This window comes from Rhineura floridana, chromosome 2 (assembly GCF_030035675.1).
Source record: "Rhineura floridana isolate rRhiFlo1 chromosome 2, rRhiFlo1.hap2, whole genome shotgun sequence".
Classification (NCBI taxonomy): Eukaryota; Metazoa; Chordata; class Lepidosauria; order Squamata; family Rhineuridae; genus Rhineura; species Rhineura floridana.
Genome location: NC_084481.1, coordinates 82,683,587 through 82,743,576, shown reverse-complemented (window position 1 = coordinate 82,743,576; position 59,990 = coordinate 82,683,587). Strand labels below are relative to the sequence as shown.

Below are 59,990 nucleotides of genomic sequence, written 5' to 3'. Positions count from 1 at the left end.
ATACAGACCGTTAAGGACACATAGAAACAGATGATTTCTTTAGAACAATATTCAGTTTTATTAATTTAATCAACAAAAATGAAGGTCATATCAATCCTCCACCGACCCACAGGACATTCTGAAAGGACACTTTTGGTTAACTTGCAATGTTGATTGAGTTTGGACCTCATCAGTTGATATCTGATGTAACTGAGCATTGTTGGATGATGTATGTGTAGTAATTCTTCCTATTATTACTTATTAAAATAATAAAACATTATTTTTAAAAAAAGAAGATATACCTTCTGAGAATATCAAAAGTGTCTTTTTTCACCACTAAAGGCCCTTTCAAAAGTGATGCTAACCAGAATATCTGACCCTGTCAAAATCTCTCCTGAAATGTCTGAATATTCAGGGAAGACAATATTTAATATATATATACCACTGTCAATTTTTCAAATATATATGATGGTTTGTTTTTAAGTTTTTATACACTCATTTTCCATCAATATTTCTCTCAAATATTTTTGCATTTGCAAATAGTTAAAAACACAAAAACATTGCAATAAAATAACAGCAAACTTAGTAGCAGCTTCATGTGGAATTACCTGGTCTTTTGTTATTTAAAGGCTGTTTTTTTATCCCCATGTTACAGATGGTGGGGATGGGTGATGGTACTGAGGCTGAGAGACAGTGATTTTGCTAAGGTCACCTACTAAGTTCTTGGCTGAAGCAAGAACTGATTCAAGGACTTCCCAGCTTTTATGTCATTATGCTGTACTTGATCTGCATGATGTCAGCCTTAGTCATGAAATTTGCTTGAGATAATTTGTAATATGTAGGACAGGGATAGTTAACGTGGTGTCTTCCAGATGTTGTAGGACTACAACTCCCATCATCACTGACTACGTCTGTTGGGGCTTATGGGAGTTGTAGTCCAGCAATGCCTGGAGGGTACCATGGTGGCTATTCCTGCTGTATTATATAGTAGAGTTTGAAGATGAGAAGCTAACATATTTTGGCAGAGCTTGGAAAAGTTACTTTTTTGAACTACAGCTCCCATCAGCCCCAGCCAGCATAGCCACTGGATTGGGCTGATGGGAGTTGTAGTTCAAAAAAGTAACTTTTCCAAGCTCTGTTTTGGAGCATTTATAGGGAGACATCTAATAAAATAAGAGAACTTTCACGGCTTTAAAGCCAAGACTGCATTGTATATGCACACACCAAAAAATCTATACCAAATACACGGAAAAAACAAATTCTGGGTTCTGGCAGCAAGATTTGGGGCTTTGTAGAATCTGGGAGGAAATGGAAAAGAACTAGTATGTGTGTGTGCTGAGCACAGTGAAAGATTTGTTGAGCCCTGTTGTAGGATGGCTTACATCTCTGGGCATATCTCAAAAGTGTATAAGTCTAGCCTGCTAGAGAAGCAAACACTTATATAATGACAAGAATAGCCACAGTCATCTCCACTTGACTCCACGTTCTTGCTTGTATTGATTTCATGAAAAGAAGCTGAAGATCAGCTAATGAACTGAAATTGAACATCAACAAAATGGGGGCATTGTAAGTAGATGGTTCAGAGATCTGAGAATTTGGGAATTCACCTGTCGTGGTAGGGGTTGCACTCCTTCTGAAGGGGCAGGTACATAGTCTGACTGGGAGTGAACACAGATGCATCTCTGTCATTGGAGGCCCAAATGCTAAGAGCCCACTACCAGCTTAGGGTGGTACACCAGCTATGACCATTCCTAGATAGGGATAGCCTGGCTAAAGTGATCCATGCATTGATAACTTCTAGATTAGATTACTGAAATGCTGTCTACATGAGGTGTCCTTAGGGCTGGTCTGGAAGTTGCAGCTAATGCAGAATATAGTGGCTGTGTTACTCAGTGTAGTTTCCAATCACTCACACATAACACCTGTGTTGAAGGAGCTGCACCAGCTGCCAGGTAGCTACAAAGCCACATTTAAAGTGTTAGTTTTCATTTACAATGCCTTAAGAGCTCAGGACCAGAATTTCTGTAGGATCATCTTCTCCCATATAGGCTGCCCAAGTCACTATGATCTGAAGATGGCACCTTACTGACTGTACCATAGTTTACAGAGGTTAGTTTAGTGTGAGTCCTGATGAGGTCTCTTCTGTTGTGGCACCCACAATGTGGAACGCTCTCCTTGCTGAAATTTGATGGGCACGCTCTTTGGGATGGTTTTCTTAGTTAAAAAACCACGCGTTGAATTAAACATAGAGCTAAGTCGCTGGTTCCATCAACACAAGGGTTTTTCCTTGTGCAGCATAATGTTCTGCCCCTCTCCTCTACCATGTGCACCCCCTAAATCTGTTCTGGATCTTCCCTAATTTGGGGATGGTGTAGATTTGGGGATGGTGTGGGGAGAGGACAAGAGGAAGTCCCACAGTACTAGTGGTAATTCTTGCGCTAGCACTATTATTTAGCTGAATACCATCCCATCTGTTTCCCCTAGGATTCCCTAACTGTTACTACCAGTCGGAAATGCCTTGGTATCATAGCGTTTTATTTATGATTTTGCTTTAATTGAATTTTGTCAGATGTTTATATTGTTAACCATTTTATTATTTTTGTCAATGAAAAGCAGTACAGATATTTTTAAAAAGTAAATCAATAGCCAGCGTCCCAGTAAGGAGAAGAGGCTCCTATGGGGGAGTTTCCTCAGAAGAGCCATTGAAAGGGTTTTGGGTGGGTTGGAGGGCTGGTGAGCTGGCTGGCTGTGTCTCTCCCTGCTTATTGGTTCTTTCTGCTTCCTTCTTACACATACCAGTGCTCTGCCTCCGTTTTCTGCATCATATGGGTGTTCTTGGCATGTGTGGAAGTGCCCCCAGCCTACTGCAGCCCATTTTCTTGTAATCTACATGACCATGCACAGCACAGGGTCTTTCCAAACCATTAATTGGGCCACATCAGGTCATTTTTTAGATTGTGGAAGCTATGAACGCCCAGTGTTTTCCCCATTTAATTATGTTTAAATGAGGAAATCCTCTCTCATTTGAGGAAACATTTTTCCTTGACTTTGTGAGTCTGGAGCAGAGAGAATTTCCATTTGTTGGCATTCCTGTCAACCAACTGCCAGATTCCAAAATGAAAAATGTGGAACACAGTGAAATGCGGCATCTTGAAAAGTGGAATGCAATAAGGAACACAAACATTTCTTATTCAGCCTTTTTGAGAAAAGGAGAAAAATGTGATTGACAAATAAGAAACTAAGGTAGTCTCATGCATATTTGACTATGTGAAAATATATTTAAAAATTAACTTTTATTTTCTGATAGTCCTCTAGCTAGCACTCATCATTCCCTTTCATTAAAGGGATCTTACCAATGAAGCTGCTCTTTTAGGAGCATGTTATCATATGACATGCATCCTAAGTAGGGTTGCCAGATCTCCATTTTTCAGCCTGAGACTCCAGTTTCTGGGGGTCCCCTCTGGCTGACTCACCTTAATCTCCGGACTTTCAGCTTTCAGTTAAAAAAAAATTAAGTTTCTAAGTGGTCTGGTTCCAGAGATACACACCAAAACGTCAGCCCCCCCCCCAACTTCTTGATTGCTCTAAGTTCTGCTCTAATCCCTACCCTTTCAGGTTTTTAGCCAATAAAAAAACCAGGGTTGTGATTGACAAGAAATGATAAAGACAAAAAGTAGAGTCAAATTGAATTGTGTGCCTTCAAGTCGATTCTGACTTATGGCGACCCTATGAACAGCGTTTTCATGGTAAGAGGTATTCAGAGGGGGGTTACCATTGCCTCCTTCTGAGGCTGAGAGGCAGTGACTGGCCCAAGGCTCAGAAATGTGCTTTTCCCTGCTTTTCTGAACATATTTCAGTCTTTTTCTCTCCTGTGTGAGGGAGTCAGACAGATTTAAATTTTGAAGAGAGCAGTGTTTTGCAAACTTCCCAAATTGAAACTTTAACCCTCTTTTCTCTTTCTTCTCCCAGGCATTTTAACAGCATTTGAATAACATGTGTTTTTAACTTGCTTATCTGTTTTTATGGGTTTTAATGGTTTAAATTTGTATACTTGTTTTTAATGTTTTTAATTGTTGTAAACCGCCCAGAGAGCTTCGGCTTTGGGGCGGTATATAATAATAATAATAATAATAATAATAATAATAATAATAATAATAATAATAATAATAATAATAATAATAATAATAACCTAGTACTTGATTTTCCAGAGTAAACATACCCAGAGTAAACCCCATTGAATTCCATAGGACTTACTTTTGAGTAAACATGGTTAGGATTGTGCTGCAAATTGATGGGATTTTTAAGTGAACATAGGAAAGAATTGTGTTGTTTTTCTTTCTCTGCCTCTCCAATCCTATTTTTAAAGCAATTAGGCAGGGCTTACTTAGTTATCACTGTTTTTATTATGTTGGAAACTAATACTGATCTTATTTTTTTAATATTCTGCAATGATCAACTGGTTTTGACAATAAACTATTATATGAGGTGTATGTATTTTTACATCTCCAATGTGTGTGTGTATACACGAATCTTTCCAACAACGCTGTGAAGTAGGGTTGCAGTCTGGAAACCAAGGCAGCTCATAATAAGAAATAAATCCCTTTAAAATCCAATAACCATAAAAACAAGTATAAGCAGTTGCAAAACAGCGTAAAGTGGCATGATTCTGAATTTTGGGTTGGGTGAATGAAGTTGCTTATAACTTGAGGTTGCAGTTCTGTCCCTATTTGAGTACGCCCCACTGAATACATTGGAACTTGCTTCAGAATGAGTGTAGGATTGTAGGATTGCACTATAAATATCTTTACAGGTTGTGTAAATAATAAATATATTTGATAGTCATGCTTATACAAATATTTCTTCATTTATCATATTTTAAATTTTTGGTTAGGAATCCTGACTGATTGTGAGATGCTTAGTTTTCTGCCTTACTCATAGGAATCTTGTTGTGGTTGGTATGGTATTGCATTTAAGAAATCATCACTGTCTTTTGTTCTTCTTTTTCAATTTGCATTTCATTTACCTTTATCCTCACTCCCTTTCATCCTAGAAGCAACAACAGTGGTTCCATGTGCTCCGCTCAACCTCCTTAAACCCACTGATGATTCACCTTGTTGTTTGTTTCTTGTCCAATAGCGGTAAAAGAGAATTCACATACTGGGCAGCATGGCTGCAATTGTTGTTGTTCCTAAGCTACTGCCTATGAAGGTAGACCAAATCATGTGTGCTTTCTCTCTGTCAGTTATATTCACTGGAATTGGGTTGGCTGATAAAGTCAGTTTATAGCAGCCCACAGGGGAGACAGAAAAGGGTAGAGAATCTTCTTACTCATTACTCAGACCTCTTTCTGAAGTGAAGTGTCAAATCTGTAAAGAAATTTGGATGTTAAAAGGTAGGGGCAGGGCACTTCAGGCAGGGGGTTTCCAACCCTACTTGGATATGGATACCTTTGCAGAGGATCCCTTGTCAAGCTTTACCAACAACACAATCTAAACCATATTGTTGCGTGCCTCCCGCAGTCTCCGAGCGGTGAGATTTCTGGAGGTCCCTGCTCTCCTCCAGGGTTTGGTTTCCTTTGGGAAGAAGGTCAGCGGAGACTGCGGTGTCTTTATGAAATATGGTTTATTTATTTACACACATTCCAGCCTGAGCTTAGGATGGAGAGGTTCAATGCATCAGCAGTCCAATATCCAGCTTTTTCATCTGGGTTGCAGGAGGCATCCCAAAGGCCATTGTGCAGAGAGCCAGTCTCTCTGCCTGCCTTCCAGTTCCCAGCAATTCTCTAGCCACACTAAAACTACAAGCACAACCCCTGCTAGCTGCCAGGAGTGGGGGGGAAGCTCTCCTGCAGAGTTTAAATGACAAAAGGGGTCTTCCTGGCCCATTCTCCGTTGCTGGGCAACTGATAGAGCCCATTATCTTACCTGGCCACTCCTTTGTTAATCAAATAGATTCATCTGGCTAGCAGAGCCAGCCCCCAGGGCATAGAATTCCAAATCAGAGGCTGGAAAGGGGACCCACAGGAATCATCCATCTCAACCCCCATGCTCATAACACTATCTACTGAGACGTAAGTTCTACTGAGTTCTATGGGGTTTAGTCCCTTAGTAAGTGTGTTTAGAATTGCAGCTCTTCGAGGGCATCCATTTTTATTCCTGAGTGCTCCCATCTAATCTCCACAACACTAGGCTCCTTTCTTCCTACAGTGGCCTTCTGGTGACTGGCTTGGCCTGGCCTGAGGGCACTTGAACCCTTCCATCACTTGGACGTGCCCCATGATATCACTCGGGCCCGCCCCCAAAATCTCAGGGTTTGGGATGCTTCTGACCTGGCAACCCTTCCACACTACTTAGGAAGTGGGCCTTTAGTGTAGTGGCACCTACCCTTTGGAATTCCCTCTCCTTAAATATTAGACAGGCACCATCTCTGTTATCTTTTCGGCCCCTACTGAAGACCTTCCTCTTTCAATAAACCTCTTAAGTAGAGATGTTTTGTTTTAATATGTTTTTAAATATGTTTTATTTTAATATCTGTTTTTATGATGTTTTATAGTGTTTTAGTGTTGTTGTTTGCCGCCCTGGGCTCCTACTGGGAAAAAGGGTGGGATATAAATTTAGTATATTATTATTATTATTATAACAATAATGCTGGAGCCTACTGGGGCTGAAACTGGTCACATTCCTTCTTTACTGTTCTCATTTGTTAATGTTATAGTTGGGGGTGTTGGCCAGGAGCATACTTGGTTACAAATGCTGATTTTATTATCTTTATTTTAAATATATATTAGCCTTTTGTACCACAAACTGGGGCTTATTCCTAAGGAACTGTGTGGCATCAGAACAGCTGAAACAAACATTTTATCCCTGTAGTCATCATGGTGCTATGATTTAAGTAAGTTTAAAATGTTAAATTATATGTACTCGGAGAATTTATTTTTTATCAGGGTAGGCAAACTTGCTTGTTTCTTGTACAGTACAGTGAAATGGGGGTACTGTGGCCAGAAGTATTCCTTTGCCACCTCCCCTCCCCCAAATTAAATCTGCTTATGGAATCTTTTATATGACCTTTTGGATCTTTCTGAACCACGTGTCATATCTCAAATGCTAATACTATACGTTGTTTGACATCTGGGAATACATGATACTGTGTTTTTAAAACATTGTATTTTATAACCAGTGGTGTAGTCGTCTGGGGACTTGGGGACTTAGACCTTTTACTTTTTTGGGTCCAGGGTACCAGCAGGGTCCCTCTGTCTCCAGCATCCTATAAGATAATGAGAGGGGAGCATATTAGCCACAGAGAAAAGTCTTCTAACTTCCTTCCTTGTCCTTTCCTGCTGATTGGAGCCAATTAGAGTGAAAGGAGGTGAGTCAGCCACTGAGAATACTCTTCTCAGTAGTTAACACTCTCTCTTTTCATGCTTGTTGGTTCCTAGGGACATCTGTTGTTGTGGGAGAAGGCATTAACAAGGATCTCATTCTCAACCCAGCAGGGAAAAAAAGAATGAGAAGGGGTGTGGCTGTGACTATCATAAGGGCCCTGCACTTCTGAATTTGCCACCACACTACTGTTTATACAGTAACTCCCAATTTACTATGGGGCAGTCCAAAAGCACTGCGCTGTTACCAGTAAGAAGAATATTTTCTTTTGGCATCCATTCTACCCCATTTACAGGATTCAAGATGGATTAGTATGTCAAAACAGCATGTGTCAAATACCTGTTGAACCCAGTCAAAACAGAATCTATATTAAAATGGAACAACATGAGTTGCTCAGATTGCTCCCACGGCAAAAACAGTTGTCACAGCTAGTTTATTTTCCCTATCTTTAAATATTTATAAATACACCTAATTCTGCTTCCTGGAAAAAAGCCTCCGTAGTTTCTCAGTAAGCTCTGTGTATTTATTAACATATAGATGAGGAAGAATGTTTTGCGCCTAGAAATGCTCCCGCTGACGTCAGTTTGAGGAGCCCACTGAGATATGTTAAAATATCTGCTTTGTGCTACCTTTGCTCTTTAGGGAGCCCTTGGTCACCATAGAACTTGTTACAGCAGGTCTGAATTAAGGTGGGGAACAATTAGAAAAGAATTACCAGGAGTGAATGACTAGATAGTTCCTGAAGCACTGTGTCTGGATTTTGCTTGTGAACAGGAATCTGTCTTTTTTTTTAAGGGATGGTTTTGCTTCCCACACTTGTTGAGATGAATTTTCCAAACGTGTTCTGTTGCTGTTTTGTTGCTTGAGGCACTGTGCACAGACGCATGGCTGTTATTTATTATTTCTCTAATTTGTATCCTTAAGAGGCTCGCTACTTCAACTGTAACAATACCCCAGCCCAACAGTGCTTTCTTTAAGGCAGGGATGGATGGGATATGAGTCAATGATTTGTTCCAATTTATCACACCACCAAAATCATATAGTTAATCTAAAATGGCTCCACAGGTCAGTTTGGATAAGCAGGTTGATTCCCTCCCCTCAGAGGAATATTTGCAAGTCTAAGGTGAATGCAGCTGAAGTGAATGAGCCTCTGCTCTGAGCTTTCTTGGCCTCAGACGGGCTCCTTGGGTTACCTCTGCACTAACACACCAAGTCAGATCCGTATAGAATTGCTTTAGCAAACATTCAAATTGAAACCGAGGGACATTGCACTGGCAGAGCATCCAAGCCCTATTTCTACACACTATCACTAAACCCTAAGTAAGCAAGTGTAAATATGATGTCTGGGAACCTGGAAGGGTTAGTTATAGACTACAGCAGACTTTTGCAATATGATATCTCTCACATCTGTCTTCCACTTGTTCATCATTGTAGGGTCAACTCTTTAAAGTGCGGGGCGGCGGCTTTTTTTCTACCATGTGCTATTTACCTACTAAAAAGAATCCAATCAAGGTCCACACTTCTCCAGAGTGCACTTAAATTGAAGGGAGTCCTATAGAATTATTTCTCAGTTGCACAGGATTCGAGTACAAAACAGCTATTATTATTATTTTTGGCTTTACGCTCTCAAAGGCCTAAGGGCGTTTTTGGTACATGCTGTCACATTTGTGATCCTTTATGCCTGAAATAAGATTATTTATTTAGACAGACAGGCAGACTCCAGATCACAGACATCACACACAAGTAGATATGTTGGACTATCAGAAAAGCTCCATACGAGCATAGTAGAATAATGCCTCCATAAGTGCCAACTAAAAAATTGTGAAGTAGTGCACAGTCGGAGATCTTCTTGCACCTGGCATATTGCTTCCAACACATCAGATTAATCCTATGCAGATTTCCCTGGGAGTATGCCCCACTGAACACGGACTCTTACTTAGAAGTAAACGAGTGAAATTAAGTGCATGACGGGTACAAACTGCAGAATAGGGTTTCTATTATAGCTGCTCCCCTCTTTTTTCTCAACATCCAGCCTGAAGGAACGTACTGGTGAACTTGCACACTACTTTGTAAAGTTAGTTCGAACAGAAGCATTGCTTTCTTACTCCAGACCATGTAATATTTGCAAATTACCTATTCTTGCATTATTTTTACTCCAAATCCAAACAGGAAACTCTATCCTCCCCAGCTCATATGTTTTGCAGGCAGATTTGTGATTCTTAATCCACATTCATTATTTGTGAGTTCAGAACTATGGACACCGTAATTATACTGGGTTTATGCAAAGTGAGACAGGGTCACAGTCTCATTTACCTGTTCGTATACATTCTGTTTAGCTAAAGGCTCTCTCTTTCTGAATTTGGGTGGGTTTCTCAGTTCCTGCTAGGAAATGAATTACTTTCAGCGGGATGTTATGACACCAAAATAATAATGGCACCAATTCACCCTTATCATATAAGGCTAGGCAATCAGCTGCATCTGTTTTGATTGTACAGTAAGGCCCCACTCATACAGCGGGTTACGTTCCGGACCCCTGCCAAAAACCAAAAACTGCTGTAAAGCGGAACTCATTGAATAGAATGGTGCATGATGCCCGAAAACCACCGTAAAAGCAGAACAAGCACCGTATGAGTGGGGCTTTAGTCTAATTGCATCTAATTGAGACCGCTGTAGCGAAGCGCTGTAAAGCGGGGCTCTACTGTGTAGAGGTAAAGCAGTGGCAGGCAATTCAAAACTGGCTGGGCTGTAACAGAGTGAATAGGTCTGTTAAATTGTGTTTTAAATTGTTTTTTAAAAGATGTATTTTAAATTGTATTTGTTTTTAGTTACTGTAAACCGCCCAGAGAGCTTCGGCTATGGGGCGTTATACAAGTATAATAAATAAATAAATAAATAGGTCTATTGCCATGAGTCAGATGAAACAAGTTGCAGGCCAGATCTGTCCCATGGTTCATAGGTTCCCTACTGCTTCTTTAAAGCAAGGACCAAGAAAGTGACTTTGACCTTATGGGAAAAAATGGTTTCTGGCCCAACTAGGATCTTCTCAGAAGATAGCAGGCTTTCTGAGACAACAGACAGTGCTTAATGGAAAGATGAAGTGGCTTCTCAATCATTTTGTGATAATGGGGGAGCCTCAATAGTGGTTTCCTTAAGAACAAATAACATGTAAAACATTTATGGTTTAGGCAGAGAGATGTACACAACTTGTGTACAATGGGATTATATATTATGCCACAGGGGACTGTTCCACTTAAATTTAAAATTCCACTAAAATTAAATTAACACTTTCACTTTATTTGCACATAAAACAGTTAGCCAAATTTGCATTGACTTTTGCTGGCTGGAGACCCAAAATACATATGTTGTACAATGAAAATTTGAGTGGAATTCTGCATTAGGGAGATTTCTATAGATCAAAAACTGACATGTCAGTACTAAACCTAAGTAAAGCAAGCCTGGCCCAGCTCTCTGGCTGATAGCAGAAAGCTATTTTCATCCATTAAGTGATGTCGCTTACAGGAGCAGTGTGTCCCAAGATAAAATGGTAGCAGAGACTACAAAGATTTGGAGAAAAGCAGAATCATGTTTATACTGATGATAGTCTTGTATGGTGAACTCCACTGACACTCGGGTACCTTTAATCAGATACTGAAAAGGGAGTTAAAAATGGAAATCCTATTATCTAGCAAACTGCATATTACAAAGTGGCAGTTCATAATCTAGTTCAATGGTAGTAAGTGGCAGAGGGCATTAGCATGACAATGAGCAGCCTTTTGGTGAGACAGCTGTATAATTCACCAGCTATTTAACATAGGCCAGGGGGTTCATTTCTTTAGAAGAAATGCATTATACAGGACACCTTTGTGAACATCTTTTTGTGACAAAAGGATGTTATAATGAAGACAATTATGAAGAGTTGAGTATAGAGCACTGCACTGCAATAACAACTCATAAAACAAGGAAGTTCAGACTGTGCAGTCCTGCATAGGGTATGGCACAAGGTATGGGGATAGAGGGAGCCTAGAGTACAAAGTGAGGTGCATTTATTTGCAATATACCTCAAGACCCAGGCAGCTCTTGAAAGGTTTTATGTCCTAGAAGCAGACAAACTCTATGCTCTTCAAAGCTGTTCCCAAGCCACCCTTGGAACACATTGCTGCACTGTTTTTAATGAGCATAGCTGATTCACTCTGTGCCCAGAATATGAAGTGGTGGAGAGTAAGTCCATTATATAGAAGAAAGCCTGGAATGAAGTTTGATTCAGTTCCACTTAAAGGTGGTAACTAAGCTACGGGTTTACAGGAGATAAAAGCTATCCCCTCACGACAGGCGTATAATTTAGATAGAATCCTAAATGGTACTGGTACATTAACCATGCACTGCCAGTATCATGTCACTGCCACACCTTTATGGCATTTACTGTGGTGATGTCCCAACATAACAAAGGTTCTGCATCAAATCTTAAACTTAGTCTTGTCTTAGTCCATTAACAAGGGACTTGGATACTTGTCACAATTCACTTTCCTTTAAAATATATCTTTCTACCATCATTCTTTTCATTTTTCAGCAACTCTATGCATCATACAAAAGAATGTTGCTAGAACTCACTTTATCCAAACCTCCCTCCAGAAGCTTATTCTCTAAACCCTTTAAAGATTCTAGATGTCCAGATTCAGCAGTGATAGGAGACACTTTGTAGCTTATATTCACTGAGCGAGGGTAAGTCTCACAGACATTTCAAGTAAAAGGCATGATGATGTGTGTGGCTTGGCACAGGAAGTAGATGGAATATGCTAGGGAAACCTTCATCTAGAATTTTCTTTTAGAAGTAGCTAAGTGGTAACCAGGCTAGAGTGGCACAAATCAGAGCGAGTGCAGGTAATAAGAGTAATATCCAACTTACTCATACTCAGAGCAGACCTCCTGAAATCAATAACTAAAATTACTTAAGTTCATTGATTTCAATGTGTCTGCTCTGAACATAACAAACACTGAGGAAAGCAACAACGATGCATGGAACCTAGCCACAAAATTTAGTAAAGAAGTCTTTGAGAAAGGGACATAGCTTATTTATTTATAAAAATATTTGTATACTGCTATTTCGTTAAAAACATCAAAGTGGTTTACAACACATTAAAAACCATCACTACAGAATACAGAACATAAAAGTACAATAAAATCAAAAGTCAACTGTTGCGAAAGAAGCATCCTCTTAATTGCCTACATAAGCCTGGAGGAATAGAAAGGTTTTCAGCAGGCACTTAAAAGTTAAAACAGAAGGTGCCTGCTGAATCTGTTGGTAGAGCATTCCAGAGAACTGGGCCAATGACACTGAAGGCTTGATTTCATGTTGATGTTAAATGAGCCTCACCAACTCAGGGGACAATCAGAGCCACTCCTGCAAATGATCTCGGTGATAGAGCTGAGGATATAAGCGTTCAGGCAGTCTCTAAGATACCCTGGACCTAAGTTGTTCAGGACTTTGTTAATTAATACAAGGACCATGAAGCTGGTTCAGTTCAGCTTAGGATGTGGACAATGCCTGGTACTTCAACCTGGCCAGCCAAATCAAAATTATTGTATTTTTGTTCTGATTGAGAACAAAATCTGATTGAGTATGACTTCTGGTCATACTACAACCCATAATCTATGTGTGTAATTCAGAAGGTATTCACAGTCAGGAGCTTATCAGGTTTCACTCCATAAGTTACTTGAACTATTTAATCCTGTTTCAGTCAGTGCTCCTAGTTCACTACAACAACAAAAATTAACATTTTTCACCACATCTAAAAAAAAGAAAAAGGAAAACCATGTGTGCAGATGGGCTATTCAAAAGACCTACAGCATCACCCCAAACCCATTCTGCTTTAAGTCAGGGATGGAGAACCTGAGGGCCGGGGCCAAATGTGGGCCTCCAAGGCTCTTGGCATCCTCAGCAGGCCACACCCCTCACTGGCCCTGTTTTGCACCTGAGTGTTTTTGCCTGGCTGGAATGGGCCCTTGAACTCCAACGATGGCTTTTGCTTTTCTATATAAAGGGTAGACAGGGGTGAGTGTAGCAGCTAGCCCACGATACAAAGGCAAATTTTACATTTGCCTGTGGCCCCACCCACCACTGCTGTGGCTCTTGGAAGGTTGCCTAGAAGAGAATGCAGCCTTCAAGCTGAAAAAGGTTTTCCATCACTGCTGTAAGTCACCAGGAGACTGAAGGTTCTTGCGCTGCTGTTCCCTGTACCATCCCGTACCTCTATTCTCCACCATATACATACACAAAGCTACACTGCACTTCATTCCTTCTTTATCATCAACATCCAATCCTGACTCCCACAATATTAAATTCAGAATCCTACTTCAAAAAAAATTCAACTGAGCTTTAACAATATTTAAAATGATAATTTTATCAGAATTTAGACTTTCTATGGTTACAGAGTTCAACACCTGTAAAGTAGGAGCTGGCTAACAGCTATATAATTTTTGTATACAAGTACAAACCCATTTTATTAAAAAGTCTTCTAAAAAATTAAATTAAACATTTGGATAGCATTGGAGGAACTGCTTGCTAGAGCCTCTTGGAATATGTTCTTCTCTCCTGTGATGTCCATACATAAAAGTTAAGCTAATTTCCCCCCCACAATTATGCTTTGCTCCCCCCAATGAACAAAGTTCCAACTTCAGCACTCAGATCTTCTGAGGCAGCATCTTCATCTAAGAAGTCTTCTTCAAGCTTCTTCCACCATGGCCACTGCATGTACTTCAACATGAAGTTGTGGCATTGCTTGGCTTTTGCTACCACAGGAACTGATCTACTCATAAAGACATTCAGATCTTTCATGCTGGATTCTTTTAAACTTGGAGCACCTACGGCAAAAGGAGCAAAAACCAGAGTAAAATAAAACAAAAGAATCACAATGACTTTTTTCTTAGAATGCAAGGCTAATAATCTTGGGCCTACATTTCTTCCCTCTTTCATTCTTTTGAGTCCATTCATATTCTGTATCTTTAGATCCGGTGGTTTTGGTCCTCTGGTTTTTACAATACTATTCTTCTGTTTATGGTATAGTGAATCCATGTTTCTAGGCATTGTAACTAAAAAACAAGTCTTTAACACACAGGGAAGGTACATGCCACATATAGCTCATGATTGGAAAGGGAAATAAAAAAGAATAACTTCAACATACTGCAACTGCATTTTGATTTGTTGAAGATTTCTGTAAAGTTTCCCAAAACATCTTTACACAAATACTCTCAACATTAAGTAGAAGTAGTTAAGATGACACACTGTACATTTTAAACAATAAGTTATTGTTATGTGCCTTCAAAGTGATTACGACCTATGGCGACCCTATGAATCAGCGACCTCCAATAGAATCTGCTATAAACCATCCTGTTCAGATCTTGTAAGTTCAGGTCTGTGGCTTCCTTTATGGAATCAATCCATCTCTTCTTTGGGCTTCCTCTTTTTCTACTCCCTGCTGTTTTTCATAGCATTATTGTCTTTTCTAGTGAATCATGTCTTATCATTATGTGTCCAAAGTATGATAACCTCCGTTTCATCATTTTAGCTGCTAATGATAATTCTGGTTTAATTTGTTCTAACATCCAATTATTTGTCTTTTTCACGGTCCATGGTATCTGCAAGGCTCTCCTCCAACACCACATTTCAAATGAGTCTATTTTTCTCTTATCCACTTTTTTCACTGTCCAACTTTCACATCCGTACAGAGATTGGGAATACCATGGTCTGAATGATCCTGACTTTAGCATTCAGTGATACATCTTTGCATTTGAGGACCTTTTCTAGTTCTCTCAGCTGCCCTCCCCAGTCCTAGCCCTCTACTGATTTCTTGACTACTGTCTCCATTTTGGTTAATGAGTGTGCCAAGGTATTGATAATCCTTGACAAGTTCAATGTCCTCATTGTCAGCTTTAATGTTACATAAATTTTCTGTTGTCATGACTTGACATTCAGCTGTAGTCCTGCTTTTGTACTTTCCTCTTTAACTTTCATCAGTATTCGTTTTAAATTAGCATTCCAGGATCTCGGTCATCCCAGCACTTTCTGGGATTGGATAATGCTGACACTCAAGTGAAATGACATGGGCAACAATTCTACATATAGTTACCAGAAAAGTAAATCCTATTAGGACTTACTTCCATGTTAAGACTACACTGATGGTCATTGTGAACAGAAAAACAAAATTTAAAGAGGAGCATGACCAAAATAGCCATGGAATCAACAAGATGCATGGTTCACAATTCACAGTCAAAGATAATCTCTGGAGTGCTGTAGTATCAACTATTAGCATGAATAACGTCTGACAGTCATCTTCATCGACATTACATTAAAACTAGCATGGGAGGAAAATCAGAAAAAACAATAATAATGAGGTGGACACATACTCATTAGCTGCTCCACATCTGTGTGGACTTGGGCTAGCAAAGCCTCTCTGTGCTGCTCTGCTTTGTGATCCTGGCTTCTTTTCAACAAATACTGGGCCAGCTTTTGCTGAGCTTGATGATGAAGTTTCCTGCTCATTTCTTCTGACATCTCGGAAGCCTGTAGAAAAATGATTGTGCCTGTCACTGTTAGCCATTATCAGCTTCAAACCTTTGTTGATGTCTACAGCACAACATTTGCATTCCTTGGGTACTTGTAAATCTAATAACGGTGCTTCTTCCTGTGCTTTCTCCCTGAAGCCATTGATCCATCACTGAATAAATTTAGTTTCCTAATTAGAATTCAGGAAGAAGAAAATTCATATTACATTAATGGAGGAAAAATAAATGCCCCAAGCAACCCCCCCCAATATCTTATGTTTCATAGACCAAATAAAGAGGGATATATTCCAAGTTTATATAAGCCACAGATATTTATGCATTTCTGACCTGTTCTATTAGGCAAAGAGCATAGAACTCTAATAAAGGCTACATATGGATTAAAACTTTTTTGAGAGGTGATATTGTAGAACCATCATTGCCTCCAGTACTTGTCATTATTTTCTCTGCCATCATGGCATCTTGTTAAACCAGTTTTGCAGGCTTAAAAAAAATTTCTGGAAAAAGGCTAACAGCAAAACTGGCACTGCTGCAACAGATGTATACACACATCTTTTGGGCACCTGTTGGAAACAGTGCCTGGATACTATAGCTGTTGACCAGTAGGCAAACCCTCAAAATGATGCTGAAAGAAAAATATTTATAAGTGTTGCTAATCCTTGTGAAACAGAAACATGCCTGATGCACTTCTGTTGATGAAAATCTTCCTAAAGGGCACATAATTAAGATTGTTCTATCTCTCGTACCATGGAAATGAAGTAGACCCACTACTTTATTAGCTTGTGTGGGATTAAAAAAACCCAGTTGCAATTAGAAGTTAACAGATTTTCCCCTCCCCAATGAGTTATCTCAGTTATTAAACTGACAATACTAAACTGAGGCTAATGCCAAGGTAGCACTTAGGGGGAAACCACTCCTGTTGCTATACAGCCGTGGTTTTCAAACTGTTTACCCACCCAAGTAGTCCAAGTTACTTGGAAGCTTGAGACATTCTTCAATGAAATGGGTCAGTAATGAAATAAAAGCTTCCCTAAGAGGCAGCTTGAGCAATCTTCACATTACCTGTCTTCCTCCGCCATGTGCAGGAGGAGAGCTTTATGTATTTTCTAGGCTACACTCAGTTTGTGTGAAACAACAGCAGAGACTTTTGAGTCCAGACAATGCCATGTGTAAATAGCAAATGTGCCTAGCTTCCTCAGCATGTGTGTAGGTATTCCTTGGCAGACAAACGTATGTGAAAAAGTGCCCTGGGGGTAGAAGATATGATGATGTACCGGATGCAGTTTGATATAGTCATTCACTTTTTGTTGCAATGATAGCCTCTGTTCATCAGAGAGGGGCTTAGGCTGTTTCCAGAGAGAATAGGCCCTTCTTTTCCTTTGCTTTTCCAAGAATTTAAGCACCTGTGGAAACAAAAGTATTAAAGGTGAAGGTAACAATGGTTTAAGGTGTTTGAATTTTTACAGAGCAGTTTCTTGAAGGCCTTCTTGGGAAATCTGTAAATGTTTTTTTTTAACAGAATCTTTCATGAAACAAATGTCCTGGATCCCACATAAACAAAAAAACTTACAGTACTCACTGTATATGTCTCCTAAACAGCAACTCTCAGTTCAGTACTCTGTGTCAATGAGGAAATGATACAAAGGTTTAGCTCAGATCTCTTATTGAGTATGAAGCATAAAGTCCAATTCTTCTCTAATTCTGAACCCTTCAGCCTTTTCATATTTCTTTCTTTCATCTTCAGGCTGAATGGAAACCCTCTTATAGCAAATATGAAAATAAGAACAGCCTTGCTGGATCAGATCAAGGGCCCAATCTAGATCAGTATTCTCCTCTGAGTCAAGTTACTATTATTTATTTATTTAGTAAATGTATGTCCTACCCTTCCTCCCAGTAGGAGCCCAGGGCAGCAAACGAAAACACTAATACATCTTAAAAACAGAAGACTTTAAAACACCTTAAAACAAACATCTTTTAAAAAATAGCTTTAAAAACATCTTAAAAAGCAATTCTAGCACAGACACAGACTGGGATAAGGTCTCTACAAAGGCGTGTTAAAAGAGGGTCTTCAATAGGAGCTGAAAAGATAATAGAGATATTTAAGGGGAGTGAATTCCACAGGGGAGTTTGCCACAACACTAATGGTCCATTTCCTATGTTATGCAGAACCAACCTCCTGATAAGATAGTATCTGTGGAGGCCCTCAGCTGCAGAGTACAGTGATCAACTGGGTCTATAAAGGATAAGGCGATCTTTCAGGTATCCTGGTCCCAAGATGTATAGGGCTTTGTACACCAAAACCTTGAACTTGGCCGGGTAGCTAATGGGTAGCCAGTGCATTTTTTTCAGCAACAGGTTAATAAGTTGGAAATACCCTGCCCCAGTGAGCAGTCATACCACCACATTTTGTACCAGCTGGAGTTTCTGGACCAACCTCAAGGGCAGCCCCACATAGAGCACATTACAGTAAACCAGGCTGGAGGTTACCAGTGCATGAACAACAGTGGTCAGGCTAACCCAGCCCAGAAATGGTGGCAGCTGTCTTAACAGCCAAAGCTGGTAAAAGGCACTCCTAGCCACTGAGGTCACCTGGGCCTCTAGCGACAAAGATGGATCCAGGAGCACTCCCAGACTACAGACCTGCTCTTTCAGAGGAAGTACAACCCCATCCAAAGTAGGTAACTGACCAATTATCTGAACTCAGGAACCACCAACTCACAGCACCTCCGTTTTGCTAGGATTCAGACTCAGTTTATAGGCCCTGATCCAGCCCACCACTGAGTCCAGGCACTGGTCCAGGGCTTGCACGGCCTCTCCCGATTTAGATGCTACAGAGAAATAGAACTGGCTATTCAGTGTACTGCTGACACCTCACCCCAAGTCTCCTGATGATCACTCCTAGAGATGTTAAACAGCACTGGGGACCAGGTTGGTACCTTGCGGCACCCTACACACAACTGCCAGGGGACTGAGAGACAATCTCCCAATGCTATTTTCTTAAAATGACCCTGGAGGTATGATCGGAACCACTGTAAAACAATGCCTCTGATACCTATCTCATCAAATCGGCTCAGAGGGATACCATGGGCAATGGTATCAAAAGCCACTGAGAGATCAAGTAAGGAGAACAGGGTCACACTTCCACTGTCCTTCTCCTGATAAAGGACATCCATCAGGGCGACCAAGCCCAATACAGTCCCATAATCAGGCCTGAACCCAGACAGGAATGGGTCAAGATAATCTGTTTCATCCAAGAGTACTTGCAATTGCTGCACCACAACCCTCTCAATCACTTTCCTTAAAGAGGGGGTATTTGCGACTATGTGGTAGTTGTCACAAACCAATGGGTCTGGGGTGTGTTTTTTCAGGAGTGGTTGGATCACCACCTCTTTCAGGGTAGCTGGGACCACTCCCTCCCGCAAAGACACACTGACCACACCCTGGATTCACGGTCATACCCCCTCAGCAAGCTTTAATAAGCCAAGAAGGGCAAGGGCCAAGAGGACATGTTGCTGGTTGCATGGTTGCAAGCACCTTGTCCACACCATCAGAACACCTCAACTGAAACTGATCCCAAGAAGTTACAGCAAATGTTGCACTAGACATTACAGTAGATGTGGCATCAATATTGCTACGGAGACGAGCAATTTTACCCTCAAAGCGCCTTGAACTACCAGAGTTAGACAACTGGGAAGCACATGATTTCTTCTCTTGATCCTCTCCTCAGGCACATAATACTTGGCAAGGCAAGCTGAACAATATGGCTCTGGAACAGCAGCTTCAAACAAGATTTTAGTTTGGTAGGAAGGACTGGGGGAAAATCGTATAGACAATGAAGCTATTATTGGTAGGGTATTATTTGGCACCTCCAGTATTAAAGTCTTTGACCACTGCGTGTAACATGGTTTTAAAAAGGCCATTCAGATTTATTCATTTATTTTTTGCAGTTCGCAGTTCTATATAGATCCCGAAGACTAATTTATTTTATTTATATATAAAAATATTTATACACTGCCCTTACACAAGGCATGAGGGAAGTAGACAGCAATGTAAACACACCTTTAAAAGCAGTACAGAACAATCATTAAAATGACTAGCTACTTAACATTTTAAACGACTGGATAGGCCTGTTGGCATACGTCTTCAAGAGAGTTAAAAGCAAGGATGCCTGCTGAATCTCTGCTGGAAGAGTGTTCCATAGCGGGGACCGGCAACACTAAATGCCCAGCTTCTGGTTAAGGCCAGTCAGGCCTAGAGATGTGAAGGCCCAGGAAAAGAACTGGGAAAATATTTCCCCCCCCCATTTTTCTGGTTTTGTTCCAGGTTTTTCATTTTTTCTGGAAAAAAATAAACTGTTCCTCCTCACAATTTTTCTTCTTTTTTTCCCCCTGGGCCTTCGCATCTCTAGCCAAGCCTCTGTAACAATGAACTAACAATGTCCAATTTTAGTTTTTAGAACAGCGTTTTGAAGTAGACTGTACTTGAAGCTCTGAATTACGGATATTTAAAAACAAAAATTATACTGTTTTGGTAAATTAGCTCTCAAGGCAGCACTTGGTTGCACACTCACCGCTCTCTGAATGAGGACAGCTGCCTTATATTGCTGAAGAGATTTCTTCTGTTGATGAAAATTTCTCCTTGTCCTAAATGCTCTCCAGTATTTTTGGATAATTAGGGCTGACTTCTCCTCCATTTCATGTATATGCTTATGTACCTGACCTAGGAAATAAGGGATACAGTTCCAGGACATGCTTGAGTTTCACGAGTGACATGCTTGACTTTCAAGAGACGCCAGGTTACATCAAAACACTCACTTCAACAGCATAGGGAGATCTCTTTCTGAACCAACACACTGATATGTTTGACAGCATTATGGGAACCATGGCAATTTGTGGTGCAGCATGTCCAAATACTACACTGATGAGACCCTGCACCAAAGTCCAGGAGGAAATTAATCATGTATAGATTCTCTGGGCAAATTAATCTATTCATATTCAATGAGCAGTTCAGGTGTAGAACTGCATTCGTGACACGGGTCCAGAATAGTCAAATGCCACCCACTGAAAGAAACAGATACAATAAAATGCACAAAGAAAAACTGAATGTAGACAATTATCCTGCCCCAGGCTTTGATATCAAGGGTCTTCCAGTGCGGCTGTTACCTTCAAAAGTGAAGAAAACGGGGAATGAGTGCGGAAGGAAGCACACAAACCCAAGGCCTCCTCAGGATCACACCTTAGGAAGAATTGCGGAGGCCAAGTCATGTCCAAATACACTCTGCAATCCACACATTTACAACAGCACTGAATTACATTAATTTCCATTCTCAACTTGTTCTAGATACACATTACCACTTACCTCCCCACTAAACCCTTAGGACCCAACAGAAAGCCATCAATACATCCTTGATAGATACCTGGCCATTTTAGGACAAAGTCTTTAGCGCATTAAAGACTAAAGGTAGGATCCAATGTGGTATGAAGGGAACATTCTAACAGCGCAAAGATTTCTATTTGTGCAATGGGATGTTCTCGCCTTCTCCTTTCCCCTGCCCTCCTAAACCTGTTCTAGCGGTTCCTCCAGCCCTCTGGAGCAGATTTGGGGAGGGTGGGGCGTGTGCATGGGGGAAGAAGGGAGGAAGTCTCACAGTGCAAGTGGAAATTCTTGCGCTGATGCAACAAGGTAGCTGAATACAGTAAGGACAGAAATTTTCAGCTGAACAAAATACATAAATTAGAAATTTGTTATTGCATGGAAAAATCATACTACTACAATAACCATGCATAGAAAAATCCCTTCATGCTACTACCTGCATGGACTATCTCCAGTAGTGCAAGTTGTCGTTCATGAAACAGCCTCATGGATCTCTTTCTCTGAAGTTGCAATTGTCGCCGAAGCTCCTCTTCTTCTTTCTGCCTTTTTAAATCTTGCAACTCCTGTTCTCTTTTGGCTCTACAACAACAACATTTTAGTAATGACTGAAGGCAGAGGTTTCCACATTCAAACTGGTTTACAGTTTTGACTGCTGTTTAGAGCACCGAGGCTGGTTAGTGGTCTAACATGGCCCAAACACGACAGGTCAGAAATTCTGGAGTGTGTTGCTCTACAGCGCTGACCAAAAGCTGCTGGAGAGTCATGACAGATAATACTACTGAAATGACCTTCAAAATTTAGTCTTACAGTGAGAACAAAAGTACAGCTCAGTTGGAACAGACCAAGATCCATCTATTCCAGCATCCTGTTTCCAGTAATGACAGTCAAATGTTTCTGGGAAACATGGCATGAAGGCAACAGCCCTCCCCACAGTTCTCTTCCTGGCCCCCTAGCAACTGGTATTCGAGAGATTCCATATAGCTGTTACGGCTAACAGGCATTGATAAATCTATCTTCCATGAATTTGTCCAATCCTCTCTTGTGACCATTACCACATCAAACTCCATAAGATGTAGTGCCAATCAATTTTACTGGGCTACCACAAGTTTTATGAATATATGGGTGAAAAATACAGTTTTCCCACACCATTCATTTTTATAAACCTCTATCATGTCCCTCCTCTTTTAGTCACATTTTTTCTAAACTTAAAAGTTCCCAACACCATATCATTTCATCACAGGAAACAAGATCCAACCTATTTATTGTTCATTTGGTTGCTCTTTTCTCAACCTTTTTGGTGGTATCTGAAGGACAGGATAAAGGCTAAGAAAACAAAACTGAATCTGGGCAAGGCAGAGGTTCTTCTGATCAGATGAAAGGGGTTCAGTCTGGATGTTCAACCAGTGTTGGAAGGCACTTCATTCCCTCTGAAAACTCAGGCTTGCGGTTTGGGGATGCTCTTGCATCCAGCTTCAGATCCGGATTTTCAGGTCTCAGCTGTAGCCCAGAGTTCCTTTGCACAATTAAGACTGGTGTCTCTTTTCTGGAACATTTTGATCTGGTTACAGTAATCCATGCCTTAGTCACCTCTCATTTTGATTATTGTAATATGCTCTACGGAGGGCTGACTTTGAAGACCATTTGGAAACTACAGTTGGTTCCGAATGCTACAGATTTCTTACAAGGATGGGATATAGGGTTCACGTTATCCTTCTTTTGTACCAACTGCACTAGTTGCCTATTCACTTCCTTGTTAATGAGAAGCAACTTGTAAAGTCATTTAATTTGTGTTGTATTTTGTTTTTGTTGTGCTTTCTGTTGTTTGTTTGTACATTTTTTTTTTTTTTACTATGATATATTGTATTTTATCTTGTTTGTTCACCGCCCTGAGAGCTATGCTGCTAAGGGCGGTATATAAATTGAAATAATAAATAAATAAATAAATAAATAATAAATGGCTTGGGACCAGCCTATCTAAAGGAGAGTTTTTCTTTATATAATCCTGCTCACAAGCCAAGTTCTTCCACAGGGCCTTTTCCATGGTGGTCCCCTGCCAATGCCTCCCTCAAGAGATCTGTATGGCTCCTTTATTGCTTGCATTTAGGAGAACAGTTAAAACATTTACTTAATCAGGCTTTTCTGCTCTCCTAGTTAATTGGGCTCTTATGAGTTTTACTGTTCTCTATTGTTAATATTTTAGAGTGTTTTACTACATACTGCTCTGATTTCCTTCCAGAAGAAAGAGTGGGATATACATAATTTAAAATAAAGAAATAAGCATCCTTTTTGTGAGGTGGCATCACAACAATAGACAGTATTCAAAATCTGACCCACCATATAATTATAATGCATGTGCCATTTGGGGACCTGTTCACCCAATATGGAGGCATCCTTTTCGAGTTTCAGTCTGCAAAGTTCATCATGAATAATTTGGTATAATCTGAGAATTTAGCTATAACACTGCTTATGCTGAGCTCCCCCACTGGCCATTTTGACAGGTGCAGGTCTGTCCACCTGACATCACCATGACCCAACAAGCCTCACTTCAAAGTTTCCCATGGGGAACTCTGTAGTGCAGCCAATCACTGCAGGGTTTGCTGTCAGCACTTACAGCAAGCACCTGCAGAGAAAGTTCCTTTGCACTGAGTTTGAATTCAAGCTAACAATTCAAAGGAATAATCAGAAGTGCACATTAAGTGTACTCCCAATTCTTCCTTCACATCTCGAAGCCTGAACTTTTTGAATTTCATGCCCTTTTGTCACCATGCAAGTATGCAGACATATATGAAGTCAGGTGTGAGAAAGGTGGATGCAATTTGCCCAAAATGGCCTGGTGGGCCAATCTCCAAGACCTGGTGGGCCTCATTAGGCTCACAGGCTGGAAGTTCCCCACCCCTGCCCTAATGCTTACTTCTTCTATTGTGAAAGCTAACCATTTACTCTTAACCACTGCTTCCTGTTTAATTAGTTACCAGTCTATAAGAAAACCTGGCCTCTTATCCCATGCCCTGTAAGTTACTCAGAAGTCTTTGATGATGGACTTCGGCTTACAAAGAGCTTTTGACAAAATATATCTACCTAGTTACCTCTATTTACATATTGTTGACACTCAAAAAATTCTACAACACCTGGACGTAGGGCTTCCCATTCTAAAAGGTGTGCATTCTTCCTTAACAATGTTCTCTCTTATACATGCATAATAAATAAGTAATACTTGCCACTAATTTATAAATGCTAGGCTAACATGCTTGTAGTTTCCAGGCTATCCCAAGATCCTTTTTTAAAATATTAATGTTACATTGGCTACCTTCCAAACCTCTAGTAAGAAGGCTAATTTTAATGACAAGTACAATATTTTTAAAGTTTTGGGGTATATGCTGCCCGGACAATAATTTGCAATTTGTCAATTAGCTCCATAGTTTCATATGGCACCTCTTAGTTCTTCAAGTGCCCTCCCCAGTTAATACCTGGGCACAGGTATTTCTCTAGTATCAGTGAAAATCAATCCAAAGAAGCAACATTAGCCTTTCATGCTTTTGCTATCCATTGGCCTTCCTTGCTGGTTTCTTATTTCTGATACATATTGTTTTAATGTTTTTAGCAATAATTTTAGTTAGTTTATCAACTTACTATGTCTGCCAGAGTTTATGCTGTTTTTTATTCTCCTAATTTGCACAATGCTTCCTCTTGGGAGGATAAGGCATCAGCTCTCCAGAAGTCAACAAATAAGAGTAACTTTAATTTCATCCATTTTTGTTGGCAGATGTATTTGGAAATAAGCCCCATTTAACTCAGTTAGACTTCCTTTTAATTAAACTTGCAGATGATCAGGTTGCAGGTCTCATTCACTAAGGGAAGCATGATAAACAACAATACCCTAAACTATGTAGACGTGGTTTCCACAAAAGTCCTCAGAGGTTCTATGAAATGTTATAGCCTGCCACCTCAGGCACAGATTAGTTTTCAAATTGTCTAATGAGCTTGAATAATATTTGAAGTCATAATGATTAATTTCTACAAATTTACGCCTTTGAAATTTTTAACTTTAAATAAATTATTTTAGCAGTTTCTACTCTGTGGAGGGGGAAGGGCAGGGTGGTGAGGGGTTTTATTTGACTTATCACAACATATTACAGGGATTTCTTATCCAAAAAACCCCAGGGATCTAGCCCTTGGTTTCGTATTAAACCAAGGAGTTTGTTCAGAGCTGTTCTGCACGCTATGTTTCTTCCTGCAACTTTGACTTCACTGTCATTTCTGGGGGGCAGAGGAATTTTTAGAACACAAGGTATGAGTTCTTCTCTTCAGAAAAGCACAATGCTGGACATCTCTTCAGCTGCTACTGCAGAATTATGTTTGCTGTAGTTACATTCTGTACATCTCCATAATGGTTCCAATTGGCCCTTGATATAACATTTATTTTACCAAACATTTTAAAACTTAAACCTAGAGTATCAAAAGGTTGTCTTTAATTCATCTTGCAAGAATGGAGAATGTACGAGTAAAGAAAGTGAACCAAAATGTTCATACAGACACTGTTGCTTTCACAGCAGGGCAAGCCATGTTTGCATGCAAAACTAAGCCATGCTGTGTGGTTTATTTCAACCCTAATGGCCCAAGCTGCATACCAAGAGTACTGGTTCGGATGCAGTGGTATGCCAGTTGTGGTTTATCTCCCTTCCAACTAAGAGAAGCAGGAGTGCTCAAGCTGTGTGCACCAGTACACAGCTTGTGCATATTGTGGTTAAAAGAAAACCACGCAGGTTAGCTCAGCAAACGTAGTGTATGGTATTTTTAAGATAGACAGCAAGCATTTTATGGCAAAATGACTTCATGAAGGACATGGAAATCATACAGACAGAAAATAGAAGATTTAATCCCCTGATCCAGAGAGATTCATTTACATAAGCAGTTTCCATGCATGGATTCCTTCCCTAACCGGGCCTCTCCCTCCCCACACTGGAAGCAGACATTTAGTGACACATGAATACCAAAAGCACCCTTCTTCTTTCATACTATGTAGAAGGGAGGGTATTTTTCCATATGGATTTTAATGAAAATGTGTACCCCAGCAGTTGAAAGGTACATATGCAGTGATGTGCACAAACAGATTTGAAATCAGGGGCAGCACATTTAGCAGAGAAGCCTGCAATTCTGACTGGAATTGAATATTGCTCCAAAGACTGGAAAACCCATGTGTGTGAAGTCTGCCCTCTAATGGATTTTTCAAACAAGTGCCTGTTGAGATGTCTGTGCATTTTTACACATTTTGTTATAGGCTGGGAGAGATGTGCAAAATTCTCTGCCTGCAAATCCCTCTGGAGTTCTACCACCAATAATCCTATGTAGCACCAAGAAGTCTGCATGTTCCTTAATTGATTCCCACAGCAAAATTTCTGGCCCCACACAATTTTATGAAAGGGAAAAAATATGCACAAAAGTACAAGGGAACAATAAATAAATAAATAAAAGGAAACAGAGAATAAAAGCTGATGGCCATAGAAAGGAACATAATTCTGTTCTGACTGAACTTGAAAATCCTCATTTCTAGCACAGGTAGAGAAGTTCCACAGATCTGTAAGTATATTGCTGGAGAATAGCACAACATGATTAGGCCCAAGTGACATTGCCCTATAGCAGCCCTTCTAAGGACTGTGTACTAGGGCTGCCAGAAGAGAGAGCTCCACCAAGAGATACCCTCTCAGCTCCCCCATCCCACCTTTTTTTTCTGAAAGAGAAAGGAATGGGAGGAAGGATGAGGAGACAGGAAGAAGAGGAGCTTTAGCTCTCGCTCTCACCCAGCCCCACTTCTCCGCCCCCAGTTACCCTAATGTATATCAAGACACTGACGCCATTAGCGGCACAGAAGCATATCCAGGCACTAAGGAAACAGGAAAGAGTGCTATGGTGTTTCCTGACTGAACTGCAGCAAACCAGAACACTTCATCCTGTATTCTGAGCACTCCAATGTGGTCCTCAACACCACCATCAAATTGGGTCAGAGGCTAGCAGACTTTTTAAAAAGGCTTGGAGGGCTGGATCAGGTACACGTACTGGCAATTTGCTGCTCCTGTGTTAATGAGAATTCCAGTGTCGGTTATTTCTCCCCCCCCAAATCTCCAGAGTGTATCATGTTCCAGCAGGGGTGGGCAACTTTCCTGTTGAGTGCTGCACACCAGTGGTGGGTGGAGCCAAAACCAATTATGGGAGGAGCCAGAGACAAAAAGGTTCTAGATTAACTAATCCAGAATAAAGGGCACTCTGCTTCAATTTTCACCGTAGCTACCTCAAATCAGAAAGATCCTCCGTGGTGCAGAGTGGTAAGTGGCGGTAACGCAGCCGAAGCTCTGCTCACGACCGGAGTTCGATTCCAACGAAAGGAGGAAGTCAAATCTCCGGTAAAAGGGGTCAAGGTCCACTCAGCCTTCCATCCATCCGCGGTCGGTAAAATGAGTACCTGGCATATGCTGGGGGGTAAAGAAAGGCCGGGGACGGACCTGGCAATCCCACCCTATATATACAGTCTGCCTGGTAAATGTCGCAAGATGTCGGAAACGACTTGTACTACAAGTGCGGGGACACCTTTACCTTTACCTCAAATCAGAATTCCCAAGCCCACTGCGGTTTACTCAGATGTGAGCCCCACTGGATTTGGTGGGCTTATTCTCAAATAAGTATACAGAGGTTTTTTGTTTTTTAAAGTACAACATATCAAGAACAGCTAAAGTTGGCCAAAGTAAGATGGCTTGACCAGGAAGAATTGTGGGGAATATTTTGCATAGGTTCCTGGCATTATCAGAGCTGGGGAAAATTAGGGCATCTCATACCATCCAGCTGCAGCTTGTTAGTCTAACAGGGAGGCAGCTGAACCTTATCTACACTGCCTGGTACCAAGGTCAAGAGGCCTGAGTTGCTGTAAATTAGTATCCCTTCTCTTGCTGTGAACTTTCTAGGCTATTCCATCATCAAGAGGTATCATGATTGGCTAATTGGCCCTCTTGCTGTTGCCAGGCAAATCCCCATAAAAAAGGGGTTACTCTTCAGTTGGTCCCAGTACATCCTCCTGACTTACCTATGTGATGTCCAGTGGTATACTGAGCCAAGGGGGGGGGACTAGCTCTTATACTTTCTTGTTGTGAATATTTTGCTGAGGTTAGGTAAGTGCTGTTATATTATGTCTGTGTGAACCTCTCACTGTATTTTGTATGGATATTGACTATACCTAGCTCTGCTTAAGGGTGTTTGGGTTTAAAGAAATTTGTATGCTGCTCTTTTATATGCACTTTTAATATATTTAATAAACTACTTCATATTAATTGGTGTGTGTTACTTGGGATTGTGGCTCTGAAGCCAGTACCTTGACCACAAAGCTACTGACATGGGGTTTGGCTGGAGGCTCAGAGCTGTGAGTGTAACATTTGCTCTAGCTCTTAGGAATCTCTGACAGTTCATTGTACTAACCTACCTTAGAGGGTTGGTGTTGGGTGTAACTCACGCCTGGTAAGGAGAGGCACAGGGACTGCCTGCCCGGGGACAATTGCCCAGGAGTGAGGGAGCTGGACCTGGGGTCTTTGACACAGCAGACCAATATGGCTACTTCTGCAAAGCAAACAAAATCAATTCCTTCCCAATGTTAGTGTCTCTCTCTCACACACTCATCAAATTCACACTCACGCACAGAGGTTTTTAATAAAGCAAAGGTCTTGTTTTTACCTGAAATTTCTCTGCAAGATAGTTACAGCTTTTGGAAGATGCTTTAATCTTTTTCGAGTTTGAAATCCTCTCCATATCGCCTGGATTAAACAAGCTGCTTCATGTAGTCTCTGTAACAAACAAGTCAGAAGATTACACTCATTTCCCCATTGGGCACAGTGACAATATTAAGAAGCTTTAATGCTTTGCGTCTCCCTACTGCTCCATCTCAGTTTGAACTATTCCGCAGGGTGGAGGGTGAATGTCCAGCTATATTTGCAAGAACAATTCCTACATAAGTCTGAACTGATCTGTCTGTTTCCAGGTAATAATGGATTTCAACTTGACATGGTCTAAATGAAACCAAGAACTCCTTTTCCAATGCCTTGCCTTAAGCCCTTTGAAAAAGCTGTTATCTCCTACTCTAACACTTGTTCATTTCCTGTTTTCAGAGTTGCCAAGTTGTAACCTGGAGATACCCCTGTACCTTTACATTCACTGATGAATTGAGAAAAGATCCCTTTGCTTAGGTTTGGTTTGTGTGCCAGTTGCACCTTTCCTGGTTCATGTAGATCTGGCCAGTGTCACTCATGCCCTAGTCATATCCAGATTGACTACTACAGGACACTCTATGTGGGGCTGCCCTTGAAGAGTGTTCAGAAATGAACAGGTACAAAATGCAGCAGCCAAAGCAGTTTCTATTGTTTGCTTCTCAGAACTTATTATACCAGCTCCTGTCCATTTGGAATGGCTTCAAATTAATATCGGAGCACAACTCAAAATGCTGGTTATTACCTATAAAGATCTAAACAGCTTGGACCAGGTTATCTGGAAGACTGTCTCCTCTTGCATGAACCTATTTGTGCACTGGGTTCAACATCTATTTCACCTTCTACCACCTTCACAGGTGTACTGGTTGGGGGCACAAAAGTGGACCCTGTCAGTGTTGGAACCTAGATTGGGAAACTCCTGAAAGAGTTGGGTTGGCTCCCTGTCTCTCTCAAGTTTTAGAAAGGCAGCAAAGACTCTTATTCCACTGTGTTTTTAATCTATTTTAAGCTTACTCTCATGGTGGTGTATTTTTCAACAAACCTAGTTGTTTTATGCCCTTTCATGCTGCTTCTGTGACTTAATTGACATAATGTATTTTTATGTTTAATTTGGAAACCACGGTGGCCAAAACATGAGACAAGACTTTTTTTTAATGACAACAAAAATAAATATTTGAGGTGTTTTTGTGCTAATTGATTTATTGGACCTATAATAGTTAGTGAATAAGTGCTGGTTGGAAACTGAAAGGTACAGGAACATATTAATGAGATTTTAGTAAAAGCTACTTTCATCATATACAGAATTCAGTAAATTTTTTAGCACACCTGTGTTTTGCCAGCCTTGTAGTTTTCTGAGTACAGCAAGTCCAAACACTGATTGAGGTTCCTGTCAAATCCTTTGCCAGCCCATTGCTTGCTTAGAAGATGTTGTAGTCCTTAATCAGTGAAACACACCAAGATGAATATGTTGCTTTTTAAGAAGCACTGTTAGCTTGCTCATCCAACAGACATTGGACAATAAATTACAGCTGCACATAGAAGAGTCAGCAATCTGAATTTTCTTCACTAAAAACATGAGTGGCAAGGGCCAAAACACAAATGAAGAGTCGATACAACTAAGGGTCTCTCTTAACATGAAAAGTGGTGGCAAAGCCAGATTTTTCTCCAGCTGGAAAACTGGAACTACCCACAGCCCTTTACATACTATTTGCCCCAATGGTATGAAATATTTTTAATGTACACATAAAAGGTAAATAGGCATGTGTCGCACCCAAACCAGTTTACTTGTTGTTCATAAGCATATGGTTTCATAAATTGCCTCAAGGTTTTAAATTTAAGTTACTGTATGTTCTTTAAACACTTTAATAGTCCGTCTGACCTGGCATACCTCTCCAACATTTATTTATTTATATTTATTTGATTTATATCCCGCCCTTCCTCCCAGGAGCCCAGGGAGGCAAACAAAAGCACTAAAAATATTTTAAAACGTCCTCATATTCCCACACTAGCTCCACCCTCTCACCAACTAATCCAAAAATATTAACAATGCTAACCCCATGGTCTCTTACACTAAAAACCCAAGCTTCTCCAACCCTCCAAACTGTCAAAACAATCGCACAAAAATTAACTTCTCACTCTCAATCACTCAGACAATCACAATCCAGTACACTCCAACATTCTACTCACTCATTCCCCCCTCCCAACACTCACCACTTACTTTAAATACTCTAATATAACCCACTTCCCATAAACATATCATATCAGCATGAAAACATTTGCAAGTATGGAACATCGCAGCATATTATAAAAGAAAATGTCTAAATGGTCCTAATATTGCTACACATTTGTAGAGCCTATCAGTCATTTAAAAAAAAAATAGTACAATACTCAATGCAGTTAGTACCATGCAGGAAAACATCAATTTCAGATATAATGAAATCTCAACTATGTTGTTTTGATTGAATATAGAACCTTCTAAGGCAATTGTGTTGAATGAAAGATTTTGCATTGAAAAACTGTGGCTGCATGGCTCGACATGGACATTCACTTCAGTAAAATTTGGAACAGGTTCACTATGTTTACCAAGACATAAACATGTCATAGATGTCACAAAAGTCACCTGGAATTCATTTAAACCTGTAGTAATTTGGAGGAGCCCAGGCATACTAGCTCAAATCTAATGGCAATGCAGAAGAAAAACTTAGTTTTGTTGCTTGTTGGTTTCTTTGGGTTATAGCTTGGCTAATCAATGTCAGATTGGCTCAACTTTATAAATGACACTGTGTTCACATGTAACATTAAACCATAATTTAGTACAGGGATGGGGAGCCTGAGGCCTTCCAGATGTTGTTGGATTCCAATTCCCATCCACTCCAGCCAATATGGTCAATGGTCAGGAATGATGGGAGTTGTGGCTATCCAGCTGTTGGCCTCCAGGTTCCTCATCACTGGCTTAATGCTATGTATGAGCACCAGACTTGATCCTCCCACCCACCCCCAAATAGGTGAGAGAAGGAATGAACCTGGATTCAGTTTTCACTTTAGCCATGGATCAGACTGCCATTATGCGTGAATCACAAATTGGGAGTTAAAATAAATTCTTCAAACAAGCTGACTTCAAACCATGAGTTATGAAGCTGACTTGTTTAACAATCTAGAGTTTATTTTAAACCATGATTCCTGGTTCCCATTTTAATAACAGAATAATTGGCTAAAGCATTATTATTATTTCTTCTGCCAGCCACATGGAAGGAGGGAAAGGGGAGCACAGCTGAATTCAAGATTTTACTCGGGCTTGCAGCAGCTCATGCATATAATGGCAAACTATGGTTTAGCATTATGCATAAATGATCCTATTGTCTTCCCTGTGCAGTAGAAGTAGCAAAACATCAGATACAATTATTTTTTAAAGACGTGTTTGATCCAGATTATGTCAATTGAACCGAGATCCCATTCAAGTATGGATCCAACCAGTAGGACTTAGATCCTATATATATATGTGTGTGTGCGCACGCACGCACACACACACACACACCTGTGAGTAAGCCCCACTGACATCCATGTATGGAATTTTACACATTTAACACCTTTCAGAATTGATATCCAAGTTCTAGACTGTACAAAGTATACCTTTGCTTTTTTATTACAGTAAAACTTGTTACTGAATGGTAGCATTTTTCATAAAGGGCTGATCAGTGGCAATATTATTCAATTCTTCCCAAGTCTGAGCAACAAAAACAAACCTTTGTAGCGCGTAGCCAATGTTGTCACAAGCTGGGCATCAGATTCTGTGATCAACAGTAGCAGCTTTATAGCTGCATCTCCAATGACAGGATTGACAGAAGATGAAAGCTTGTAAATAAGTTCATCTAAAATGCAGTGCAGCGTCTTTTCATCAACCTGAAGTAACACAGCACTGACATAACAAGAAAGAGATGGAATGATATTGGAGTCTACCCAGTGGGGCCTGGGGCAGGGCATGGAGAGGATGTTTATGGTAGCTACCCCATATTGCACCAAACCCTTTAGTAACTTTAATATCTAACTGTAATGCTGCATAACTATTTCATAAAGGTTGCGAAAGGGATTTATCTTAATAGTATTGACCAGTCATCAGGTAAATGGAATACATACAAGAAGTTTGCTTGGATTGATTCTAGTTGCCCTGGTTTTCATTGTATGAAGGTTATAAACCATCATATTTTTAATTGTTGTGAACTGCTCTGAATGGACCACTCAGACATTCTCTGTACAAGAAGGGCAGGATATAAGCTACAATAAACACACGCTAAACTGATAGAAGGCCTTCCAGAAATACAAGAGGATGTGGCTGTTAGTTAGACAGTATTAAAAGTCACTTGCCTCTTAAGGCAATGAGTCCTAAAGCATTCCTTCTAAATTTTGAATCATAGCCACTTGGTGTGGACTTCCCAAAGTTTATGAATCCATGGGGTGTATCTTCTTAAGTTGAAAAATGTTACTGTCATAGGAGGAGGTTGGGTACTGTGCGCAGTGGTGAATGGAATGGAAGGGTTTTGTCACTTGTCACCAGAGCTTGGAAAAGTTACTTTTTTGAACTACATCTCCCATCAGCCCAATCCAGTGGCCGTGCTGGGTGGGGCTGATGGGAGTTGTAGTTCAAAAAAAGTAACTTTTCCAAGCTCTGCTTGTCACTAATATATTACAAAAAAACAAACAGTAGAGGACCTTGGCACACATCCACATTCCATGCAGCAATATTTCATGCTAGTTTGGGGGAATAACAGAGTGACTGCCTTGAATAAGCAAGAAAACTCCCATAACAAAAGCATAACCTTGAAGATTATGTGAGAACTCTCTACCATCAAAGAGAAATGGCACACGATTAACCAACCAAAAGATCTTTGCTTTCAGATCCCAAGATGCTGTGTATGAATTATCTATCAGATCTGATATTATCTACTGGGTCACTTATCCTGAGCTAAAATAGTTGTTAGGAAAGCATCTCTGATTCCACAGAAGCTTTTTCTGTGCTTTTTACCCTCTTCTCTTGGCAGTACTCCTTGCTCATGTAAATAAATTCAGAGCTGAAATTAATTATTTTAGAGAAGTGATTAGCATTGCAAGACAAACTTCTTCTAAGATACATTAAGAGAGATGCTTAAAATAAGATATATTATTTACCTATTGGTCCTTAAAATATTCTGCAACACTGACATCATCAGCGTTGAAGTTTCAACATCATCAGTCATCATCAGTCTCTGGAAATGTCCTTTCTGAAGCACTAGGGTGAAAAATAGGAAGTAAAATTCAAGCGGTGAAGCAATATCCATGAATGTGTAGTTTTACCAAGTGAAAACACAACAGGTATCTAAAAGCAGATCACAAAAAGGGAAAATATATCAGAAACCACTATACGTTTCAGCTACACCGATAAACTTCCAGACCTTTCTTCCTTACCATTTCCTGTTAGCTGAATATATCCACCACACAGCCAGCAGATGGCATCAATTACTGTTTTGAAACAGTGTAAAAATTCATTTCTCTCTTCTTCCTTCCATAAAAAAGCAAAAATTAAGATTATAATCCCCAAGCCATATACTTTTATCTTCATGGTATACCTGCTGAGCAGGATAGTTAGTTCTGAAACCCCCTTAAAGACAGTGGAGAATACCACTACGCCAGTGCAACGGAGGAACAACCACCACCCTGGCACAATATTATACCAGCATAAGGATGTGGCCCAAGTTAACACTTTCCTTTCAGTTAAAGGAAAGTCTCAGATGATTTATCCCACTAACACACTTCCCCTCTCTCTCAGACTCCGCAACTGCAACAGCGGATACTATTTAGACCACCTCTGCAGCCAATTACTGCACATCACCAGGGATGTGTGCGTTCCCTGGCTGGATCACAAATAAAAATCAAAGCTGGATTTCTGAGTTTACTGACATCATTTTTACTTCATGCTGAAGAACACTTGTATAAAAAGGCTTGATTATGCAAGTTATCTAAATTCATTTCTATCCAATTTCAAGGACAGTTATGGGACGGAGACAGCTTTGGTTGCCTTTGTTGATGATGTATGCCAAGAACTAGACAAGTATATTTGTTTATCTTGTCATAGGCACACACTTTAGGAAACCCCAATTGATCCATACAAAATTAGTCTAACAAGTCTCCTCATTCTCTTTTGGAAATTGTAAAACATATTGTTCAGCGTACAAAAATTTGGAAAACTATATTTGACATCAGTATTCAATAATCCTCCTCTAGGATGCACACATTAACGCGGTGAGAGGGTTTGAGAGTGTTAAAGAAGTTGAGAGCAATGCCGTCAGGAGTCTAGACCAAGAGGCTAGACTCCTAGCAGGGTCACCCAAGGTGGAATGGTCAAAGCTGAGACACCAGCCTAAGATGCATCCAGACTCAGAGGAAGGCAACGGTAAACCACCTTTGAATACCTCTTACCATGAAAACCCTATGAACAGAGTATCCAAAATCCAACGTGAGATAGTGCTGGAAGATGAGACCCCAAGTCACATGGCACTTGAGCTACTGGGGAATAACAATGGACAAGTATGAGTAGTGCTGTGACTAATAATGCAGCTGGATCAAAGCTGAAAAGAAGCCCAGAGGCTGATGCGCACAGATGGAAAAGGAGAGTCAGGAGTTCTACGACATACACAATAGGAACATGGAATGCGAGAAGCATGAACCAGGGAAAATTAGAAATTGTCAAGCAACAAATGGAACGCATCATTATAATACTTGGTGTGACTGAATTAAAATGGACGGGAATGGGACATTTTCAAACAGGTAACTGCAAAATATTTTATGCAGCAATGAAAAATTAAGAAGAAACGGGGTTGCTTTAATAGTGAGAAGTGATGTAGCAAAAGCAATTAGGAGCTATAATGCAAGGTCTGAGCAAGTTATATCAATGAGATTAAACAGGAAACCTATTAACATAACATTAATCCAAGTCTATGCTCCAATGGCAAACATAGAAGAAGAGGAACTGGAGAGATTTTACACAGAAGTACAGGAAGAAATTGATCACACATCAAAACAAGATGTTTTGATAATCATGGGGGACTGGAATGCAAAAGTAAGGAACACAGAAGAACTAGAAATAGTGGGGAAATGGGGCTTAGGAGATAGAAATGAAGCAGGAGAAAGACTTATTGAATTCTGTGAAGCTAATAATTTATTTCTTCCAAACACATTTTTTGAGCAACCAAAAAGACAACTATACATGTGCATATCTCCAAATGGTCAATATAGGTATCAAATTGATTATATAATTGGTAGCAGAAGATGACGTTTCATACTTTCTGCGAAAACAACAACAGGAGCAGACTGCAATACAGATCATAAACTGGTAATATTGTAATCAAAGTAAAACTAAAGAAGAACAAAGCAATCATAATGCCAAAATACAATTTAAGTAACATCCCAGAAGAATATAAAGACCAAATAAGGAACAGATTTGAGGCTTTAAACTTAGTTGACAGAGAACCAGAAGAACTATGGAGTGAAGTCAGAGACATTATCAGGGAAGAATGCAAAAAACCCCAATACCTCTAGTTAAAAAGAGAGAAAGTTCTCAATGTATGACTGAAGAAACTCTTAAAACAATTAAAGAGAGAAGGAAAGCAAACGCAAATGGAGAGAGGAACATGGTCAGAACTCTAAATGCAACAATACCGCAAATAGTATGTAGGGACAAAACTATTACAATAGTTATTGTATAGAAATAGAACAGGACAAGAAAAAAGGTAGAACAGAGCCCTATTCCAAAATATTAGAGAAATTAAAGGGACGTTTAAACCAAGAGTAGGAATTTTGAATAACCAACAGGGGAACACACTGACTGACCGAGATGAAATAAAAGGAAGATGGAAGCAATACACTGAAGAACTCTATAAAAGAGATGCATGGATGACAGATTCATTCATGGAGGAACTGTATGATGAAGAACCAGCAATTTTAGAATGTGAGGTGAAAACTGCTCTTCAAATACTTGGAAGAAACAAATCACCGAGAATAGATGGCATACCAATAGAATTGCTACAAGCTACTGAGACTGAATCTGTCCAAATTTTGACAAAAATTTGTCAACAAATATGGAAAACTAAACAGCGGCCCTCAGACTGGAAGCGTTCAATATATATCCCAATTCCAAACAAAGGGGATCCCAGGGAATGCAGTAATTATCAAACTATTGCCTTAATATCCCATGCAAATAAAGTAATGCTCAAGATTTTATAACAAAGGCTCTTCCCATATATGGAGCGAGAAATGCCAGATGTTCAAGCTGGATTTAGAAAAGGAAGAGGTATCAGAGATCATATAGAAAACATACGTTGGAGAACAGAGCAAGGAATTTAAGAAGAAAATCAGGCTGTACTTTATAGATTACAGCAAAGCCTTTGATTTTGTAGATCTTGAAAAACTATGGAATGCTTTGAAAGAAATTGGGGTGCCACAGCATCTGATTGTTCTGATACGCAACCTATACTCTGGACAAGAGGCTACTGTAAGGACAGAATACGGAGAAATCGATTCGTTTCCAATCAGAAAAGGTGTGAGACAGGGGTACATTTTATCACCCTATTTGTTTAATCTATACTCTGAACATATCACACGGATAATGGGATTGGACCAAGATGAAGGAGGTGTAAAAATTGGGGGGAGAAGATCAATAATTTAAGATATGCAGACGATACCATACTACTAGCAGAAACCAGTAATGATTTGAAACGAATGCTGATGAAAGTGAAAGAGGAAAGTACAAAAGCAGGACTACAGCTGAACGTCAAGAAGACTTAAGTAATGACAACAGAAGATTTATGTAACTTTAAAGCTGACAATGAGGACATTGAACTTGTCAAGGATTATCAATACCTTGGTACACTCATTAACCAAAATGGAGACAATAGTCAAGAAATTAGAAGAAGGCTAGGACTCAGGAGGGCAGCTATAAGAACTAGAAAAGGTTCTCAAATGCAAAGATGTATCACTGAACACTAAAGTCAGAATCGTTCAGACCATGGTATTTCCAATCTCTATGTATGGATGCGAAAGTTGGGCAACGAAAAAAGCAGGTAAGAGAAAAATCAATTCATTTGAAATGTGGTGTTGGAGAAGAGCTTTGCGGATACCATGGACCATGAAAAAGACAAATAATTGAGTGTCAGAACAAATTAAACCAGAACTATCACTAGAAGCTAAAATGATGAAACTGAGGTTGTCATACTTTGACCATAATGAGAAGGCATGATTCACTAGAAAAGACAATAATGCTGGGAAAAACAGAAGGGAGTAGAAAAAGAGGAAGACCAAACAAGAGATGGATTGGTTCCATAAAGGAAGCCACAGACCTGAACTTACAAGATCTGAACAGGGTTGTTTATAACAGATGCTATTGGAGACCGCTGATTCATAGGGTCGCTATAAGTAGTAATTGACCTGAAGGCACATAACAACAAATTCAATAATATCAATATTTGACATTTGGAATTACTCAGCAATTAGTTCTGGTTGCTGGCACACAGTAGATGTTGACAGCAGTAGCATTTATCAAATGCTGTTTTATGTACTAATTTCACCCATTTAAAAACAGACATTTATTTAAATAGGCAACTAAAAACTGAGGCAAAATTACAAATTCAGAATCCAAACTATCCAGGATTTTTAAAGAATTTTGTTTCAGCTCCAGTGTGAATGCTGCATGAATCAACTGTCCATCTGGGTGTGCTGAAGTGTGTGCCTGTGACAACATATGACAGGTGTACTTTTGCCATGTGCAACAATATACACATGGGTCAAATTCAGCTTCCAAGAAGGAAATTGTACCTTTCTTGCCACAATGTTTTCATTCAGACTTCATCAGTCAAAGGTCTGGGATCATTTTTAGAACGTCTTTGCCAATTACCACCAGTAGACAGATCCACCCTTTTAAAACTCAGTCCAATTTTTGCTAGAAACTTAGTTGGCTACATGGGTCAGCATTGCTTCTGATCCAATGCATCAAGTCCATCAATCTGTTTAGAATATTCCAAAGCAAAACTATAAAAAAACTATAAAATTCAATTTTTGTTGAAATATTGCTTTAAGAATAATGCATCTACACCAGAATGTGTATCTTTGCCTTGGAAAAGATAGCTGCATAAATTTCAAAACTGGAGGAAAGTCTAACAATTGCCATAACTGTTCGCTATTTTTATGCTCAGTAAATGATTAGTAATCTGAATAGAGATACTTTAACTAGCGCTGGTCCAAAAACTTTTTAGCTCCTGCTGTCATTCATGGCATCAGACAACATCATCATAGCCCAGAGTCTGCTGCTATAATATAGCTATTTTGAGTCTTGATTCCACAGAAGCCATGCCCTTGCCTGTAGCATGCAAGGTGACTAGTATTTGTGCCAGAAGTTGGAAAAAACTGCCATCCTCTTCCTGCTTGCATAAATTAACAATTCAGCATGTTAACATGGCAGTTCCACCACGCAACAGTAAGCCATTTAGCTTGAGTACCTTGATCGCTCGGACAAATCGTGCTTGCAGGCGCCTTCCCAAGAAGAGGAGGTTGTCTGCAGCAGACGGAAGTAGCTTATTGTAAAACTCCTCATGTTCTTCTTTCACTTCAAGGCCCACACAACACAGGCTGAGAAGGAAAAGCATGCATACTCCTTAGCAGTTTGCAGGAAATGCTCCCATACCCCCAGGCCAATACACAGCCATGCAATGATGGATGGACTAGAGGAAATTCAGGAACAAAAGTTGTGCTACCATGGTGGATTTTACCTTAATATCTCTGCTATCTGGGCAGCAGTAGTCCAACCTCCAAGTACTCTCGTATAATCTTGCTTAAGGACTAATAGGCAGTATTGAACCAGATCATAGTAGTACAAGTCTTGTTTAATTTTCTGTAATTCTTTACTTCCAGGTGGTGCACTATTTAAAACATCTACAAAAGAAAAGTAAATTAAAGTGACATATGGATCAGGAGTTGGGGTAACAAAGTTATACTTTCCCAGTTACAACAGGCAACACTCAAGTACCATTCCACTCTGAAAGGGAGTACAGCATGAACAAAGATTAAGTAAACATCTTGCAATGTGGAACCCCAACTACCATCTGTTTGCCTGCTTTATTTCTGAAACATTTGTACAGAGGAAAGAGCCTTCTAGGGAATATACAGAACAAGCAAGCTAGACAATTCATGCCTAGAATGCTTACGGGTTACATTAGGTGGAGAGAAGAGGATGGACAGAGAGGTTAGTGGGATGGCACAGAGGAGAATGTGGAGAAACAGTGGAGATACAAGATTGTTGGAACCTAAGGTGGCTCAGAAAAGGTGGCTTTGAACAAACATGAAAAGCATCCCCAAGAGACAGTGAAACAAGACAGATTCTAAGTTGGGCTTCCAGTAATCAAAGGGCAAGACTTCCTTATTCTGCACTGCTAGAATTACCAGACTCTGGCCACAAAGACTTCCTTTACTGGAAAGTAGCTCTCTAGCAACTGACAGTTCCTCTAACTAAAATGCTGCTGTGGTTCATTGTTAGTCTCCCTTATGAATGTATCAGACCTACTAATAAGTAGGAGCAACTCTTGCCATGGAGGTCTTCAGTGCATAGAAGCCCAGTTCTATCTGAAACACATGCACAACTCCCAGTTTCTTCCTTGGTCCCTAGTCCTAGTATTGGTGGCACAACACCTCTTTCGCTTTCTTTTCCTACTTTCAGCATGCTATTTCTTGCATAGTGGTACAAATTCTGTTACGAAACCCACAAAACTCTCAATCAGAATTAATTATGCAAATTAAATGTATCATTAAAATTAGCTTAGTCTGCATGTGGTTTCCTATGTGCTGGATAGGCACATTTCTGATAACGGACAATGGAGGGAAAGAGATGAGAGGTTTATGTATATGTAAAGAGGGAAATTCTTTCTATAAACACACCTACTCTGTTTCATCTGTTTTTGTAAAGACAACTACAACTTACAAGCAAGATCTTGAGGAAGTCCATTATTTCTGTCTAACAGCAATATCATTCCTACAACTTTTGTATTGGGAAAGAGCAGACAAGAAACTAACCTTCCCCTACAGGCGAATTATTGTTCCTCTACTGCTCCCAAATCAATCATTATATTTGGAAAGATTTGCAGAAAACATCAAATATGCACAAACAGATTTTCCAGAATAATGGATCTCCATTGCACAGATACTTTCCAAAGAGTGAAGCTCAATTTCATTTATAGAAATTGTACCTATTTCATCATTTATCTTGGGACTGAAAAAACTCACCCTACTTACCTTTTAACTTCAGCAGTAACACAGGAACATCCTGTTCAGGACTTTCAGTGACTTGGGAAGCCAGGGACAATATTGTGGAATTCATGGACAATGGCTTCATTTTTTACAGGTCAACTACATTTTAATAAAAAAGAAAAAAAGGAGTTAACGAGACATTTGACTTCAGAGAAGAAAGTGCTGATGTTTTATAGCAAGTGAACAGATAAACAAAAAGCAGTTCAATGAAGATGATGCATACTAAAATCCACACTAGGGGCTTATCCACACTAGGTGCTTATCCACAGTTGAGCATTTCTTCGTAGCAAATATACAGCTTTTAGCATCATAACAGATTTGCAAGGTCCACGCTTCATGCTCAATGGTAGCTTCAAATCTGTTGTTTTCCATTCACACAAGTAGATGTTCTTCTGGGAAGGATTTGTGTCACTGTTTCCTTGTGGCCCTGCCCTCTAATTTTACATTTTTACTCCTTCCACTTCCTCAGTTACTGGGCATGTGCAAGTATTTTTTTACCTGAGCAGTATTTCTACTCCCTGCTGCCCCCCCCTTCCTAAAGTTTGGCAGTTGAAAAGAAGTGGTGTCATCATTTTCCCCTTTCTCCACTGCCCCTTGCTTTTTCTGAGTTAATTTTTCCCTGCTGGAAAAACAAATCAACATAATATCAATTTTTAAATATATATATATCAATGTTTTCTGAAAATATCAATACAATATCAATATTTTCCAAAAGTATCAATATTGATATTTTCTGAAAATATCAATATTGATTTTTTTGAGACTGCTTTTTTAAAAATCCATTTTAAAATTTTTAGGAAACAAAAGGAGTGAAGGACGTTTGCTCGGAGAGAAAGGGAAGAAAGAAGGGAGGCTGTAGCAAACTGTGACGGGGGGACGACAGAGCAGTCAGAAGTTGCTAGATAAACCACCAGAATGCAATTCATGGGAGAGTTAGTGGGCAGAGAAAGGGGAACAGCTGAAAGTGATGATTCACCCACCCACTAAATAACATTGAAGCAAACTGTCTTCAAAGACATGTGGAACAGAGTGGAGCCGTATTGTTCTAAACTTTTTGTATTATCAGCAGATTGGGTTAGTACGGATTTACAAGGGGAAAATTGTGTGATACCTAATTGGCCAGTAACGTCATGTGAACCATGCGTATTAAAAGGGGATGCAAGGAGCACCAAACACACAGTAAAGTGCTGTGTAGATGAGCCCTAAGTATCCATGTGAGGATGTATTCCAAAGACAAATCAATTTTAACAGCAGATTCATAGACTTTACTTCTTCTACTACAAGGCTTCCCAAACTGTGGTCCATGGACCACCAGGGGCCTGTAAACTTCCTTCAGGTGATCCATGGTGTGTCTGTAAAGAACAGGAGCAGCAGCCGTGAATGGTGAGTGGAACGCATTAAATATTCATATTGATTTTTTTAATTGTATTGTGTTGCTTCTTTTATTTCTTGTATTGTATTTAATTATTTATTATTGCATTCTGTGGGATTCAATTTTTAATACAATAAGACACAATACAGGAAATAAAAGAAGCAATAGAAATACATTAAAAATCATGCAGCATCTAACACAGTGCATTACAACTGCTACAACAGGCAGAAAAAAATTATTCCCTCAACAATTTTCAAGTAGTTAATGGGAAAATGTTTGGAAATCACTAGTATCCCATGAATGACATCAGATGTTTTCCCACAGCCAGGTGAGAAAACGTTCCTTAATATTAAGATCTTAGCCCAAGGACCCAGGTCCACTCCCCAGCATGGTCAGTTAAATGATTTAAAAAACTTTGTGCAATACTTTTACTGAAACCATGGAGAGCTGTTGTCAACAGACCTGTCCTAGATCGACCACTATTCTGACAGTAGCAGCAACCTCATATCCTTATTTAGCCTCCTGATGGAGCTATTATCATAAGGTGAATGGAGCGGTAATTAAAACTGGAACAAACCAGAAGGTGGCAAGCTATTCACTTCATAAATACCAGCATAATTGATCCCATCAACTCATTCCTAAGAGGTTATGACTGGAAATAAACATAAAGCAAAAAAACAAATGAAAAATGTCATCTCACAGCTTCATGGCTATCATGGGAAGAGGGGAATCACAGCTTGGAAAAAAATGGGGTAAAAATATTTGCAGAAGAGAGAATAGCTAAAGGATCTGAAAAATCTCTACTACTGTGGTCATAACTGACTCAAGCTCAGCCTTCTGCTTGAAAATGTGTTGGCAGTGCATTAGCGCTGTTGAACACGGAGGTATCAGAATTAAATGTAGCATACACTGCCCAGGAGACAACTCTACATTTCTTGTTTCAGTCCCAGCTTAACACACTCATACCTATGTCAAAATATGATGTTGTATTTTTCTTGAAGACTGAGGCATTGGAATGAAAACTAGCAAGCATGTTCAATACATACTAATTCTAGTACTAATTCCAGCTCTATTACTAACCCCAGCTTGATGTCTCTGTCTCTCTCACACACAACCCCTACAAGGGCATTTCCCTTCACATGATCAACAATCACATGAAGAGAACACTGAAGAAGCACCTGGTGTCCCCAACCCCACATCCACTGAACATTCACTTTAGAGAAGAGCCAGCTCCACATAGGGTACAATCAGGATTCCACATCACAGGGGAAACCTATACATATAGAGCAGCCCGCCTTCTACAGACATGCTCCTGGATGCATGAATGGCAGTGGGGCAAAAACAGAAGGTAATAATGTGACTGACTGAACACACAAATAGGGGTGATGATTCTAAGGACACAGAGGTAAATGTGCTTAAAAACAAGTAATTTAAAAAACAAGTGTGATATTGTCCTTAAAGACTGAAACATCAGAATGAAAGTTGGTGTACACATTCACAACTTGGTGCAGTCTGAAGTACCAACTTCAGCTCAGCCTCTGCACTTTTTCAAAAGTGAGAGGAAAATGCAAACGTAGGAAGCTGCTTTTTGCAGTCAGATCCCTAGCTCAGTATCAGACTGTATTTAGCTCAGTATTGTCTACTGATAAACAAAAACTCTTTGGGGTTTTAGATGTGTGAGGCTTGAACTTGGAACCTTATGCACGTATATATAACATACTAAGAAGAGCCTGCTGGATACAATTGAAGGCCTATCTGTTCCTTAAGTGACTAGATTTATTTATTTATGGCACATCAATGCCACCTTTCAGGGCAACACTCTGCTCTGCTTATCCACCAAAGCAGTTCCCATCCCTTATATCTTTCCCAGCCCTTATATGTTTCCCCATCCTTGTTCCATCTCCCTCTTTGGATGGTCTAATGCCTCTGTCTGACAAGCTTTGTTGGAAGAATGGAAAATATTTTGTAACTTGAACAGCATTCCTTTCTCAGGTCTGGTTTGACTTTTTGTTCTCCAAAGCCTTTCATATCTTCATGGCAGGCAATAATTCAGCAGGTCACAGAGCTGGATGGAAGCTCAATGGAGAGACTCTTGCTTCTGCCTCTCTTGGTTTCAAAGGTGGCAACTAGCAGCTGGTGGGAGAGAAGCTCTCAGCTGGAGCTGTATCCAGTCAGAAGACCAGGTGCCCGACTGTTCTTCTCTGTCTCGTGGCCTCAGCAACAGGTGTTGAATGCCTCTAGGAAGCCTACAAGCAGGACATGAGCACAAACACACTCTCCTATCCACGTTCCTCAGGCAACAAGCATTCTAAGTTGGATTGCCTCAGATACCTGGAGCAGCGCACAGCCATCACGACTAGTAACCATTGATAGCCTGATCCTCCATGAATTTGTCTAATTCCAGTTGTCCAAGTTGGCAGCCATCACTCTATATGACGTGTAAAGGCGCAGTATTACCCTGGAGAATGAAGACAGCAGAATAGAAGCGAATGGGCACGTTCGGGTCACCATCCTGAATTTCAAGCACAAACCTGAGGTTATTCCCCAAAAACCGTTTACTGGTTGGTTACTTAAGAAGCGCACCGCGCTCTTTACTAGATTAACTATTTGCCATGTTATATGGAATCCTAGAGAAGGGGCTGGGCTTCGTCAGAGAAGAAGTCGAGGAGCTCTTAAAAGTCACAGGCATCTTTCGCCCAATACCCTCATAACTCTGCGTCATCAAGTTTCACGTCCTTAAAGAATCATGTCAAGAGAAAACACACACAACCCTTACCGTCCCCTTTTCCGAGCGCCTCCTTCCACAACCGGAAGGACTAATGTGGTTCTCTTACTAATGCGGTTCTCTTACTTCTACGGCCCGCTTCACGGCTGACGTCATAAGGGCTTCTACCTAATAAGAGAGCGATCCTCGGCGCGAGAGGCAGTAACGATAATCGGCGCGCCGTCCGCCAACCGTCCCTCTGTCCTGATTTGCAGAAGAGCACATCCCTCTCCCTTCCCCCCGCCCCGAAGCGAAGCCTCGCTCGAGCTCTAGGACTGGCAACAACAGCGCCAGCACCTCCCCTCCCAATTTGCTCCCCTACCATTAATGACGGACACTTACGGTGGGCGTGACTAGATTCGAGGCTACAGCCAATAGGGAGGTAAAACCACCTCTTTGTACTGTTTCTCTCCTTTGAGACAAGAGGGGCGGTGCTACGGCTCAATCATCCACTGAGGAGGAAGCGGTACGCGAAAGGAGGCGCGGTGTCTGTGAGGAGAGCGTGTAGTGGCCCCGCCCCTCTTCTCGCTCGGCAGGGCAGAGGGATGTTTACTGGCAGCTGAGGCAGAAGAGTAGCTGTGCTGCGCGTGGGGTGGACGCGGCTGTTCGGAAAAGGCAGAGAGAGTGTAGAGTGTAGAGCAGGCGGCTCGGGATGAACGGGGCAGCTCCGCCGCTCTTTGACTGCAAGGAGCGAGCGCTGCTGTTGGGCGAGAGCTTCGAGAGACGCCCGCGCTGCGCCTTCCACACCGTGCGCTGTGAGTGAGGGCTGAAGGGAGCTGAGCCGCCTTGGGCAGGGGCTGCGTCAGGGCGCCCGGCTGGCAGACGCCTCAGGTCCAGGAGGTGAACGACAGCAAGTTCGAAAAGCTCCCTGGGAGCCGGCGTGAGCCTTAGCAGTCTGGCCAGGTGGTGGCGTGAGGTGGGAAGAGTTTCAGATGGGAGGAGATGGGGCTGTTAAAGTAATGCCCGATACTTCATAGTGCCCCTGTTAGTCAGTCACAGCAGCAAATGCAATGTTGGTGTAATGATTCTTGCCATCAGTATTAATCATCATCATCATTGCTATTATGTTGGAAGCACAGGTATCAAGAGACCTATAAATCTGTTAGTTTTTTTTAAAGTACCAAGGCGTTTGGAACCAAGTGGCACTTTGGACCTGTGTTTGTTTGTGTGTGTAGATTGTTAATGGCATTCATGCAATTGATTTGTAGAAACAAACTGAGATAAATGAATTGTTGTGTGCCTCTCTTCGCAAGAATATTAAGGTAAAAGGGGGTGAGTAAGGAATAAGTAATTAAGTGGGCTTTGTTTCTTTATTATATAAACTCAATGGGATCAATACCAAAATTGGTTCCATACCAGTGTTTAAACCCACTGGAAATATTAAATTCATTCACTGACTTATAGCCATCTCAATTTAAGAATCCATTGTGATTTTAAAAGGCACAAAGAAAAGAGGACCTGTCAAATCTAATTGGGAGGGAATATGCACGGAAATGAAGAAATCTCTGAGGTGTTGTGGTGTGCTTGAGAAGAGAAGGCTTAGGTGATGAGTAGAGTGCCTAGATATTGCCTAACAGCAGTCTCTTCCTCAGCAGTGATACAAAGACAAATGCGCAGTAGCTTATTGTGGCTGTGCTTTTTTTTTTAATAGGCAAGAGTCTTTTTAGGTGTAGTAACCTGGGAATTAAGAAAAAGCCATGCACTGTAATCTTGTAGATGGTGTATGTTTTACCTTATGTTCGTGAACTCAAAATTTACTGTTAATGGCAGAGCAAAGTCAGACATCATCTGTCAAAAACCATAATTTCTATACATAGTAGATGTGGGTAACATCCAGCTTTAAAATCTCTTAAGATTCTGTGCATGCCAAGGTTTTTGGTAAATATTTATTTAAAATATTTAAAAGTCCCCCTTCCTCCAAAGGAGCTCAGGGTGATGTACAATATACACACAAGCATCATAATACAAACAGTAAAAATACAATGCTGAAAAGTCATCTTAACAAGTAATCAAAATATGGCTTCATATCCTATACATGTTTACTTGGAAGTAATACCAATTATGATGTACTCTGTTGTAAGTTCAGGATTGAAGCATATAGGTTGGAATTAGTTCTAAATCAAACCTGCTGCTTTGGGCTTGAAGCTAGTTCATAGCTATGTGCATGTTGGAGTTCTGTTTATTTAAAACTTACTTAAACACTTTGTATAGTGTCAATAATTAACAGGCCGAGTTAGTAGGATCAACACACAGTGGCCATTTCTAGACTAAAAAAAACCCCAGCACCCCAGCAGTAAACAAGCTAGGTGTATTTGTGTACTAGTTGTGTGAAATATTTGGTCAGAGGAAAGCAGTATTTAAAAAAAAACCCAAAGAATAATTGTTACATTGCTCTACTTACTGGTTGTCAGTAAATTCAGGAATTTTCATTATTAATGTCTGTATGTCAGAAGCCCTTGCTATATCCTCTTTTCTTGGATTATACTAAAATGCAAACAGCTACTAAGTAGAAAAACCCCTGACATTTACATCTTAGAGTTTTAATGTGTTCCACTGGAAGGAATAAAATCAGATTATATATGTAACTATTGAGAGTTGTAGTTTTTTCTGTTGCAAGGACTTGGGTAATTTACATTTGTACTCAGGCATTATTTGCTTCTAGACCTGAAACTTTGTAAGAGTTTTTTTTTCTTGAAACTTAGTTCTGCATTATTTTCTCTTGAACAAGAAAATTGGGTTCAGATGAATTATAGTGCTCTTTTTAAAGTTGTTTGGCATATTTTGGTAAATTTGTACAGATGAATCGGTGATAGGTATCAGGAAAATCTTATGGTCTGTGTCTTGCAAGCTCTTGAATAAGATTCTAACAAAGCGGCAGATAAACTAGTATTAGAAAAAGACGCTAACATTCGGTCCAGCATTCTTTCCTACTCTTGAAAGGATCAGTGCTTCAGGGAATCCTGAAAAATATGGCCAATGTTTGTACTATTTTTACTTAGATGATTTCAAACCAGCATCAATTGACACATCCTGTGAAGGAGACCTTGAAGTTGGTAAAGGTGAACAAGTGACAATAACTTTGCCTAATATTGAGGTAAGATTTCCTCTTTTCTTTGGGAGGACAGAATATAGATTATGTCAAACTATGCTGTTTTGCAAATGTATAAAGAATGTGGACCATAATATTCGCTATGGCTATGCTGGTGTTAAATACTTTATATGTTTACTGTGTAGATGTGCCTTCTTAACATTTCATTCCTTAAAATGCAGTGGCCATGCATTTGAAAGCCACTGCCAGTCAGAGTTCCACACTTAGGAGCACGTGTCTGCATTGTGCACTGTATTGATTCTTATCTCCTTCAGCCCTCTGTCTGTCAGACAACTTTGACAGGTGGGAGGGACCGCCTACCTGTCAGTCACCTGCCATTTCAATAACATTTTCCCTTTGCCAGCACGGTTTAAAATCAAACCACTGTGGGCAAAGTGCTGTGAGTCCTCAGTTGTACTAGGGAGTTCGTGATGGACAGTGAGCCCTGCTTGCAAAGGAACAATCATGAGCTCATTCTAAGCTCCTGACTATTTCTTTGGAGCCACATCCTTACTTGTCCCACACCTGACATCACATATCACATCAGGTGGGCATGGTTTGGGGAAAATGGCTTCACAAACCAAATTGCAGCCCATGTAGGGGTCTGCTTAGGCTTGTGGACTGGAGTTTCCTCACCCCTGGTGGACTGATATGTATTTTTGCTGTTGTGCTGTGAGTTGCATCAGCATATTTATGTGAGAAAGCAGCATACAAATAATATAAGAATAATAGCTGCCCTCCTTGTGGCCTGCCTGACCTGCTCTTCAATTTCCAATGCATTCTTTCTCTTATTTACTCTGCTATTTGGCCAGAAACAACGTTGTGCTCTTTACAATCTTTGTTTCATGAGATATGTTCACGTTTCACAGATGGGAAACTGAGACAGAATATCTTGTTCAAATCCATGTTGTGATACTTATCATGAGAGTGATCCATGTTCAGTTTTGAAATATGCCAAAAGTAATAACTGATAGGTTAGAAACCTCAACTAGTTGTGCTAAAGTGATCAAAATGGACTGGAAAAATGTGGTATGCAACCTTGAAATTTTCTATGACAAGCTATGAGTTTGTGAAAGTTTTCTTGTTTCCATGTTGTTTTGGTATAAATTCCAAGAAGAAGAAAAAGATGAGAGGAGTTTAGTTCAAGCTTTGTTTATGGTGGTTAGTGGTTACTGCTGCCAACAAGGACCTGTTTTTAAATGTAGCTTCATAATTGGTGGAATATATTAATAAAAGAGCTTGTTGAAATATTATATAGTTGCATGACAAGTTAGGAGAATGAGTCATCTCTCATCTGGACTAAATTCAACAGCTTGTGAAGAACCTTGAAAGAACAAAAAAAAATCTACCTGGTATCGTTATGACATGTCAACCCATTTTTAATATTAAGACCACATTTTGTAATAACCCCTGCGTCCTACAAACCCACACTGTAGCAAAAGTGGCTTCACTCTGTTTTTTATAATAATGAAATATAAGCTCTTTGCACAGTGTGTTGTAAAAAGTACAGGATTATCAACCATAAAACTTTTTTAAAAAGCAGTTCTGAAAGTACCTGTAGTAGAAGTAATTTTCTTCTGATTTAAAATAGGGTTCTACTCCACCAGTAACAGTTTTCAAAGGTTCCAAGAAGCCATACCAAAAGGAATGCATCTTGATAATTAACCATGACACTGGAGAATGTAGACTAGAGAAGCTTAGTAGCAATATCACTGTGAAGAAAACCAGGTGGGTGGAAAATTGGAAAAGCTCTTGTTTTCCTGCACATTATGAAAATACTATAATAAAAGCAATGTGTCTAAATTAGGAAACAGAAAAACTAACTGCCACATTCTTTTAAAAAAAAAGACTGAAGTGATGCCCCAGTTTGCAAGTAATGCTAAGCCAAACTATGGCTTAGCATGAATGTGCAAATGTGTGGGTTCCCAGAGCAAGGACTGTGGCTGCCACAATCCTCCCCCTGTCCTGCTGCTGCCATACTAGTTGGGACTAAGCCATGGTTTGGCTTAGAATTATGTCTTAAGTGACGCTTGTAGTTTGTCTTGCTGCAGGTAAATCGCAATCTGCAGCCAAGGTTCTTGTTTACGGTTTTGGGATTACTTGTGGTTTGTCTGGGGCTTAGTTACTTAAGCCTATTGATTTCAATGGATCTACTCTAAGACCGACACTGGATATCGCCCATATTTGCTTGAACTCTGGTGGCAGTGTTTGGTGTACATTTCACAGGAGCTTGTACAGGCTACCATCAACACTAATGCCATTAACTTATGTCTTCCACATAAGAGCTTTCTTATGCTTGTGCATTGCTGTTTGTCAGAGTAGTGAAAAAATCATTTCTGTTAAAGCTACTTAGAAACATAAGAATGGCTTCACAACAGTCACAGCTATGACTTTGTTTTTTAACCCTTTCATGCAGAGGTGAAGGAAGCAGTAAGGTCCAGTCTCGTATTGAGCAGCAGCAGCAGCTGCTAATGCGAAATGCAAATAAGATTCCGAACAGTGTTAAATGTTCTCCACCAAAAGAAAAGATGTCTCCACCTTCTCCTCTGGATGATATTGAAAGAGGTAAATTATAGCTGCATCTCATGTACTGTTTTGGGATTTTGCAGAATCTTTAACTTTTTCTGTAGCTTGAAGGTTTTGAGATTGGAGTCCGTGGCCTAATTTTCACAAAAATGTGGCAAATAGGTCAGTGTTGTAAATCAACCACTGAAAGATGCTAGGCTCAAAAACTTTTTACTCTGCCACTTTTTACCATAAGACAAGCTGGTGTGGAATGGACAGGGCAGTCTGCCTCTTTTCCAGCCCCTCTTATGAATAAAAACCAGCCTATTTTTTTTTTCGTGTGAATATCTTCCGGTTCAGTTGGTGTTAACCAAACTTAACAGAAATTGTTTGAAGAGATATCAAAGGCATTTGCAGTCTGTACTTTAACTACCGCCAGGGTGTGCTTACATAATGCTTGGCTCCCCCTTGGGATAAATACAGTCAGGTGAAAGTAGCTCCACAATCATAAATGGAGAGCCCATCCCTTAAAAATCAAAGACACATGAGTGAAAGGATATGAACGTCTCCATGCTTGCTCTCCTGCATTTGGGCAGGACCTTGTCACAATAATCCCTTACCCATGCTATACTATTGTTGCCCAATTAAGATAATCAAATTTCACTGTGACAGAAATCCCTGTAGGGTAATTAGAGCAAATTTTAATGCTTTGTGTCATCCCTTACAGAGTATTCTGATCTAAGATAGTGAAAATGTTCAGCCATTGTTTGTCCCACGTAGAACTGACTACATATCTTCTGCTGTGTCCTTATTTATCTCTCCTATCCCAGCTACAAGAAAAGTGGATCTGGTATGACATGGAAATGCAAATAGCAATGGTGTGATTGTGTCAGTCTGTTACTTGAATCCTCCATCCATGTTAGTCCAGGAATTGCTGATAATTTACATATCCCCTTGGGCTTCCATCCTCTTCTTCCCTTTATGCACTTAAATCCCAATGGTCTCATTTCCTTAACCTAGGTGTACTCGCTGATTATACTTTTTTATAAGATTTATGTTTTTATAAGATTTTCATCACAACTATCAGGGCAAGATATTTTAGAATCTGAGAACTTTAGAAATTTAACAAGTGTCCTAGTTGTTTAGATATACCTTTCAGGGTCTTGGATGGCCAGATACCTGGTAAAGTGTAGTCTTAAAATCAGAAAGGTTTTTTGATAATACCTCATTTTACATACAGTCTCTAAGGAAAAAAAATCTTCTTGTGGCTTAACAGTAACTTGGAGGGATGCCATACTGTGTTAATTTGGGGTTAATGAACTTCCTGCTGAAAGCTGGGGCAGGCAATAGGGAAGGAAGATGTTACATAGTGAATTAATGCTGGCAGGTGGTTGCTCTATTTCTTAATAGCTAGGACATCCTTGTGAGGCAAAGGCCTTGAATGCAATGCAAAAAAAAAGTTTCTCATGCAGGTGTTCCTTTGTAACTAAACTCTGACGAGAAAGTCCTGTTTAAATCATTGAACAGCTCCTGAAAAGTGGCCTGTGCTGCAGGGGAGGGTGTCCAAGGGCACATGAAAACTAAGAAACTCTTCTATAGGGTTGGTTAGTGTGGTGTAAAACTTGTTTTGAGTGAGTCACAAAATCCCAAAGCTGTTTCCCCACTTTCTCGCAACCACATCATTATGTATGAAGTGTTGTGTCACTGGAAAGTTTCCTACCAGGAAACTTGCTGTTATGCTACAGCCCATGACGGGAGCACTGTAGCAGTAGTATTCTGTTGGCTGGCTGAACAGTAAGCCCCAAACAGAAGTGCTGTAGCACTTCCATTTTGAATTGGCTGGAACTCACTGCAGGAGCACTATACCACTGGATTTGTGGCTGGTTGAAGATCTATTGTGACATTTTGCTATAGCCCCCCACTTCTGCATGTTCTAATATGAAAATTGCTGTGCAAACTAGTAGTGCTGAATTTTGCTCTGAGAACAATTAATGTGGAAGTGGCTGGCAAAGTTTATTTGAAACATTAATCTGCTACAGTCTAATATTCTGTAAGCCCTCTTTTAGGACTTGTGATCATATCTTACTTATGTCCATGAAGAATGTGAGAGCTTTACAAAGCATTTTTAAATATTAACAATCTTATGGGTGCATTTACACAACAATCCTGTGTTGGCTATGTTTTTTAGTCAGGCTGTGCTAGCTTTCATCCTTAATGTAATGGAATGAGCTAGTTACATGGGAGCTGCCCACCAGACACTGAGCCTAGAATGCCTTTTTGCTTTCTGCTCCAGCAGCTTGAAAAAACTCTGGTTGTGACGGTTTGAGGTTGATGAAGGGTCAACATGTGGCTGGCAACAGAAATCGGCTGTCACATAACCAACTCAGCTCTTGCCAGTAAAGATGAAGGTGGCAGATGCTGAGGCCTTAATTTGATTGAACTCTTAAGGCTACTACAATAATATCTGTGATGTTGTGATGCTACGGCGGCCAGATTGCTGACAAGGACCAAGCGGTCCGAGCATATAACACCTGTTCTGGCCAGCTTGCACTGGTTGCCAATATGTTTCCGGGCTAGATTCAAAGTGTTGGTATTAACCTATAAAGCCTTATACGGTGCGGGACCACGATACCTTGCGGAACGCCTCTTCCGATATGAACCGGCCCATGCACTACGTTCTGCTACGAAGGCCCTCCTCCGGGTTCCAACTCACAGGGAGGCCCGGAGGGTGATGACAAGATCTAGGGCCTTCTCAGTGGTGGCCCCCGAACGATGGAACAGTCTCCCCGAGGAAGTACGCCTGGCGCTGACTCTGCTCTCCTTCCGGCGCCAGGTCAAAACCTTCCTATTCTCTGAAGCATTTTAAGTTACACTGATTTACTTTTAAAAATGTTTATTGTATTGGATTGTTGATTGTATTTTAGTATTATTTTGTTATTCATTGTATTTTTATGCTATTTTATGTTCACCGCCCAGAGAGCTATTGCTAGTCGGGCGGTATATAAATTTAATAAATAAATAAATAAATAAATACAGTCTGGGAAACCTGGCAGTATAATTTCCATTAACCCTCTCCAGGTGTGAAGGTTACCTTTATGCCTCAAAAGTAGAATATTGATTATCAGAGCAGCATATATTGTGCTCCCATTTTGGGGTGAAGCTGAGAGGGGGTGACTGATCAAGGTGCTCAATGACTGCTGAGGAGGAAGGAAGGAAAGAAACCTCCATATGTGCAGGAAACATTCTTTATATTGAGCCTAATGCATTGTAACACCAGTGTGGTGTAATGGTTAGAGTGTTGGACTATATGACCTGGGAGACCAGGGTTTGAATCCCCACACAGCCATGAAGCTCACTGAGTGACCTTGGGCCAGTCACTGCCTCTCAGCCTCAGAGGAAGGCAATGGTAAACCCCCTCTGAATACCGCTTACCATGAAAACCCTATTCAGAGGGTTGACATAAGTTGGGATCGACTTGAAGGCAGTCCATTCCATTCAATGCATTTAGTTCTTCCTCAAGAACACTACTGAAAGACTATTCACAACCAATTTCAATCCTCCCAAGAGGAGGTCAGGATTTAAATTGGTGGTTCAAAAGTGCCCCTGAGAACTCGGTTCTAAACATGTTTGCCTCAACTAAATGTGTCCTGTGCAACTGGAAGTTTTCTTTGCTCCTGTCATTTTTTCCCCTCCAATGGGTACTTCTCTGCTTTTTCTTTCTTGAGTAGGGATTTGACTCTTGACCCAACACTATCCATTACACCACACTGACCAATAACAAAGCCTGCTCCTTTGATCACTATCTGAATACTTTTCTCAGTTTATTTAGTTTCTTAAAATTGAATATTGAATGAAGTTAGTATATGTCATCTTAATCTTAAATTCTTTTTTCTTCACTTAAATCTTATTTTCAGAGTTAAAAGCAGAAGCCAAAGTTATAGAGCAGATGAGTAGCTCTGATAGTTCATCTGAGTCAAAGAGTTCGTCCTCCTCATCAAGCAGTGAGAATAGCTCTAGTGACTCAGAAGATGAAGAGGCGAAGCCATCCCTTTCTCTGTCAATGCCACACCTACAGCCACAGCTTCCTTTGATGGCTGTATCACAACAGGCCTTCCCAGATGTGGATGCTGGATATCATAGAAGTCGAGAGAGCAGCGGCCACTTGATGAACACACTACGTAAGTACATGAAGCAGAAAACCTTGTTGGATTCATACTTGAGGAATCTAAAAGGAAACCACATGCTTTTATAACTTTCTCTTGTAATTTAAGCCATGTCTGGATAAAGAGGGTTTAGCCTTCTGAGGTTTGGATCAGAAGCTGGGATAAAAGCTGCTTTGACCGCTGATTACATTAAATTAAAGCTTATGCTATTTACAGTGTCATAGATGATATTGGCTGCTTCTGAGTTGTATACAGTGGGATTAAAAAACAGTAATTTATTCTGGAATCATTGACATTTCAAAAGGAATTGCTTCATGTTTAGTGCAATACGGCCTAGATCTCACTGCAATTAAATGCCTAATCTACAAGGCCAGGCTTGATTAACTTTGCATTATGTACAGAGGGGTGGCTGACAACTCCCATCATTCCTGTCCATTGGTCATGCTGGCTGGGGCTGATGGGAATTGGAGCCCAACAACATTTGGAGGGCCACAGATTCCCCACATCTCTAATGTCCAGGGTTCTGCATCTTTACTCCCCGTGGCAAGCATGTTATTGCTGTCTGGCAAAGCATGAGTAAGGATTGTCCCCACAACTTTATGGTTATCCCCGCCCTAGCTTGAAGTTTGGGATTTGCTTTATGTATTGTTACGACACTGAGTGTCTCGGCACACCACGACCAAAAGATCAAGCTCCTGCCACTCTTTCCAGCCTTGAAATTGGTGCTAGAGCGGGAAGTAAGGGATTGCCCCTGACTTTGCATGGAGGAAAGTCAAAGGAACCACCAGTTCTAGCTTAGTTTCCAAGGCTAGTCAAAAATGGTACTTTTGAATCTTTCACTGGTTTGCAAGTAACATGAAACCTTGGTTCAGTTAGCTGTTGCTTATTTAGTCAAAGCTGTACCAGATACACATGAGAGGGGAGGTATCAGCAGACTTGGGAGAACCCTGAGCTTTGCAAAAGTACAAAACAAAACTTTAGGGAAAACCCCTGAGGGATAGGGAATCCCCAAAGAGCCCAGTGAGGACTGAGCATGCCCAGGGACCATGACGTCTTGACTGAGTAGGGGAAAACTGAAAACCGGTTGGGAGGGGGCATAGAACAGAGTGTCTGGAAAAGGAAGGTGGAGGAAGAAACACAGTTCTCTCTACCATGTATCACATTGGATGGTATCCAGTGAAGTACTTCTATTTTCACAAGGACTACTAGCTTCACAATGAAATGTTCCCCCTCTCAACACCCATGTGTATGTCATAAATATGTTTTGAGGGTTCCCTCAACCCTCTGGAGCAGATTTGGGGAGGGCACAAGGGGCACACAAGGAAAGGAGTTGAGTGTTCCATTGCACAAACAGAAAACTTTGTGCTAACAAAGCTACTCTGTTTGATACTGCCCATTGTCTGGATAAGTCATTTTCTGGTTCATACTGAGAAGTTATTTTTAAATGTCTCTGGGTATTTAGTGAGAACTGTCTGTAGAAATCACTGGGTGAAAGCCAGTATTTTAATGTAGCTAGGACTGAACACGAGTGTGTCTACTCCACACACCAAAATGGGGAAAAAACAGCCCAGTGAGGATGGAGCATGCTTGGTGGCCATTTAATGCTGACTGGCTGTTTGGGGATGGGATGGAATGGAGTAGTTGGAACTTTGAACAGAAGCACTCCATGCTGCAGCATTTTGTTGCATGGCTTCACTTGTACGTGTGCGTTTTCAGTCTTCCTCTTTAAGTAATGATGAAGTAGCATTGCCTATGAAAGCTCATGATGCAATTGGTTGCCCCAGAACCCCTTGCCTTTGCTATTCAGGAATTATCTCTGTTCTGGAATTACTTCTCAAAATGTTGTATTAGATCAGCCTTTCCCAACTAGTGGGCCACCAGATGTTGTTGGACCACAACTTCCATCAGCCTCAGCCAGCATTGCCAATGGTCAGGAAAGATGGGGATTGTGGTCCAACAACATCTGGTGGCCCACTAGTTGGGAAAGGCTGCATTAGATAGTTTACTAGGTAATATAAGAAGTAGCAAAGAGCTCAATTTCTAATACTAAATGTTCCATGTTTTTATATTTAAATAACTCATTTTATTGAAATGTCTACCAATACCTGACAGGGAGGCCACCATTTTGCTGCAAAGGAATGAATTAAAATGTGTCATGAGCTACTACATGAGGATGCCAAGACAGAACTAAAAACTCTTTAAAAGAGATTCACCATAAATCACATCTTTCTGGAAAAAGTGTTTACAGTCCAGTCTGGAGAAGCTTTATCAGTGTGCTTTTCTGTCAGTTCCCTGTTGTTCTGCTGCTATAAATTGCCACTTAAATAGCGGGTGGGTGGGAATGTTATATCTTCCAGATGATGTGTAACTTATTTCTGATGTAGATACTTATGACAAAAGTGAGGGAGGGAAAAGTGGGACATATTTTTTAAAAAGAAAGAATGTTGTTTTAAAATGTTTGTGGAACTAGCAATGCTTCAGAATAGACAGTGTTGACAGAAAGTTCCATAATGCAGGCAAACTCATGGCTAAAGCTGCTGTAAGTTCATAATGAAGAGTTCTGCCAAAGGTGTAAAGGCATGTAATACTGTTGCTGTTGCATACATATACTTAGGGTGCAATCCAACTTGGATTTACACCAGGCTGAAGGGAGCTGGATGCGGCAGATCTCCAGCTGAGTTGGCTGGCTCCTGGCTCAGCCAGGCTATGCCAGCGTAAGTTCCTTAGCCTGGCTCAGTTGGGACCCAGCCAGCTCAGCCAAGACTGGTGTGAGGCCCAAAAGGGCCATGTCAGGGGAGGGATTGAGGTGAGGGCACTTAGGCCACATCCAACTCGTGTTTGGAGCCCTCCTGCAGGTCCCAATCCAGGCAAAAGTTACACCGGGAAAAAGGTCGGTCTAAGGAAATAATTGCAATAGAAGTCAGTGGAGAGAACTTATTCCCCAGTGGGGACAGCAGGCTTTTACTTCTGGTCCCTGCGTGCAACACCCGGCTGAGCCGGTATTCAGCCAACCCAGAGGCTCCTGAACGGCAATTGGATGTGGCAGAACTTTACGCTGTCTTCTCTTGCTCCAGCACAACTTATGCCAGCTTCCTCTGAGTTGGATTACTCTGTTACCTGCATTAGGGTGGTATTCAGTGCTAGTCCTCATAGTAGACCCATTGAAGTTAATGGCCATGACTGAGGTTCATTAATTTCAGTGGGTCTGTTCTGAGGAGGGCTTAGCTGAATACAACCCATACTGTTTGGGAACGTTTCCCTCTGTATACTTCCTAACTTTTGTGGTATACATTGCTATTCAGTTTAATTTCTTGCAACTTCTCTGCTCCAAATTTTCCAATAAAAATAAAATACATCTTTCCAAGAAAATTGGAAAATAAGACATACGTGACCCATGTGCATAATGCAGAGTTCATGAAGGGTGCATAAGAAATTTAAACCACAAGACCTTGGAGATAAATTATTAGATCTATCCCTTTAAAAATATTAAAAATAAGCAGCTGCTGGTATAGAGGGTAGGATCCAGGTATGGTACTGGATGTGTTTTTAAACTTTCCACTGTGCAGTTTGCTCAGGGACAACTGCTTCCCCCTAGTGGATCTTTGTCCCATTAAGGAAATCTTAAGGGGTACTTTGTAAATGTGGCTCTTAACTTGAAGCTCATCCCACTGTTTGACTGAAGGCTTATGTTTAGACCAAACAGACTGACGAACTGCGGGGAATTTATGGAAATGTTTTTTAGAGGTGATATGACTTTTTTAATTTTAGGGAATGATCTCCAGTTGAGTGAATCTGGAAGTGACAGTGACAACTGAGGGCATTTGACATTATAAAGATGCATCATTTCCCTGGCTGAAGATGAAATTGCATTTGTTTTGCACTGCATATGGATGTATAAAAACAGAGGAATGTTACCAACTTTGATAATAAAGTTGACTTAATTTTTCTGATGTGTTTCAAGTTCAGCAGCATTCCTTTTGTATGTAACTTTATGTGGCACTTTGAAATTTCTGGGTTTGGTACTTTCTCTTTTTAGCTGAATCCAGAGTTTAGCCTTTACTACCTCCTGTGCTTAGAAATTTCAGACAGCTAACTAATATATGTGAGTTCAACATGGAGGAAGTTCTTGTTTATACATATTTTGGATTGAAGTTTAACCTGCAAACCTGTGTGCGTATGTATAACTAGGAGAAAGCAAACAGTTGAAATCCATTATGTTTTTATTCCTTGCAGCTAATAAGAAAGCAATTGCCAAATAATATGACACTATCCAATGTTTTGAGCAATACATCAGTGCATTCTGAATTTCCTTGTATTTTCCAGTCTGCAGTTTCTCAAACTAGAGATTTCTTTTGCCTTTATAATAAACTTGGTTCAACAAATAGCTCCATCATCTTGCTAGCCAAATGTAGAATGCTGTACTACACAAACGCATCCTTTTAAAATTCTGTTAAGATCAATGCATTACTTTTGATAGGAATTCAATAAATAATAAATTATTTATAATTTCATTTATAGTGGCCCATTTTTATTTGAAACATTTCCACAGGACTTTCCTTTTTAGAACCTGATAGGGTGCAGAATAAGGTATTTGATTTTCTAATTGCAGTGAAATGGGGTGTGTGACATAACCAGGGGTCCATAAGAGAGTGTACACTGGTACTCTCTGGCAGTCAATAAGTAGATCGGTTTACTTGGGCATCTAAATGCCACACCTTGGATTCTGGTTTTAAACCCCCCATTGAATA

The 59,990-nt window shown here is 40.4% G+C and overlaps 2 protein-coding genes across 10 annotated transcripts; one reads left to right on the top strand and one right to left on the bottom strand.

Moving 5' to 3' along the window:
- Positions 1 to 12,411: 12,411 nt before the first annotated feature.
- IQCB1 (IQ motif containing B1) lies at positions 12,412 to 45,924 on the bottom strand. 6 transcript variants are annotated; one of them, XM_061609124.1, is made up of 15 exons: positions 45,829 to 45,924; positions 45,054 to 45,180; positions 41,336 to 41,449; positions 39,820 to 39,982; positions 39,550 to 39,679; positions 34,469 to 34,562; positions 34,193 to 34,292; positions 32,773 to 32,945; positions 30,356 to 30,465; positions 29,001 to 29,110; positions 21,724 to 21,866; positions 20,485 to 20,633; positions 17,189 to 17,317; positions 15,759 to 15,915; positions 12,412 to 14,216 (listed from the first exon to the last, which is right to left on the bottom strand). In XM_061609124.1, the coding sequence occupies exons 3-15, from the start codon at positions 41,433 to 41,435 to the stop codon at positions 13,993 to 13,995; spliced, it is 1,782 nt and encodes a 593-aa protein (XP_061465108.1). In that variant the 5' UTR covers positions 41,436 to 41,449; positions 45,054 to 45,180; positions 45,829 to 45,924; the 3' UTR covers positions 12,412 to 13,992. The 6 variants fall into 6 exon arrangements, with proteins under 6 accessions (XP_061465108.1, XP_061465109.1, XP_061465104.1 ...); XM_061609125.1 differs by lacking the exon at positions 45,829 to 45,924 and adding an exon at positions 45,499 to 45,779 and having other exon boundaries at positions 17,216 to 17,317; XM_061609120.1 differs by lacking the exon at positions 45,829 to 45,924 and adding an exon at positions 45,499 to 45,777.
- A 24-nt stretch (positions 45,925 to 45,948) lies between these two features.
- On the top strand, positions 45,949 to 59,753 carry EAF2 (ELL associated factor 2). 4 transcript variants are annotated; one of them, XM_061609127.1, is made up of 6 exons: positions 45,949 to 46,241; positions 48,486 to 48,580; positions 50,166 to 50,302; positions 50,991 to 51,139; positions 54,994 to 55,257; positions 59,011 to 59,753. In XM_061609127.1, the coding sequence occupies exons 1-6, from the start codon at positions 46,139 to 46,141 to the stop codon at positions 59,055 to 59,057; spliced, it is 795 nt and encodes a 264-aa protein (XP_061465111.1). In that variant the 5' UTR covers positions 45,949 to 46,138; the 3' UTR covers positions 59,058 to 59,753. The 4 variants fall into 4 exon arrangements, with proteins under 4 accessions (XP_061465111.1, XP_061465114.1, XP_061465113.1 ...); XM_061609128.1 differs by lacking the exon at positions 45,949 to 46,241 and adding an exon at positions 46,493 to 46,565; XM_061609130.1 differs by lacking the exons at positions 45,949 to 46,241; positions 50,166 to 50,302 and adding an exon at positions 46,266 to 46,326.
- Positions 59,754 to 59,990: the final 237 nt, after the last annotated feature.

Coding starts and splice junctions, on each gene's coding strand:
- IQCB1 (XM_061609124.1), bottom strand. CDS start 41,435: ATGAAGCCATTGTCCATGAATTCCACAATATTGTCCCTGGCTTCCCAA. Junction 39,983..41,335: donor GTTACTGCTGAAGTTAAAAG/GTAAGTAGGGTG, acceptor TTTCTTTTGTAG/ATGTTTTAAATAGTGCACCA. Junction 20,634..21,723: donor ACTGGAGATAGTCCATGCAG/GTAGTAGCATGA, acceptor CTTATTTCCTAG/GTCAGGTACATAAGCATATA.
- EAF2 (XM_061609127.1), top strand. CDS start 46,139: ATGAACGGGGCAGCTCCGCCGCTCTTTGACTGCAAGGAGCGAGCGCTG. Junction 46,242..48,485: donor CGCCTTCCACACCGTGCGCT/GTGAGTGAGGGC, acceptor ATTTTTACTTAG/ATGATTTCAAACCAGCATCA. Junction 48,581..50,165: donor TAACTTTGCCTAATATTGAG/GTAAGATTTCCT, acceptor GATTTAAAATAG/GGTTCTACTCCACCAGTAAC.